At 40.7% G+C, this 54,019-nt stretch overlaps 1 protein-coding gene across 1 annotated transcript; it reads left to right on the forward strand.

The window, feature by feature from the left end:
* The first annotated feature begins 17,131 nt into the window (after positions 1–17,131).
* Positions 17,132–28,690, forward strand: LYG2 (lysozyme g2). The gene is made up of 6 exons (XM_036880020.2): positions 17,132–17,399; positions 17,886–17,953; positions 22,191–22,331; positions 23,090–23,286; positions 24,072–24,210; positions 25,571–28,690. The coding sequence occupies exons 1-6, from the start codon at positions 17,347–17,349 to the stop codon at positions 25,687–25,689; spliced, it is 717 nt and encodes a 238-aa protein (XP_036735915.2). The 5' UTR covers positions 17,132–17,346; the 3' UTR covers positions 25,690–28,690.
* The last annotated feature ends 25,329 nt before the right edge of the window (positions 28,691–54,019 follow it).

Raw genomic sequence — 54,019 nt, forward strand, 5'->3', positions numbered from 1 at the left:
AAAAAATACAACCTTCCAAGACTGACCAAGGAAGATACACAAAAGTTAAACAAACCAATTATGAGCAAAGAAATTGAAATGATAATAAAAAAACTACCCAAGAACAAAACCCCTGGGTCGGACGGATTTACCTCGGAATTTTATCAGACACACAGAGAAAACATAATACCCATTCTCCTTAAAGTTTTCCAAAAAATAGAAGAGGAGGGAATACTTCCACCCTAATACCTAATACCAAAACCAGGCAAAGACCCCACCAAGAAAGAAAATTACAGACCAATATCCCTGATGAATGTAGATAGAAAAATACTTAATAAAATACTAGCAAACCGAATTGAAAAGTATATCAAAAGGATCATACACCATGACCAAGTGGGATTCATCCCAGGGATGCAAGGATGGTACAACATTCAAAAGTCCATCAACATCATCCACCACATCAACAAAAAGAAAGACAAAAACCACATGATCATCTCCATAGATGCTGAAAAAGCATTTGACAAAATTCAGCATCCATTCATGATAAAAACTCTCATCAATATGGGAATAGAGGGCAAGTACCTCAACATAATAAAGGCCATGAATGATAAACCCACAGCCAACATTATACTGAACAGTGAGAAGCTGAAAGCTTTTCCTCTGAGATTGGGAACTAGACAGGGATGCCCACTCTCCCCACTATTATTTAACATAGTACTGGAGGTCCTAGCCACGGCAATCAGACAAAACAAAGAAATACAAGGAATCCAGATTGGTAAAGAAGTTAAACTGTCACTATTTGCAGATGACATGATATTGTACATAAAAAATCCTAAAGACTCCACCCCAAAACTACTAGAACTGATATCGGAATACAGCAAAGTTGCAGGATACAAAATTAACACACAGAAATCTGTGGCTTTTCTATACACTAACAATGAACTAATAGAAAGTGAAATCAGGAAAACAACTCCATTCACAATTGCATTAAAAATAATAAAATACCTAGGAATAAACCTAACCAAAGAAGTGAAAGACCTATGCTCTGAAAACTACAAGTCACTCTTAAGAGAAATTAAAGGGGACACTAACAGATGGAAACTCATCCCATGCTCGTGGCTAGGAAGAATTAATATTGTCAAAATGGCCATCCTGCCCAAAGCAATATACAGATTTGATGCAATCCTTATCAAATTACCAGCAACATTCTTCAACGAACTGGAACAAATAGTTCAAAAATTCATATGGAAACACAAGACCCTGAATAGCCAAAGGAATCCTAAGAAAGAAGAATAAAGTGGGGGGGATCTCACTCCCCAACTTCAAGCTCTACTACACAGCCATAGTAGTCAAGACAATTTGGTACTGGCACAAGAACAGAGCCACAGACCAGTGGAACAGATTAGAGACTCCAGACATTAACCCAAACATATATGGTCAATTAATATTTGATAAAGGAGCCATGGACATACAATGGCAAAATGACAGTCTCTTCAACAGATGGTGCTGGCAAAATTGGACAGCTACATGTAGGAGAATGAAACTGGACCATTGTCTAACCCCATATACAAAAGTAAATTCGAAATGGATCAAAGACCTGAATGTAAGTCATGAAACCATTAAACTCTTGGAAAAAAACATAGGCAAAAACCTCTTAGACATAAACATGAGTGACCTCTACTTGAACATATCTCCCTGGGCAAGGAAAACAACAGCAAAAATGAACAAGTGGGACTATATTAAGCTGAAAAGCTTCTGTACAGCAAAAGACACCATCAGTAGAACAAAAAGGAACACTACAGTATGGGAGAATATATTTGTAAATGACAGATCCGATAAAGGGTTGACATCCAAAATATATAAAGAGCTCACACGCCTCAACAAACAAAAAACAAATAATCCAATTAAAAAATGGGCAGAGGAGCTGAACAGTCAGTTCTCCAGAAAAGAAATACAGATGGCCAACAGACACATGAAAAGATGCTCCACATCGCTAATTATCAGAGAAATGCAAATTAAAACTACAATGAGGTATCACCTCACACCAGTAAGGATAGCTGCCATCCAATAGACAAACAACAACAAATGTTGGCGAGGCTGTGGAGAAAGGGGAACCCTCCTACACTGCTGGTGGGAATGTAAATTAGTTCAACCATTGTGGAAAGCAGTATGGAGGTTCATCAAAATGCTCAAAACAGACTTACCATTTGACCCAGGAATTCCACTACTAGGAATTTACCCTAAGAATGCAGCAATCAAGTTTGAGAAAGACCAATGCACCCCTATGTTTATTGCAGCACTATTTACAATAGCCAAGAATTGGAAGCAACCTAAATGTCCATCGGTAGATGAATGGATAAAGAAGATGTGGTACATATACACAATGGAATACCATTCAGCCATAAGAAGAGGGCAAATCCTACCATTTGCAGCACCATGGATGGAGCTGGAGGGTATTATGCTCAGTGAAATAAGCCAAGCAGAGAAAGAGAAATACCAAATGATTTCACTCATCTGTGGAGTATAAGAACAAAGGAAAAACTGAAGGAACAAAATAGCAGCGGAATCACAGAACCCAAGAATGGACTAACAGGTACCAAAGGGAAAGAGACTGGGGAGGATGGGTGGGTAGGGAGGGATAAGGGGCGGGGAAGAAGAAGGCAGGTATTAAGATTAGCATGCATGGTGGGGGAGAAAGGGGAGGGCTGTACAACACAGAGAAGGCAAGTAGTGATTCTACAACATTTTGCTATGCTGATGGACAGTGACTGTAAAGGGGTTTATAGGGGGGACCTGGTATAGGGGAGAGCCTAGTAAACATAATATTCTTCACATAAGTGTAGATTAATGATAACAAAAAAAAAGAAAGAAAGAAAAGGGGGATTACTCTCTGATAGGATAAAACTAACTGTAAATGAATGATTAATGCCTACTTTAAATATCCTTAATTTTGATCACTTAAAGGGTGTCAGATGATCGGATATATAGGTACAGTTTACTGATAGTATTCCTTTCTCTTAAAAAAAAAAAAAGCAGTTCCTATGTGGTGACCTCCAAAGAGTTCTACACAATGGTATAAAGGGCATATCAAAGTGTGGGCAAAGGGTTTGTTTGTGTTTATACAGAGGATCAAAGCCTAATTTGGCTGACCAGAAAATGAACTAAGATACGATATGAAGAAGAACTTCCAACATCAGCATTCTCTGGAAGAGTCATACCAGAAGATGATCATCAAAAAACCTCAACAAAGATCCAGGTGATGCTGCAGTTGTAGCTGCATTCATCCCACCAGTTCCTGGACTTGCCACTGGAATGAAGAAGGAGATATCTAAGCTGGCCTGTGCATACAGTAAAACAACAAATTTGACTGGATCTATACTGCTGGAACTCAACCAAGAATTAGGAGAAGTGCAAGTTGTAGCGCTCCAAAATCTTATGACTACAGACTATCTACTGTTAAAAGAACATATGGGGTGTGAACAGTCCCCAGGAATGGGTTGTTTTAATTGGTCTCATTTCTCTCAGACTGTTCAAGTTCAGTTGGACAATATCCACCATATCATAGATAAGTTTTCACAAATGCCTAGGGTGCCTAACTGGTTTTCTTGGTTTCACTGGAGATGGCTGGTAATTACAGGTATGCTTTGGTTATATAACTGTATTCCTATTATGTTAATGTGTGTATGCAATTTAATTAGTAGTTTAAAACCTATACATGCTTAAGTTACTTTGCAAGAAGATATGTCAAAGAAATAATCAATCTTCCCATGTTTTCTTCCGTCTGCTACTCCTATAGCTTTTCTTCTTCCTTCCTAATTACAACACTTCAATAGAATTCGTGCCTCATATCGAATTTACCGAGTATCATAATTCTTCCAAGTGGTAAAGATACCTCAAGACAAATACTGGGCATAAAAGCCACACGGCATAAATCTGCAAAGAAGTAAAAAGCTAACCTTTTCAAACAATATTGCCTCTCTCTCACTTACCAACTTTACATTTCCCTGTATGGCCCCGGAAAATGACTGGTTAGCCAGAGACGGTTAAGATTCCTCAAGGGAGGAACAACCTAAGACAGGCACAGTTGCAGGGGGGCCATCAGGTGAGAAATTGGGGATCAACAGAGGTGAGGCTTAGAACCTCACCCCCCCTGTTTTGAGAGAAATCTTCCGCATCTGTGGATGTTTTATTGCCTTTGTCTAGCTTGGATTAACACATAGTCTACAGGCACACACCTGATCATCTACATTTGCTCTCTCACAGCACTAAACTATGTTTTCTACCTTTATATTGCATCTACCTACCACTTTAGCATTTTATTAAAAATAATAATAATAATAATAATAATAATAATAAGGGAGAAATATGGGATTCACATATAAATCAACTATAAAAATTAAATGAATATTCATACTTGACCTGATTGTTTATAGTTCATAATGCGTGATCAAAACCGAAAGTTTCTGTGATGACTGCCCTTGTACTGTTCACCATGTAAGAACTTATTCACTATGTAAGAACTTGTTCACCATGTAAGAACTTGTTCGTTATGCTTCAGAAGATTGGAGACTGACGAGAGTTGGGCTTGGGGTGGATTAATGATTGTGCATTGAGCATTGAGTCCCCTGTACAGAATTTTATTGTTGTTAACAACCATTTGATCAATAAATGTGAGAGATGCCCTCTCAAAAAAAAAAAAAAAGATTACATGTGATGAAGTTTACATGTACTCACCGAGAAACCCTGACTGAGGAAGCCAGATCTGGGCTCTTCAGAGAAATAGAATATTCTTAGGCTCTCATTTTAATGACATTAATACGAATTCCTAAAGCTGCACTGATTGTTTGTGACACTGGACCCCAGAGAAAACTTTCTTATCCTGGGTTGATGTTCTCACATACACATCATTACCCAGCCAGAAAATAAAATAAGGGTGTGGGGGTCACTGTTTTCTGATATAAGAACTTAGAGGGAAAAAAAATCAATATAGAAAAATAAAGACAATTGTTCTTTTTAATACTGGTATGATTTTATTTCCATGTTCTTAGAGGAAATAAAAGCCCCAAGACCAAAAAGCTTGACCTGCCCTCAGGAAGCCCATTTTTTCAGGGAGATCTCCCAGTTCTCAGTCCAACATTAGAACTCAGACCATCAGTAGTGTTTTCATTTTCCTGGGCAACGGGGGAATAACCTTTCAGTCCTACAGGGAAACTCCTTCATTGAATCCAGATGAAAGACTGCCTCCCCAATTTTCCCCCCTCTATGGTCATTGGCACGACTTCATCTCTTGTTATTTCATCTGCCTCAAGTCACAGACATCCAGGACTCTGGAATTAGGCGATCAAATAAAAAAACAGTGTTTATATGGTCTCAGAGGCTACTTTATTTGATGAAACTGCATTGGGGCACCTTATTTGAAACATCCCTGGAGAAAACTGGTTATAACTTTCCTTAGAGCTGGATGCACTGACACGGATCACAGCCTACCAGGTAAACAGAACTCTGCTCAGAGTTGCTTCTATAATAAAATGTTTTAAGCTCAGCAGAATAAAAACGTAATACTGACAACACTTACATATTTAGATTAAAACATTTTTAAAAGGCTTCTGTTACTCTGATTTTCTCCTTGACTTCTGTGAGAAATAGTTTACAGTCTGTCTTTTTTAAAAAAATTTATTCCTAAAAAAAAAAACCTGGTAAGTCCTCCTCAACCATTTTTTTTCCCTGTGGATGACCTGTTATCCTGATATCTCCACCCAAGGACCAACTAGTCCCCTGATGATTTCTCACACCAGTGACTGCTTTGCTCCATCAAAATGTACCTCTTCTGCTGCCTGTCTTTTCAGTGTCCTGCTCTCTGCTTTATAACTAACTTAAGAGAACTGGAAAGATAGCAAGAGAGAGGGAGAGATGGGGAGAGTGGGAAATAGGAAGCTTTACACCCACCAACGTACTAACATGAGTTGCAGTTTCCTCTTTAATAAGACCACCTAGAAGCAATAAAATTGAATTAAAACACATTTAGGCCTGCAGTTGAGGAAAATGCCTTGGTTAGCTCAGATGATGGTGACCTGTTGGAAAGGTTCATAAGTAAGTGAGAAAGCACAGGAAGAACTAGAATGTTCTCCAGGAGACCACAGCCATCTAGTGGCTCAAGAATAGTGCTCAGTGGTTTTTTCTTGAGACTTAGGAACTCCCCATCTCTGGGTCAACAACTACCACCTCTAACAGCCAAATAATTTTTCTGGTTAATCTCTGGTCTCCTGTCCTCTCACTCAGGTCTTCTCTGCCTCATGGTTTCTGCTTACTGACTTCCTTCTGTGCATTTTTCTGCTTCTGGCTACTCTACAGTCTGTGCTCTGAGGCCCCCATCAAAACTTTCTAGAATTTCATGGATTGCTCTCCAGAACAATCACCTACAGAATTTTTCAGACTTACCTTTTCCCCTGGCTCATGTAAATAGTTTCTAGAGATTTATCAGGATAGAATGACACTCTTACAAGTTTGTCAGGCTTGTTTTTCCCTATGTGCTTTGTCACTTCATTTCTAGTCCTCAAACATTTATAGAGCACCTGGGGTATGCCAAGTACTATGCCAGGTACTGGGGATAGAAAGATGAATATGACAGAGCTCTGGGAGAGACCACCCCTAAAAGAGATGATTGAAATTCAGTGGCACATTAGTTTCATAGGATTTCCATAACAAATTATTACAAACCAGGTGGCTTAAAACAGAATTAATCTCTCACAGTTCTGGAGACAAAAAGTTTGAAATTGAGGTGTCAGCTTCTGGTGGTTGCAGGCAATTTTTGCATTCCTTGCCTTGTGGACACATCACTCCAGTTTCTGCCTCCATCATCCCATGGTGGACTCCCTGGGTGTCCCCCTGTGTCTCCACATGGCCTTCCTTTAAGGACACCAGTCATTGGATTTAGGACCCACCCTAATCTGGTATGATCTCATCTTCAAAATAGATCACATTCTCACTAGTTCCTGGTTGTAGGTAAAATTGTAATATTTCCAGAATATCTTGCCTGGCTTTAAATATTTTGAGAGTTCTGGAACCTGGCAAAAATCAAGTAATCAGGCTGAGATTAATGCAATCAAACAAAAGTGGCTGTGGAACAATGTTGTAGGCTGAGCTATTCATTCTGCCAGGGCAGCACCTTCCTTAGTTGGCTCTTTTCAGAGGCAAAGGCAGTACAAGCCTGCCTACTGTTGTTGACAGGGTAGCATGGTCTGCTGGAGCCATTTCCCCATTTTTCTTGAACAGTCAGTTCTCCAGCCCTGGGATCATCAGGTGTTCCCACAAATTAAGCCAGGAGAGGCCGTGAATGCCTGAGAACTTCTCCCCGCTGCCAGTCTCAGGAAACCTCGCTGAGGTTGGTCCACATGGAGGTGATGGCTGGCAGCTATTACTTCTGAGACATCTTCTCTCCATTGTCTGTTGCTGGACTCAGGGCTCAGGGAGGCCAACGTTTTCCTGGCCTCTCCACTGCTGTACACATCTGGAAGTGAAACTCCAGAGTTTTCCAGAGTCTATTTCCTCAGCCCTCAATCTGACCTCAAGAAGAGTGGACAATTGTAAATGGCACCTGACCATCCCACCTTCCCAGTGACCTTTCAAGGTGAGGCCTAAGGGGCTGGAATTCTGGAAAATGCTCTTGCAGTTTTCACAAAGCAGTGGGGGCCCAGGACCATCTACAGGGAAGCCCTACACCACAGTCATCTGTGAGATCAGACTTGGCTAAACTTTAGAGAACACAAAGGGGTCTTTAAAATCCAAAAGAATTTAAAAATAATATTTCTTTCTAATAACTAAATTAATAGATACGCCTTATAGAGTACTTGAAAATCACTGAAAGTTAATGTGATCACACTCCCATTTTTTATATTTTGTTTCATATTGTGCAATTCCTTTATTTTTCACAGAATTACAAAAGACTAAGACCCAGACAACAGTGTATTAAATATTCCTATTTTTTTAAATGGAGGAAAGGTAAATGATCGAGCCAGTGAAACATTATCAAAGGATATAAGCAGGGGATTCAGGGACATTAAAAGTGGAATGGTCATGCATCAAAAAGAATAAAATACATAGGAATAAACCTAACCAAAGAAGTGAAAGACCCATACCCTGAAAACTACAAGGCACTCTTAAGAGAAATTAAAGGGGACACTAACAAATGGAAACTAATCCCATGCTCGTGGCTAGAAAGAATTAATATCATCAAAATGGCCATCCTGCCCAAAGCAATATACAGATTTGATGCAATCCTTATCAAGTTACCAGCAACATTCTTCAACGAACTGGAACAAATAGTTCAAAAATTCATATGGAAACACCAAAGACCCCGAATAGCCAAAGCAATCCTGAGAAAGAAGAATAAAGTGGGGGGGATCTCACTCCCCAACTTCAAGCTCTACTATAAAGCCATAGTAGTCAAGACAATTTGGTACTGGCACAAGAACAGAGCCACAGACCAGTGGAACAGATTAGAGACTCCAGACATTAACCCAAACATATGTGGTCAATTAATATTTGATAAAGGAGCCATGGACATACAATGGCAAAATGACAGTCTCTTCAACAGATGGTGCTGGCAAAACTGGACAGCTACATGTAAGAGAATGAAACTGGATCACTGTCTAACGCCATCCACAAAAGTAAATTCGAAATGGATCAAAGATCTGAATGTAAGTCATGAAACCATAAAACTCTTAGAAAAAAACATAGGCAAAAATCTCTTAGACATAAACATGAGTGACCTCTTCTTAAACATATCTCCCCGGGCAAGGAAAACAAAAGCAAAATGAACAAGTGGGACTATATTAAGCTGAAAAGCTTCTGGACAGCAAAAGACACCATCAATAGAGCAATAGGGTACCCTACAGTATGGGAGAATATATTTGTAAATGACAGATCCAATAAAGGCTTGACATCTAAAATATATAAAGAGCTCACACACCTCAACAAACAAAAAACAAATAATCCAATTAAAAAATGGGGAGAGGAACTGAACAGACAGTTCTCCAAAACAGAAATAAAGATGGCCAACAGACACATGAAAAGATGCTTCACATCGCTAGTTATCAGAGAAATGCAAATTAAAACCACAATGAGATATCACCTCACACCAGTAAGGATGGCCACCATCCAAAAGACAAATGACAACAAATGTTGGTGAGGTTGTGGAGAAAGGGGAACCCTCCTACACTGCTGGTGGGAATGTAAATTAGTTTAACCATTGTGGAAAGCAGTATGGAGGTTCCTCAAAATGCTCAAAATAGACTTACCATTTGACCCAGGAATTCCACTCCTAGGAATTTACCCTAAGAATGCAGCACTCCAGTTTGAAAAGACAGATGCACCCCTATGTTTATTGCAGCACTATTTACAGTAGCCAAGAATTGGAAGCAACCTAAGTGTCCATGAGTAGATGAATGGATAAAGAAGATGTGGTACATATACACAATGGAATATTATTCAGCCACAAGAAGAAAAAAAATCCTACCATTTGCAACAACATGGATGGAGCTAGAGTGTATTATGCTCAGTGAAATAAGCCAAGCAGAGAAAGACAAATACCAAATGATTTCACTCATCTGTGGAGTATAATAACAAAGGAAAAACTGAAGGAACAAAACAGCAGCGGAATCACAGAACCCAAGAATGGATTAACAGTTCCTGTGTGGTGATCTCCAATAGGTTCTTCACAATGGTATAAAGGTCATATCAAAGTGTGGGCAAAGGGTTTGTTTGTGTTTATACAGAGGACCAAAGCCTAATTTGGCTACCCAGAAAATGAATTAAGATATGATATGAAGAAGAACTTCCAACATCAACATCCTCTGGAAGAGTCATTCCAGAAGATGATCATCAAAAAACTTCAACAAAGATCCTGGCGCTCTTGCAGTTGTAGCTGCATTCATCCCACTGGTTCCTGGACTTGCCATTGGAATGAAGAAGGAGATACCTAAGCTGGCCTGTGCATATAGTAAAACAACAAATTTAACTGGATCTATACTGTCAGAACTCAACCAAGAATTAGGAGAAGTGCAAGTTGCAGTGCTCCAAAATCGTTCGACTATAGACTATCTACTGTTAAAAGAACATATGGGATGTGAACAGGAATCTGTTATTTTAATTTGTCTGATTTTTCTCAAACTATTCAAATTCAGTTAGACAATATCCATCATTTCATTGATAAGTTTTCACAAATGCCTAGGGTACCTAACCGGTTTTCTTGGTTTCACTGGATATGGCTGGTAATTGTAGGTCTGCTTTTGTTATGTAACTGTATTCCTATTATGTTAATGTGTGTATGCAATTTAATTAGTAGTTTGTTAAAACCTATACATGCTTATGTTACTCTACAAGAAGATATGTCAAAGAAAAAAAAAGTGGAATGGTCAATAAGCACAGATGAAAAGACACCCAACGTCAATCAGGGAAATGAAACTTTTCCCACCCAATTTAAAAGTCTGATAATAGCAAACATTGGTGGCTATGGGGCACATGGAACCCTCATCCCCTGCTTTAGAGGGCAAATGTGGAGTAGCCACTTAGAAGAACAATTTTCCAACATCTGGTACAATTTAAGATGCAATTTAGCTTATTTTCCAGGACTGATATATACACACATTTAAAACAAAATTGGAACCATCCATTAATACCAGTTAATAATCTCTTAAGTAAGGAGCTTAACAATACATCATGAACATTTTCTCTGCTGTTAAACAAGAAAACTTGTTATTAAAAAGCCTTTAGCTGAGGCTTTAAGCCATGTCTCCTCCCTGCACCCCCAGGGCCTGACCTTCTGGTGCCGCCCCACATCCACGCGGTCCACTTTGTCGCCAGTGGCCTTAGCTCCAGCCAGTTCTCTTAGTTCCCCAGAGCTGCTTTCCTGCAATTTCTCCATCTCTTTAAGCCTCTAATTTCACATAATTTTTACTCTCAACACGTGACTGATTTGACCGATATTAAGAGTCATTAGAGAACTCTCAGTTTTCTTCCATTAACTCTATAAATTGAACTACATTGCTAACTAATTTTTTCCTCTTTTCTTCCTGTTACAATGTAAGAGGTATTCCTGTTCCTGCCTCAGACCACTCTCTACTCCTATATCTTAAAAAAATTTTTTTTCTAGTTAAAATATAGATGATACACAATATTATGTTGGTTTCAGGTGTACAACATAGTGATTTGACAATTATATACATTACTATATGCTCACCACGATGTGTACTTACCATCTGTCACCATACCAAGACATTGCAATATCACTGGCTGTATTCCCTATGCAGTTATCCCATCACTGTGACTAATTTACCTTATAATTTGAAGTTTGTGCCTCTTTATCCCCTTCACCTACTTCACCCATCCTCTCCCCCACTTCCCCTTGGCAACCAGAAGTCCATCTCCTCCTACACTTTTGAACTCATGCTCTTAAACTTACCTGATCACTTATCACTTCCAGTGATATTTTCAGTATCTTCTACAGCATTTAAATATTTCAAGTCACTTCCAGCATAAACCACAACAAAAGGCCTCCACTCAAGTCTTTCTTCAGATCCTGATACCCACCTCTCCATCACAGGTATAGTGAACAATTATGGCACATGTTTTAAAAATTCAGACTTCTCCTTTCTCTTTTTCAAACACAAGGAATCTCCTTTTCAAACAAAGCTATTCCTAGGCACAGCTGAATAGTCTGGAGCTGGGCACATGACCCAGCCTAGATTAACTGGAGTTCCTCCCTGATTTGTTAGTGTCGGTATTATTCCATTCCACGGCTATATGACAATTGTTAACCCACTCCTCTGCTGGAACATTTTGGAGTGTTTCCAGTATTGGACTAGTATGAATGAATAAAGCTACTATGAAAATTCTTGTGCAATCTTGTGGGAGACATTTGTTTTCTTTTCTCTTGGATAAACTCTCAGGAACAGAACCACTTGGTCACAGGGTAGATGTATGTGTCATTTTATAAGAAACTGCAAAACAGTTCTCCAAAGCAATTATACCAATTTATTTCCCAAGCAGGAATGTACGAGAGTTCTATTTGCTTCACATTCTCTCCACCATTTGATATAACCAGTCTGATTTTAGCCTTTTTAGAGTGTGAAATGCTATCTCATTGTGATTTTACTTCATATTTCCCTGATGTCTAACAGTGTTTAGTAATTTTTCATGAGCTTTTTGACCATTTATGTATCATCTTTTCTGAAGTGTTGTTTAAGTATTTGACACCAGAAGCCCATGCACTTGAGGTCTTTGGCAGGGCATGGCACTTTGCCTACCATACAGTAGATTCAGCCCAAGACACGGGAAGCGCTCAGCAGTTCAAGCCAGGCATTGAAATATCTTGAGCTTAGATTGAACGTTTTAGTGAGATTTTGTGGAAGGGCTCCCCTCTGCCTGCCCGCCAGCTCTCATCACTTAAGGGCCTTTGCCATGTATTCTCAGGCAGCCCCTTCTCTGCAAGCTTGTAGGCTCTTCAGTAGAGGCCTGGGCTGTGTGTGGCTGTTTCTGACATTGTCCTTCCCCCTGTCCCACCAGGCAGGCTGCAGAGGCCCCACCAAAGCCCTTGCTCAGCCTGCCAGATGTCCTTCCTGGCTGGAATGAAGACTCACTTGGTACTTCCTGTCCCATAAGTTAATTCTGCACTATTTTTCTTGGCTGTCTCGTGGAGAAATAAACAAACAAATGAATAGATCAACAAGAAGTTAACCCACCAGGATCTGCGTGCAGCTCCATCATGATAATAATTGGCATCTGCATGAAGCATTGAAGTTTATAACATGCTTTTACACATATAATTTATTTTTATCTTCAAAACAAAGCCAAGGGCATCATTACCATCTCCATTTTATAGATGAGGCAATCTAAGCTCAGAGAGGTTAAGTGAGTTATGTCCATGGTAATCATCCTAGGACATTCTTCTTGAGAAAGGAGAGCTGCGGCTGGGATTCATAAATGGCAACATGGCAGGCGCCACCCAGTCTCTAAAACCTCAGACTGGTGCTGGAGGGAAGAGGGTGGGGAGAGAGAGGGCCAGGGGACCAAGAGAACTTGAGGTACTCGTCTCTAACTCCCAAGGGTGCTGGCCTAGGCTAGCTCAGGGCTAAGTGGAGCTCTTCCTGTGGTGTGATTTGAGAAAGTCCCTCAAGAAAGTCCCACAAAAATCTACTTCCTTGGGCACGCACACCATCATCATCATCATCTCCTTCACCTAATTAGAATAGTATTTGATAAACCTTCCCGTTGAAGCTCTCTCAATGGCAAAGGCACCTAAAGGCCACTCTGGGTGGGGTGGGGGAGGATGGTCAGGAGCAGAGTCCCAAGAGGGAGCTGAAAGAGAGACCGTTTTGAATTTGGTGTTTTATCTTCAACAATCATGCAGATTTCACATCCTGCTCCACAATAAAACTGTGCTTTTTAAAAATGCATGCATTTTCTTACAAAAACAATAACCTCTTTGCAAGGATACTGTGCATATCATCTTCATCCTCTGGTTCCTGCACCACCTGGCAGACTGACTCATTTCTCACTTTGAGACAACATTTAAGAAATCAAAAACTCCAGTTACAATTAAATTTTACTTGCAAATGATACTACTCCAAGTCTCTGTCACCAATTAATACAACTCTGTTATCAGATTAACCTGAGGGGCTCAGGGTATTAGGGCTCTGGGATTAGGGCCCTGGGATTAGGGCTCTGGGATTAGGAAGTAGAGAGGCAGCAGAAAGGAAAGCTGGAACATTCGGTGGAATTGTCACAGACATCTGGCCCTTGTCATGGGCCTGAACATCACATTGACACATTGTGGCACAATAATGGCAACCCCAGGCGGTGGCCCCCACATAGCCCCAAACTATGAGCAAAAGCAACAGAATGTGGATCATCTGAGAGTCTCCTGACAATTGATTTAAAAATCTTGAATTTTCAATTTGCTCTATTTGTCAGCCATTTACATTATCTGGGGACACTTGAAGGTTACTCTTGACACATGCAAAATTAAAAACTTCCATTGGCAGTGCTCATATCTGCCATGACTCCCCCCACCAGACAGCAAAACCTGTAAGTATGGCTGCAACTAACAAGCAGGCAAACCAACAACACCTCTTTCTTACTGTTCTTGTCAACAAGAAAATGGTTGTTAACTAGGATCCTGAACTTAAATTCTGGGCCTCTGATTGTATGACATGTGATTAAGGTCTTCTACTATTTGCCAATTGCAAGCTAGAGAGGAAAATTCACTTTGAAACCACCCTAAAACATAGTATAACTTGCATGGCATTTGGGATTTTGATGAGAACTAAAATGCAGTCCAGGTTTCCATGAAAAACAGTAGAAACTATAATATAGACTCAATCTGCATTCAAGCCTCTCTGCTCAACCTCCCATATTTATTCCTTCTTCTGGATGGATTCGGGGCACGCTGGGCTTAAAAGCTGACTAGATCCCTGGAGCCAGAGGAAATCCTAGAGATCACGCGCTCTCATCCAGCTGCTTTAAATGGGGAAATGATGTCTACACTGATGACCTACTCACGGCCCCTCAGCTGGCTAGTGGCAGACCTAAAGCTGCAGGCTGGATGTCTAGGCTTGCAGGCCAGGTTCCCCCCGGCCACACCCAGCTTTGGCGAGACTGACCAAAGCAAGCTGTTTTTGCGGGACCTGCATGTATCTTGGCTTAAGGTCTACTGCAGACATCACCTACATGTTAGGGGTGCCTGGAGTCCTCACCAATAAGGTCAGGAGCCACAAAGGGATTATGACTCACCAGAGACTGCCAGAGAATTGCTATATTCAAGTCTTAGAGGCAGGCAACTGATTGGAAAGGGCAGGAGGTCATGGGATGGGTCATGGAGTTTCATTTGTTTAATGAGGATATTTTTTTGCATATAGATTGTATTTTTATTTTGAGCAAACCTGGAGAGCTGATGGAAATTACAGTGGGTGGCAAGCTCGCCTCAAGCCCTCCTGGCAACATCAGCATAACTCACATGCATATTTGCTCTTGGCATTTCTGGGAAGAGATAGGCAATCATTCAGTAAATCACTTTTTAATGTCAAAAAACTTCTCATATGATAACACACTTAACCATCCAGTGGATCAGTAGATTGTAGTAGTTAAGAGTTAGGCTTTCGAGTGCAAAAAAGCTGGGTCCAGACCCAGGCCATGCCCCTTCCTACTACTCTACCAGATCTACTGTGCAAGCTCAGGGCATGTGAGCTGCTATTATTACTGGTGGAGGAGTAAAATGACAAAGAGCCACTGTGGATTCAGTTGACTCATACTAATTCGCATGTAAAAATTACAACAGTACCTATTACAAACATTTGAATGACAGGTAAATATCTGTGACTGGAATGATCTATTCAGACCACAAGCAGTGTTTTATGTGCAAATTGGTTGATTTGAACCTTTTGTAATAATTAGTCTGCAGGGCCACTGGGCCATGGTGCCAGTACCTCAGACAGAGTAGAAGAGCATAGTTTGGAATCTTAGCGTCCTGGATTGAAATCCCAGCTTTGCCATCTTCTAACTGTCCATCTCTGACAAGTTGTTTAACTTTTCAGAGCCTCAGTTTCCTCATCTCTAAAAGAAGGGAGAACACCTACCTCTCAGCGTTGTTGAAGGATTGAATGATATAATCTCCACAGGAACCTGTTATATGATGGGTGTCAAATACTTACCTGTATTCTCACAATCTGAGCACAGTTTAATAATTCACATCACTTTGAGAACAATTCTTTAAACTGCAGAGGGCCTGGACATTAAGGTCTTCATGCCAAGGAGGACTTTTAACCCCGCTCTCTGAAAACAGAGAGGAATAAAGTGCGCTTCGCATTCAGTAGTACTTTCAATGTTTTATTGTTGTTTTTGTTCTCTGGGAGCACCCAGCGGCAGCTTTGGCCTCTACCGAGTATCTTTCACTTAACTCTTCATTCTTCCTTTCTCTTCTCCCTTTCTTTCTCCCAGCTCACTGGGGACATTGTTGTGACGGTGCCACTGTCACTGCTGACAGCCCCCGGGCTCCTGAGGGCTACCCTGGGGCAGTGGGACCTACACAAGAGCCCTCAGAAAGAGTGGCCCTGACTGGGGCACTGATGGTGGCAGCGAAGCAGGCCTTCCTGAGTCATTTCCCTCAGTATAGTTAAGGCAGGAATCACCACTGGTTCAGAACATCCCCACCCTCCTTCCCTGGAATAGAAGGCTGGAAGCCATGTAAAGGGCAGTGCAGCCTGCAGACAGGATGGCTGGCAGGGCAGAGATCAGCTGTGTGAGGCCATGTTCTCCTGGGAGTTGTGGTTCATTCTCTGCCAGGAGCCTGGGAAATGGCTTGGCTCAGGGCTTTTGCCTTCCCAGCCTCCTGTGCAGTCTTCCTCAGACCTCTCTTCATGTGGTGGACGCGTGGAAGGATCATGCACCATCTCAGAAAACTCTCACACATGTGGAAGGACCCATGCCAGACTCCGCTCTCCCCTTTGGGAAATGTGCTCTGCCTATTTCAAGAACATCCCTTCCATTTCCTGGTCCTGGGACTTCACGATATGTTTCTCCTCCTTGGAACTTTAAGTGGGAAGATGAATATTCCATCCTTGAAGAAATTTTCATCCCTGGGCAAATCCTTTTCTCCATGTCCTCAGGTAGTTTGGGAAACCCACATCCACGCTGCTATTCTCTGGCTTTGTACTGGTCTCCCAGAACTGGCGGTCACTCTCAGATCTGTTTGTCAGAGGTAAAACTGGAGCAAGGAGCCATGTGACATGTTAGTATAGGGACCATGTGACAATGGAATGAGGAACAAAGAGCAGGGGGCCCACCAAATCCGGATTGAGAGCTGCTAGCATTTCCTGTTTGTTTATCTTTTTTAGGCTAATTATTTGTTTCTTGTTCTCAAATCTAGAAGCTGTCTGCCCAGCACAGTTTTAGATACTCAGAAACAAATCCCAACAAAACCAAATATATGCCTCCAGTACAACCTGGGGGTTCATTAGATTAATTAATTAATATATATAATAAACACCTTGAAATCCTTTTATTAAAAGGGCTACCTAAGTCCAAAGTGCTATTATAATCAGACCTCATGAGGTCAGTGGTTTAAAGAGAAGGCTTTAAAACATATATAAAGCTCCTCTAGCGATCAGTGGTACAGGATGAAGGTAAGAAGAGGCAGGTGAGTCTACATGCTCTTGCAAACTCCTCCACAGTGGTAGAGCCACACTGAAGTCGGCTCGGACTCAGGCCAGGTGGTGTTCAGAGATCTACTGAGTAATGGATTCTCAAATTGTTAAACCTATGTTATAGGACAAAGGCCACCACTTTGTAAAGGCCTGACATACAGGTTGCTGCTGAATGAGGAAGACCTCAGATAGAGGGCAGATTTTCTCTGCAAGGTCACAAACCAGGTAGGTGCTAGCCTTTTTATAGTCTGATTGCTAAATGCACGAGCTGCCTTTTCAATGAAACCAAGAATAGAGTCAGCGGAGAAAGATACGGAGCACAGCAAACTACTTCTGAGTCATGATTTCTAATACTCCTCTCAGTGGTTTCTTTTGATTGTCTGAGGAGACTGTAGTACAAGAATGGCAACCAAATAACGATATGATCAAGCTTGGAGATGGGATAGGAGTATGTGTGTGTGGGCGGGTAACAAATGTAACATGTTTATAGGCTTATGGCAGTAAGAAACTGGAGTAAATGCATTGGGAGTTTATGCTTAGAAAAAACGTGATTCAATGAACCGTGATGCTGAATCTGTGAGAATATCTTGGAACTGGAAATAGGGTATTGAATTGGAAATTACCCAAACTTTTTTTTAAATCAAAGTGAGTTTACTTTAAGAAACTTTCAAGTTTTAATTAAAACTAACCAGTTTCTCTTTCAAATCGTAGGTGCTCTAGGATAAGATTCACTGCCATGCTATCCTCTATCCTGTTTTGGGGTCTTATTGCCCTCATTGGTAAGTCATTGATTGACATTTAGCATTGTTCAAAGGGTGTCCACAAAAACATCCAGCACAGCCACGAATCAGAAAGAGCAATGATCACGCGTAATGGAGGAGAGAGCTCTCCTTCTAATCTAATTACACTCCATTTATTAGGGCTTTAGTAAAAGTACAGAGGCAGAAATGCAAGACACGTGTTTGAGGTGCAGTGAGCAGGTCGTGTGAGCAGAACAGAAGAGGAGATTTCTGAGGGGTAGGCTGGAAAGGGAGGCTGGCGAGGTGGCAAGGGACCATGAATAAGGAAATATGGAAACTTTGACCTGAGAAAAATGAAAAGCCACTGTAAACAATGTTCAAGTTGTCTTTACCAATAGAATGAAGATTGAGAAGAAAGTGTTTCTAAAATGTTTAATTCTAAATTTGGAAAAGTGAGACTACTGAAAAGCAGTAATTTCCAGGTACTTACGGCCAAAGGGCCAGGGAACATGGTTTAAAATTTTTACTTCTTTCATTTCCAGGTGGGAGCAGAGTAATATAGCCAGTAGACTAATTATGAGCTACTGCGTCTGACTGAAAGATAACTATAATTAAGAAGGGCCTGTGTGTTTATGATGCCAACACAAGTAGTGCAAAGTCCATGGTCATATTTCAATCCCTTCAAAGCAGTGGTTCCCAAACTTCAGTACGCATAAGAGTCTACAAGGAATCCTGATTTAAGTGAAGATTCTTTGATCTTATACCTACAAATTCTGGTTCAGTAGACTTAGTATGAGGATCCCAGAAATGTGCATTTTTTTTAACAGGCATCCCAGATTACATTCATGCCCCCAGCCTGTGGGCCACACATTGAGCACAGCAAAGGCTGCATCCTCAGTAAAAAGAAATTGAACCTGTTGATATATGGACACTTGATCCAGATAATTTAGATCATTTTTTCTTCCCATCCATCCGTTTATCCATTCAACAAATATTTATTGAATGTCCACTCTATGCCAGTCATTGTTCTAGATACTGGGTAAGATAAGACAGAAGGAAATGTTCTAGTGAGAGGAACAGGCAAAGAGAGAGACAGCGAGACAGAGAGAGAAAGGAAGAAAAAAAAGAAGGAAGAAATGTCAGGTGGTAGTGACACAAATACACTAATGTATGGTTATGAGCATGGAATGAGGCATAAGCATGTTGCCTTTTTAATGTAATTAGACAAGAAAAGCCCTTTAATAACGTAACTTTTAAAAAAAGCTTTGTTGTAGAAAATTTCAAGCATATAAAAATGGGAAAAAATAGTATAAAAACCTCCCATATACCCATCACCCAGCTTCTATGGTTTTCAATATTTTGCCATTCATATATTATCTATCCCTCATCTCTGCATTTTTGAGGGGAGGTTGGAGTATTTTAAAGAAATCCACATCATCAAATCATTTCACCGGTAAATTTTTTAGTATGTGTCTGTATGTAACTTATAAAGACCAGCTCTGGCACAAGGGGCACCTGTTCCTGGCTCATCTTGAATGTTTCCAGGAGCACTGGCGACTCTTAGCAGGAAATGATATTTAGAGACCACAGTTTAGGTGCTAGGGGTGCTTCACTGCTATGGAGTTGTCATTTCTTCCTGAGCTCTTCAGGGGAGAGAACTAAAAAATTTATGTTTAAAGAGAAAAATAACAATGTGTGTATACTATTTCACATTAATGTTTACAAATACCAGGGTTTTGCATTGGTTTTATATTTGAACCTCTGCTGTCTTATGCTAAAAATCCTTGTTCCTAATGACATTAACATGATTATTTATTTGTATATGATAGTTTCAAATATATAACAATATTACCAACCTACAAAGAGACTATGAGTATAGTTTAAGATTTTCCTACAATTCTTTATGTTCATAGGATGGATTCCACCAGTGGTATATACTTACACTGACATATGAAAAATCACTTGAAATAATTCTTCTCAATGTGATAATTAAGTTTCCAATTTGATATAGAATTAGGTTTGCTTATTTTTCACTTTTCAGGATGTCTTTTTTTAAATTTGATTTAATTTCTTTAAATTATGGGAACATTTACATGGCTTCAAAATAAAAACTATAAGAAAGGTACAGTTAGAGAAGCCTGGCCTCTATTCCTGACCCTTTTGCCCTCTTCCTACCCTCCCCCATAACTAACAATTTGTATTAGTTTTTGGTTCTTATTTGTATTGTTTCTTTTGAAAATATAAATTACACAATACACTCACACACATACACACAATCACATTTTCCCCCCTTTATTAAACAAAAAACAAAATTCTATAAATACTATTCTGTACCTGGAGATAATTTTACAGCTACGTTTTTATAGCTGCATTACTCTGCTGTGTGGATGCAGCTTAGCTTATTCAGTTGATCCCTATATTAATGACACTTGCATTGTTTCTCCTCCTTTACTGTTATAAACAGTGTTGAAACAATCACCTATTGCAAACTTCCCCTCCACAGAGCCTGTGCCCCCACAATCTCACCCACAGAGTACATTGTTCAACTTTTGGATTCTTGTCAACTGAATAGGTAAAATAGTGTCTCCGTGATATTTTAATATGTCATTCTCTTCTTTTGAGTGTGGTTGGCACCTTTTTATATGTTTAGGGATCATTTTCTTTCTTCCTCTCTTCCCTTCCCTTCTTTTCTTCCTTTCCTTTCCTTCTTTTCCTTCCTCTCTCTCTCTCTCTCTGTCTCCCTCCTTTTTAAATAAACTATTTATTCCTATCTTTTGCTGATAAGGTGGTATTTGAACAGAGACCTGAAGGTAGTGAGGCAGCAAATCATGTAGATACCTGGGAGGGTAGCATTCTAGGTGCCAGGAACTGCAGATACAAAGGCCTTGAGGGAGGAAACAGCCTGGCATGTTGAAGACAACAAGTGAGAAGAATGTGGCTGCAGAAGAGTGAGGGAAGGGAAGGAGAAGCAGGAAAGTGAGCAGAGGGCCGGATCCAGGTAGGGCTGGGCGGACACAAGATGGGCTTGACCATTCCTCTGAAAGATGGGAAGACCACTAGAAAGTTAAGGTAGAACACTGCTATGATCCTGTTCGTGTTTCCACAGGACCACTCTGGCATCTGGGGGAGAACAGACACGAGGGTGGAGGAGGGAGGCCAGTTAGAAGGCTGCTACAATGATCCAGAAGCACAATGACGGTGATTTGGATCATGGTGGTAGCAGAGGTGGTGAGAAGTGGTCAGATTCTGGGTGTTTTCAGTCTGCACCCTTACTCCCAATCCCCACACCCCAATTACATGTGATCTGGTTTCTTCTGCTTTTATCATCTAGACAGACTTTCTTCATATCCTGAGTTAGTTGATAGCTTCACTCTCTGACTTTCTGGTCTATTTATAATCTTTTTTTTTCTTTTTTTGCCTGTTTGTAAATGGGAGAGAGCAGATTTTGTACTTGTATTTGTTTTGATGGGTTTTGCTTTTTTAAAAATTATATAGCTTTTAAAAGTTAGTCTTTAGAGTTGCTTTGTTTCCCTTTCAAAATAAATACTTATATGTAAGAGTTCCATTGGTTTTGTGCATAATTCTAAGAGAGTCTCTTTGTACTGCCAAGTTAGTCAGAAGTATGGTGAATGGGTAAAATCCACCTCTCCACTTAATAAAAACCATTTACAACACTAAGTGAAATGACATAGTTTTTAACATCAAACATTTTAACAATATAACTTCTTCTAACAAAAATTTGTAGTCTTAAGGTACAAGTCAAGAATCCTAGTAACTACTAGAACAAAATTTTCAACTTACAAAATAGCTCTTTATTACCTTTAGTAAATAGAATTGGACAGAAAATTCACTTGATAAAGATAAAATAAAAAACAAGAATAGATTTAATTTACATTTTTATGGCATGTTGACTTTTATTTCTAATTTCATTAATTAGACTTAGAAACTCAACTTCACAGCAACATGATATAAAACAAATATTTTAAGTTGATGGTACTCTTCTTTCTTATCTTCCTAAACAAAGGGAAAGTCAACATTCTCTCAAAGTTCCTGTTTAGAACTCTAGATTGAGTGCTGTATGAAAGCTTTTTTAAGGTAGGAGTAGAGTGGGAAGGGGGAATGTTTTGTGTTGTCTCATGAACCATTCTGGGGGTCGTGGCAGGGACTCGGGGAGGACTAAGTCTATGGCCTCACCTTTGGTTTAGTCATGCTCATTATAGCGACTCAAGCAATATTTTCTCACAGGCTTCATGTGAATTATCATTCTGTCCTCCAGGCACTTCCAAGGGCTCCTACCCTTTCACTCACTCAATGAACCCTCACCTGCAACCCCGCCTGTACCATGGCTGTTATGGTGACATCATGAACATGGAGGCCTCTGGCGTGGCCTGCGATATAACCAGGTTGATGAACTGTGGTAAGTGGAAAGCAAAGCAAACATTTGGCTTTCCCCCTTTTGTCATTTTTGGATTTTTTCTTAAGAAGTAGCTTAGTTTTGAAAAAGTATCATTATAACAGCAACAATATCAAAATTAAAAATTAGAAGAAAACAGAATCCTGACCAACCCAACAAACCGCTTCATTTTCTCCCCCATTCTTTGCAAATCTTGTCCAAATGTGTTTATTTCTATGGATTGAAACAATTGCTTAAATCAAATATTAAATTATCTTTGTTTTTGTTTGTTCTGTTTACTTCATGTTGCAGCATGAGCATTTTGAGCAAGCCTCTTGCTTTGTATATCCTCTTTTCTAGTCCTGTTCCAAAAACTTCACGTTATCCCAGTATTAAAGTGTCAGAGCTGGAAGCAAGCACAGGGTGAATCTAATGCTACCTCCCCAGTTCACAGATCAGCAAGGAGAAGAGACTTCCTGAGGGCCCAGAGCTAAGGAATTAGTGGGAGAACCAGACTCAAAGTTAGATTGGTTGACTTCTAGCCCAAGAGTCTTTCCAATGCACCAATGTAGCAGAAAACAGAATAATAAGAAAAGGAGTTAGAGTGGTATCTATCTGGGGTTGTGGACATTTCCAGGTATATGCCATCAGGCATCAAAATTTGCCCCTGGATAGTTGTCCCAAACTGTGGGCAGCAGTCAGGGGCTCTAGCTAACTTATTAGGATTTAGAAAAATATTATCTTCTGGCATAGAGGAAACAGTTTATTTTCTATTGACTTAGGAATTCGTGGTTCTGAAATGTTTGCTGAGATAGATTTGAGAGCTTTAAAGACTTACCAGACTCTGATCAAAGAAGTTGGGCTGAGGCATTGTGTGGACCCTGCTCTCATTGCTGCCATCATCTCCAGAGAGAGCCACGGTGGAGCCATCCTGCAAGATGGCTGGGACCACAGGGGACTGAAATTTGGCTTGATGCAGGTACAAGCTAGAAACTTCAATCAGCCCAGTTCATCCTTCCTTACAAAAGCTCAACCCAAACTGGAAATCCATTTGCAGTACTTCCAGGCTCCAAAACACCCTGGTAGTTCTGCATAATTTGTGCTGGGATTTCTGTAACATGTCTCTAGTATTTCAGTCAGGATTTATCAGTTACTGGATATCTTCAGAAAAAGCATTTTATGAGTTTCATAACTATAATTTACAATTAATAATATGCAAGTTACTTAAATTGAGAACATTTTATAAAGGTTATTATTACAGGTGCCTTCTAGGGGTTCATGAAGTAGTAAATTCATCCTTACAGATCAAAACACTATAATTAAACCCTACTTGAACCAACTTGTTCCTTAGGCAAATTGGAAGAAGGAGATCCAAATTATCTGGTATTTGCTTCCAGGATTTATTTTAAATTGTCTACAGAAACCCAGACTTCTATCATTCTCAGTTAGAAAAAAATTTTTATTTTTGACTGCCAATGTCTAGACATTGGGTGCTAATTATTTGTTTCAAAACAACTTTTTCATTTATGTTTATATTTGCATGCTTAACCAAAAAACTATGCCATATCCACCTGTCCCAAATTCTACTTTTTTCTGACTTCTTTTCTGAAAAAGATAAAAGAGTGCAGAATTGATTCTATGGGCATAAAAGAAGGGGGCTTAAGGCCAGTAGCTATAAACTTAAACACAAGGAGGAGAAGTCAGGAACAACAGAAAAATGTGTTGCTTCATCCAGATCCTGACATTATGATTTGAATTTTCTAGCTTGATAAAAAAATTCATCACCTTGTTGGTGATTGGGACAGCAAAGAACACCTTTTGCAAGCTGTTGGGATTCTAACAGACAAAACTAAGACGATCCAGAAAAAATTCCCCACGTGGAGTGTGGCTCAGCACCTCAAGGGTAGGCTGTCTTTGTGGTTCCTTGTTTAGAAAAGCTGTGGGTGAGACCGCTGAAGGCCACAGATGTCCTGGCCTCCTTGGGAATATTCCCGCTAGGTCAACAGTGGGCCTGGGAGGAGCTGTCGAAAGGCTGTACCCTCTGAATTACTCTGAACTCCTGAGTTATTTTGAGTGGTCTTTCCTCCAAAATTCCATTTCCCCTTCTGCCAGATGTTGGGTTTCTTATTATACCTCTTTTTGGTTACCCAGCCATTGACTGATGCCTTGAGAGTTAATACAATAGTTTAAAAGAATATTCTTTCCTTCCTCTGAGATATTTTTTCCTGATGCAAGAAACTGTTAACCACTTTCTGAACTGTTTGAACAGATTTTTCTTCTGTGACCATTCTCCATGATATCAAGCCTTTAGGACCATGATATATGCAAAGGGAGACCTGTCTGGCTGATCACAGACCTTCTCAAGTTCAGCATCTCCCAGACTGAATTAAGTCACTAACTTTCCACTGTAAATTTGCTCTTTTTTCTCCACTTTCTGTCTCTGTGAAAGGTGCTATAATACATCCATCATCCCAGGCAGAAAACCACTGTTTTCTTAAAAAGGCTGTCTGGTTCCTTCTCTCTTCACATCCAGCCATACCATGTCTACCTCCAGTAGACCCACGGTATGTCTATGCCTCCTTCCTTCCACATCTTAATGGCCTTAATTTGGAATAGTTTCTATTTTCTATTTCAAAGTCCTTGAAGGCTAGAATCAGGACCAAGGATCATCTTCTCTAGACATCAGAGCAGAGCAGTTACATTAAACACAAATAACTATTGCAGATTAAAATTCTAGGATAAAATACATATGTGGATGCATGCACATGCACACACACACACACACACACACACACATATACCTACAAGGGAAATTTTTATTTCCTGAGTACCACTGTGCACCCTGCACTCAGTTGTGGCACCCATCCTTACACATAGTAGGTATTTAAAAATATTTATTGAATGAATGAATGAGTGCATGAATAAATGAATGAATTATTCAATGACCCAGAGAATGTTATAAGCATTTTTAGACTGAAGATTTGCTGGGGATCTAGTTTTGCCGGGCCCAAACTACATACAAAGCATGACCTTTACAGGAACAAAAGCAAAAGTATTTTAAAAAGAGAGAAAGGAAAGCAACCTGGAATTTTCCCAGTGATTCTTGGAGTAGTAGATCCTTCTAGGAGGGGAGGAAGGTGGAAAGAGGATCAAGGGCTGCCTGCTTTGTAAGATTTTCTGGAGGACTCACATCCTGGGAATTCTAGTATCTTATTTCTGTTGAAAGTTAACATTTCAACCTGAACCTCTGTGTTTCATTTTAGGTGGTCTCTCAGCCTTTAAGTCAGGAATTGATGCCATTGCTACCCCTGAGGACATAGACAATGACTTGGTCAATGATCTTCTTGCCCGAGCTAAATTCTATAGAAGACACAGCTTCTAGGCAAAGATCTGTAGGTGTACCAGGCTGGCAGGTGCTCAGATGGCCCCTCCTTGATATGGATGTGCTGTACCCAACACTGGCCAAGGTTACAATTATGACAGAAAATTTCCCAATTGTCTTAATGCAACTATTAAAACTAAAGAAAAGAAAATCCATGCAGTTCACAATATGGTTCCTGTAGAAATGCACATAATTATTTTGTAGTAAATGTGAATATTATGGTAAGTGACATCTACATACTCCAGTGAGGCCTTATTTTGGCTCACAATTTCAGTGCCCACCTACTCCCTGTCTTACCAGAAGTGCTAACAGGAGGAGAGTCTGACCTGAGCCTTTGTCCTCTTCCGAGTATTTGCCCAAGTCACTAAGGCTTAGCGTGTGAGAAGTGACTTACAAGCCAATCAACCTGTGGGGTGATGATGAAGCTCAGGATGGAATTCCAGCTCCGTGAGTAACTGAGTGCTGACCGTGGTGAAGCTCATCTTCCTCAAGTGATGTGCACCACATCCCCCAGGTCCACACCAACCTCTTCCATCTTCTTCCTCTTGTTTGCTGAAGATCCAGGGACTGGCTTCTTTTCTTCCATTTTCAGTAGTTGCTGCCACATGCTATTTCAAGGGCCTTGCTCCCCACAAAACAGGCTGAAGATAAGCATATAGGACCCAAATTAGTTATGATTCATTAGTTACAAACAACGATAACTAACCAATTCTGGAAAATGTAAGCAATAAAAGGAAATTACTGGAAAGCTACCAAAAAGCTAACAGAATCAACAAGAAGGTCAAGGACATGAAGAGAAACTAGGCAAATCTGGGGTTTGGGTAGCAAGAACCCATTGACCTACTTTATAGCAACCCCACTGCCTGAATAAGCTAGCGCTTTCACTGTGTGAGTTCACTCCAAACACTCTCTCTCCCATCCTTTCATCATTCTGCTCCACTTTCACAGTATAGCAGGGAGTCTCTGGTGGACTTCCCTTGGGTCACAGACAGGCCTACACCTTGCCTGCTCTGCTCTTTGGTCTTGTCCAGACTACCACTACCCACAATGGAGAAGAGCCAATTCCCTAGAATGAAACCTGGCACAATTGCTGCTTTACTTCCATACTCAAATGAGGACACAAATAATAAAATGTTGGAGGGTAAAGCTCTCAAAGCCCCTGCTGATGTGGCCCCTGCTGGGGCTTTAGTTCCCTTTGGAGATGTACCCATCATTTCTCTTTCTGAGGAGGAATCAAAATCATACTCACCTACCTCTGAGCCTTCTTGAAGAAAGCCAAGTAAACTCTTCTTTGCCCAGCCTCTCAACAAAATCTGAAGATTTAACCTACACAGAACTGAGATCCCTGTGTTTCACTGGGAGAAGCCAGTGGTCTACTGGTGTCACAGCCCTGCAGCAATACAGGCAGTTAATAATTGGTTGAGGACGATGCTGTACCTGTTGTTAAATATTTTTATTAACTCTGCATGTGGGCAATCCAAGACATTCTTTGGATGTTCACTTTGCTTAAGAATGATTTCTTCTGGGCTTCCCCCCACAGGCAAGCACTGCATCTAGTCGCCCCTTCAATGTCACTACTGAAGCAACAAAGTGCATCCAGGTGAAATAATTTCCAAGTAATTTAAAGAACAAGAAACAGCATGCTGACTTACACCCTGAATCTGTTCCCCCAGTATTCTCTTTATACCAAGAGATGTTCTACAGGAGAGGCCATATTTAAGGCCATGTCTTAATCTGGTTCCCACAGAAGCAGACCCTGAGGCAAGGATTCAAGTGCAAGTAGTTCATCTGAGGGGTGCAGGGAATGCTGGTGTCTCTCAGTGACAGAGAGAAGGGAAGTTAGTCAATAAGCATGTGTCCTCAAGCCACCTACCACGGTGGCCACTGGAGCTCAACCCTCCAAGGAAACATGGAGGAATGATACAAAACACACACTTCAGAACTAGTCCACCCAAGGGACAAGGAGCTGGGGTATTTATACATCAACTTCTAAGAGTCATTGATCAAGGGATCTGCCTGTTGGGATATTAATCCTTGGCTCCTCTGGTCTGCCATGCAAGAAGGCAGCACACTTTTCTGCAGTTCCAAGAACAAGAGGCTGTAGGCACAGAGAGGCAGATACTGGCATTGGAAATCAGCTGAAAATCCTGAAATCTTTAGGGACATGAGAAGGGCACTGACAGCATCTGTTTCACAGGGTTAGATATACCTGGAGGCTGAGAATATCCCTCCAAGGTTGCTTTCCTCTATGACCTAACAACACAGTAAGAACAATCTGGAAATAACACACAAGCCTCATCATGCCTCATGATTTCCATTATATAGTAGAATTACTAGTTAGATACAATAGAATGATCCCAATCTACTGTCCTGGTTGATTCCCAGAGATTTGCTGAGAATAATAAATGTTAGACTCAAATGTGCCTCCATCACATATTTTTTTTTTACATATTACATATTACATTACATTTCAGTCATCTTCAATTTTCTTTGTTTTTTTTTTGCCTGTGTCCTCTTCAGGGATAATGAATTGCTCAATGTTTTCATCCTATGTATAAAATATCCCTTCTTTTACTTGTCTAAAAGCTAAGCTCTCATTGGAAGATGAAGAATGATTGTCTTATAAATACATTTTCAAGCCAAAATTTAAAAAAAAATTTCCCTGGCTGGACTTACTCACAATTACATTCTTATCCTTTATCTTTCTTAGCCATCAATTTTAAGCATTTAAGATTAAGATTTTAAGCATCAGTGCTGAGAAGATCATTAGGAGTCACAGATATGGAAGCAGACACTTCTTTCCCCTACTTTCTCTGCCTTATGCTAAGAGAACATATTTAGGAAAATAGACTTAAGAGTCAAACCTACCTCAGCGGAGTTGTGAAGACTAAAGGAGATCATATGTGAGAAATCACTAAGTGATCATTAGTGGCAGTGTCCCCAGAATAAGATGCCTTGCAAGCCAGGGGTGGTCACAAGGACACAGGACTTCTGAGAGAGAGGGACCTTCGAAAGTTAAAAACTAAAGAGTTAAGAAACTCAAGAAGTAACTGATGTGATATTCCCCCTTGCCAGCCCAACTGGGTTTTAGCCTGGGAGGCAGCCCTTAGTTTCCCTGCCTGCTGAGTGCAAAAGGGAGTGGAATGGTCAGTTACTTCTTTTTAGTTGCATTTCATGTTTATAATTATATTGGATTTAAAATCCTCTTTTTAAAAAGTTTTTATTGTAAAATAATACACATACAGAAGAGTACAGGTAATAAAACTATTTAGCAAAATAACTATTAACAGTATCAAAAAAGACCAGCCACAGACCCAGAGAAGATATTTGCAACAAATAAGTAAATATCTTACTGTAGTCTAATGCATGCATCCATTTATTCCCTTATTCTTTTTTTTTTGGTTCCAAAGTGAAATTTTGTTTTTTATGAAGTTTTGTTAATATTTTACTCCAAGTGTCAAGAAGAATAAACTCCACCAAACATGCATGGAATACTAAAGGATATTGTTAAAGTATGCATTCACTGTGTGGCTTAATTTTTTTCCTTGATTTTTTTCAAATTTTTAAAACACATAACACATATTGTGGTAAATACACATAACATAGAAGTTACTATCCATCGAAACCATTTTTAAGTGTACAGTTCAATGGCATTAAATACATTCACAATGTTGTGTAAGCACTACCACCACCCATCTTTATAACTCTTTCATCTTGTAAATTATACACCAATTAAACACTAATTCCCAATTTCCCCTTCCATTCTAGAACAGAACCGCCATTCTACTTTGTCTCCATGATTTTGACCCCACTAAATACCTTATATAAATACTACCTTATTTTTAATGTTTCTCATGTCCCCTTTAAGAAATATTTTCCATCCTCAGATTTTGTAGATATTCTGCATTACTTCTAAATGCTTTATTGTTTTGTATTTCACATGCAGCTTTATGGAGCACTGGATTTTCAGTATTGTGTGATTTAGAGATCCGATTTAGATGTTTTTCCTTATGGGTATCCAAAATTCTCTCAAAAACATTTGTTGAAAAGATCATCTTTCCCTGCAGTACCACCTCTAAATATCTATTCTTCTCATCGGTTTACTTACCTACCACTACTGAGACCAAACTATCCGAATTAGTATAGTTTTGTTGTAAGTCTTGATTCCTGGTAAAGCAAGGCTCCCATCTTATCCATCCCTCTTCTTGCATTTTCACATAGATTTTACATTAGCTTGTCAAGTTCCACAAAAATAACTGTTAGGATTTTAAAAATTAATCAGCTACACTTTAGAGAGGTTTTAGATTCACAACAAAGTTGAGCAGAAAGGACAGAGAGAGTTCCCATACATTCTCTTGTCCACTCCCTACACACAACCTTCCCCAACATGCACAGCACTGTATTTGTTATTATCAATGAATCTTCATGGACACAACATGGCCATCCAAAGTCTACAGTTTATTTTAGGGTTCAGTCTTGGTGAAGAGTATGTCTAGGACTCAGAGGATCCAGTAGGGTGTCTCTTGGTACTCATGTGCTGTATTTGAACTGTGAATTGGCAGCTACAACTCGGCAGGACAGAAGCACAATAACAAGGGTCCAGACCTCTCAGAGACATGGGTCTGGGTCATCCTATGAGGGAAGCAACTCAGGCCAGCGGAGGCACTAAGGAAAGGGTAAGGCAGACCTTGGGTAGGTGGTAGTGGGGGAGATGGTGAATGGCCTGGGGATCAATTGAGGCAGCGGGGGCTATAATTTATACCAATCATCTTCTTTGTCTAGGTTTTACTCTAAAAAACTGAAGAAAGCATGCTGGATATAAGGAAAGTGAGCTCAATGGGTAACAGATATAGACCTCAGTGGTGCAAGGAATGGACATAACAGATGCTGTCAGCATTCTGTCCCTTGGATGCCTTTATCATTTGTCACAGTCATCAGCCATTTGCTTACTTTTACTCCTAAGAGTCAGCACCAGGGTGTCTTTGTCAGAGGGCTGCCCTCTAGAGCAGAAATATCTGGAGGCTCTAGAAATTTATCACCCTCCCCAACCACCCCACAGACCATAAACAATAACTGATGGGGTGGGAGTAATATATCAATACGTCAGTGCCTTTGCCCCTAATTATTTCAGTGACCTACACCACCTCCAGAGCTACTAGCTGTGGAATTGAGCCAAAATGACTCACAAAATCTACTTGATGGTGTACCTTTGGTTGGATTCCTTCCCTTCCCCTGCCCACTCTCCTATACCTTTTTCCCATGGGAGCATTTGTTAAATAAATTCCTTTCACAAATTTCCCATCTCAGAATCTACTTCTGGGGAGCCCAGTCTAGAACAGCTGGGAACCGCTGAAAGTGTATGTTACCCTTGCAGACCATGAAATGCTATCACGATTTTGAACGATATTCCCCAAAGGAAATTATAGTCACACGCCCTCTCTGACTCTGGCTGGGGGATACAGGTGGTAGGGACTGCTGAACGGGAAGAAAATCAGGGAGGATCCTGTCCTGGGGAATACACCTGTCATCACTTGAGAACCTTTCCTTCTCTGGCCCTCAGCCAAAGTCCTGCCAATTGCCCAGAGGCTCCAGCACCAAGAGGACAGAGAACCAAGTGAAAATTTTGTGATAATGGAAGCAAAACCAGGCTTCCATTTTCCTTTGTTTCCCTAGAGACTTAGGGAAGCTCAACGACAAAGGTACCTGGGGAGGAGGATGACTCCTCAGCACCCTTTACCTCTGTGATGTACCTAGACTCACTCCTGCCTACAAGTCTCTCTCTCATGCAATAATGGCACTGCTCCCTGCCCCTCCTCTTCATTCTGAAATGAAAGTTACTTTATTAAGGGAAGCACTTTCACTTGGCTACCAAAGGCAGATCAAAACCCAGAACTTTATATACACAAGAACTTGTCATTGGTAATTAGGGCTATTGTCTCCCTATATACTCATTATCTGTTATGATCCATCACGTACCACTTTGGGCACCCCAAGACAAACCTGAGAGATGGGACCGGGGCAGGCTCTTGGCTGACCTTGTCTCTGGTCAGTTTGTGTCTTGGGACCAGTTTTGCATTGCTCAGGGCCTCATCTGCCCCATCTATAAAATGAGTAGCTGAACCGGATGGCCTCTAAAGGTCACTACAGCTCTAGTATCTTTGATTCTAGGAGTGTTGGGGTATTCTCATGAATGAACAGGCCCATGTAGGAGTTATTCAAGGCAGGAGACTTGTGGGAGAGCAACTTGAGAACAGTGAGTACCTCTACTGTGCATATCTGGGGTAAGAAGAGTGAGGAACACTAGAAAAAAGGAAGCCCACAGCCCAAGCCATCTGATTCTGACGTTTGCCTATCCTAGTGTCCTCAGGGGTTCCACCAACACAGCTCTGGCTGAAGTACAGGAATCCTGCTTCCTGTTTAATTGGGCTTGGCTTTAGCATACTAAGAAGGGTTGAATGCCTCAATTTTCTGTAAGCTGCTTTCTCTCCGGGGCTCTTACATCCTGCCAAGCCTACATCTTATCTACGTCTCAATGCTCAACTGACTAGGGCAATTTCTGTTTTTAAAATACGTTCTGGGTCATTTGTACCTAAAAGGTACACAGTAGCTTTTGGCAGACCAAAGGCAAGAAAGATGATGAAAAAAGGGATCAGAAGAAGAGGATGGAACAGCATAAACTGTAAGAAATCCTCTTTTTTCCTATCTCTACTCATACTTCAAGACTCAGATCAAGTGTTGCCCTACCTTTGAAATCTGTGTGGACCTCTCATGCAGAATTAGTCACTTTTAAGAGCCACAGAATGTGGGGTCAGACTGACTTATGTTAAAATCTGACTTCTATCACCAGATCTTTGATCTTGGGCAAGTTTCTTCACTCTGAGCACCAGATTGCTCTTCTATAAAAATGGATAAAATAGTTTATACTATATTGGAATGTCACGAGAATTGTGAGATTTTGAATGCAGTGTAAGTAGCACGATGAGATGACGAATGGAATGTACTAAGCAAAGTTAATGAAAGATGTCTGCACACAGGTTTTGGAACCTCAATAGAGCCCGAATAGCATAAATGTAAAGAAAACCAGAATAGGCACATAACTATCAATGTGCTGAAACCCAGAGATAAAGCAAGGATAATGAAGCAATCAGAGAAAAATGACATATTTGATATAGAACTACTTAAAGATTGTGAACCTTACTTAGAAACACTGGAGGCCATAAGACAATTAAATGACAGCTTTAAAGTACTGAAAAAAAAATCAGTGCAGAATGCTATATATGGCAAAACTAACTTCCCCAAAATAAGATCAAAATAAAAAACATTTTCGGATAAACAAAACTCATGAAAATTCATCACCAGCTGACTTGTATTCAAGAAATCCTACAGTAACCTCTTCAGGTTGAAGGGAAATGATGCCAGGTGGTGACTCAAATATACAGGAAAAAAATGAAGATGGCCAGAAAAGGCAAATACTATTTTTTTTTAGCTTTGAATTCTTTGGGAAATATGAATGCTCAAAGCAAGATTTATAACACTGTATTACAGAATTTATAACTTAGCAGTTATATGTGAAATGATATCAGCATGAATAGGGAGGCAAATGGAGTCAAACTGTTGCAATGTTTCTGTACTTATTATGCAGTATCATCATATCAACTCTGCGTAGTTTGCAATAAGTTAAAGTGCATTGCAGTCCTTGGGCAACCATTTAAAAATAATGTAAGGTGTACAGTCAGTAGAAGAAAAACCAAAATGCTAAAAAATATTTGATCAACCAAAATGAAGGCATGAAGGAAATAGAGTTTAAACAAATAATATACAGATAAGAAAAATATAAAACAAATATGTAAAATGGCAGCTCTAAAACCAACCACATCAGTAATTAAGTGACCAGAACACTACAATTAGATACAGAATTATCAGACTTGATTTTAAAAGGCAAGACCCAAATATATGGTATCTGCAAATTACTCACTTTAAATACAAAGGCACAAATAAGTTGAAACTAAAATGATGGGGAAAGGTATACTACGCAAATGGTAATCATAAAAAAGCTGGAGTAGCTGTATCAATATCACACAAAATACATATCAAGACATCTCTATCTGAGATAAAGAGTAGTATTTCATAGTGGAAAAGGAGTCAATCATTAGGACATAAAAATGATAAATGTGTTATGTACCTAATAACAGAGCTTCAAAATACATGGGGCAAAATGGATAAAACATAAAGAATAAATAGACAAATCCACAATCATAGTTGGAGATTTTAACATCCTTCTTTCAGCAACTGATAATTAGAAAAGACAATCAGTAAAAATGTAGAGCTCTGCTGTTAAGACAATAGCCATGGAGTCACTTGTGGTTATTGAGCTCTTGCAATGTGGCTACTCTAAACAGATGTGCCAGGCAGTGTAAACTCCACAGTGAATTTCAAAGACTTAGTATAAAAAACAAGAATATAAAATATCTTATTAATAATTTTATACTGATTACATAGTGTTGGGGGTGATTACATAGTTTAATATTGATTACATAGCTAAAATGATATTTAGATATTTGGGGTTTAATAAAATACAGTTTTAAAATGGATTCCACCTGTTTCTTTTTTCTTGATTTAATGTGGCTACTAGAAAGTTTTAAATTACATATGTGACACACATTACATTTTTTTAGAGAGTACTGACCTAGAAGATCTGTAAGACACTGTGAAGCACTGTGACCTAACGAACATTAATAGACACTCCAACAAACAACAGAAGAAAAGACATTCTTTGAAAGTGCACATGGAAAGTTCCCCAAAATAGATTAAATTTTGGGCCAAGAAACAAGTCTCAATAAGTTTCAAAGATTGAAATCTTATATATATATATATATAACTACAATAGATTTCAACTGGAAAACAAAAACAGTGGTACCTAGAAAATCCCCAATATTTAGAAATACTCTTCTAAATAAACCATGGGTCAAAGAAGGAATCACAAAGCAAAGTAGAAAATATTTCAAATTGTATAATAATTAAAACATAAGATATCCAAATTAGTGGATGTAGCTAAAGCAGTGCTTAGTGGGAAGTTTACAGCTTTAAATACTTATATTAGAAAAAAAGAAAAGCTTAAACCAATTACATAAATTTACAGTTTAAAAGAATGGAAAAAATATAAGAAAATTAAACCAAAATCAAGCAGAAGAAAGCAAATAATGATTATAGTGGAAATAAATAGGAGAGAAGGCAAACAAAAATAAAGAAAATTAACAAAACAAGAAGTTGGCTCTTTCACAATGTTGATAAAATTGATTGCAAACTGATCAAGAAAAAAACACAAATCATCAATAATAGGAATGAAGAAATGGAGGGATAGTGCTACATTTCCTAAAGATATAAAGATAATAAGAGAATATTATGAACAAATTTAAGCAAATAAGTTCACCAACTTAGATGAAACAGGCAAGTTCTTGAAAAAACACAAATTACCAAAAATGAAAATGAAGTAGAAAATCTGAAGCATTATATTTTATCTATTATCTATCATGTATCTAAAACCCATAATATACAGTACTTCAGGCATAAATGGTTTCAACAGTGATTTTTTATGAAATACTGACAGAAAAACGAATACCAATATTACACAAACATTCAGAAAATAGTGAGAACACTTTCCAGCTTCTTTTAAGAATACAAACTTACCCTTACACTCAAATCTGATAAAGATGTAGCAAGACAATAAAATAAAAACCATAGTCCTTAACAAAATACTAGCAAACCAAATCTAGCAATATATAAAAAGGGTAATAATCATGATCTGGAGTTTACTCCAGTACTTCAAGGTAGGATGATTAAAAACTCAAAAATAATCAGTGTAGTCTACCATATTAACACAGTAAGACAGAAAAATATAATTTAAGTGGACAACAGAATTCAACATACATCCATGATAAAAACTCTCAGCAATCCAGGAATAGAAGGAATTTCCCCTATCTGATAAAGACCACCAACAAAAATGTCATGACAGCTAATGTTATACTTAATGGTGAAACTAAACATTTTCTCCCTCAAATCAGGAAAAAGGCTAATGTATTATGTGAAATTGGTGCTTAACAAGATATTCCATTCTATATTTTAATGTAGGTTATGAATGTCTTCGTTATGCTTGAAATTGGCTTTTCCATCCTCATGGGTAGAGATAAAGTTTCACTCAAAGTTGTAGATAAGTTATTTATTAACATGTTTTAATGTTGAACATTTAAGTAGAACATTAATCATGTTCATTAACATGTTTTAGAGAGTACAGCATATTTTGGAATATATTGATAAGGAGTTGTATAACTTGTAAACAAGAAATATAAACAGTTATGAAATGAGTTAGATAATTGGGGTGAAATCAATCAGAATATAGATGATGTACCATAGTATGAAAGGTGGACTCAAAATGCTCAGAACCATTTTAGTTTGCATATAAACCCTCCTACCAGACAGACACAAAGCATTTATTCCCTATGTCTCTCTGAAGTGCACTGAAGGGGCTGTAGACTGTGGCACACCATAAAGTGACTCCAATCTCTTGTAAAGACATCCACAAGCAAAGGTCACTAGATGTATACCAGTTGGGAGTGAGCAACAGCTCAAGCAGACAGAAGAATGACTAATCTCTGGACATTTCCCAAGCTTGGTTACAGATACTGTTTAGTTTACTGAAAGGAAAAAAATAAATGAAAGTGGCAACAGCTTATTGGCATTTGTGCATAAGTTTTCCTGGTGCTGCCTATCTGTCAACATCCTAAATTTATCATTGTGTTGAGCTTGAGGTGTTGTTTCTCAGAAATATACAGCAATGACATATGCCCTTATCGTTTCTGTTCAATAATTACTGGTGGTCCTAGCCAGTGTAATAAGGCAAGAAAAAAAATAAAGACAAGGCCTCTCCGGAACATCTTAGCTGCTGCAGGACCCAGCTAGTACACATAATTCTCTGCAAAAAGACTGGCTGTCCTGTTCCTGGTGTCTGACCTTTTAGATGCCCTTTGGAAATGTTTCTCTCATTGGCTTTATCACTCTGGGCTGTTGCTTGGGTATGGGGTGCACAGCCTCTTCCCTTTCAATTCTCCAAAACACCTTCCTTCCCTGCCTCTAGCCTAATACTACTTAATAACTTCATGCATTCAAAAACAAATGCCTGGAACAGAGACTGACCTCAATTAAAGGAAAATGAAGCCCTGGCTAATGAAGGAGGGAAAACACAAAGAACAAAACACAAATTAAAGCCTCAAATCACATCATATGAACATTACTGCTGTTTGGATTCACTCAATATATTTCTCAAAAAAGTTACATTGTTTACTTTTAAGAAGGTGAAATGTTAAAATGTGGCTGACACTGAATGCTTTATATAGACCTGCAGGCTCTGGCAGCCTGAGAAAAGCTGCACACACAGTGTTGAAGTCTGGGTATGGATGCATTTGCTTCTCATTTCTGTTCCATTTCCACTTGCTTTTCTTTCTTTAATGGTTTTCTAGGGCAGAATTCCTACTTACACAACAAGCTCTAATTTAATAGCAGCAAAGAACAGCAACCCTACCCTAAAGCTTGCCTTTGCCAAATCCAATCTGAATGTAATGATCACCAGGGAACAACAGCTTTTCTAATTTTTAAAGAATGAAATAAGTGGCTATAGGCTGTTCACAGTAATTGAAACTGGCAAAAACCTGGAGCTGATGAAGGTGAGCATCACATCTCACGTGTTTGATCATCCCAAGTCCATGCCATGAGAAGCTGTGGGTTCCCCAATTCTCTACATGGCTCCATTTCTAGGCACATTCTCTCTAATCCTGCCTAATCCTCTTTCCGCCATGTCTTTCACTCCATCTTTCATATCCATAGCCCTTCCCTTTCCAGGATCTATGCTCCTCCACCTATTCCCTAGGTCAGCTGCCCCTTCTGAGTCCTTGGGTCTGCACCAACCGCCTCCCTTTGATTAAAGCTCTGCCATGGGCTTGACATCCTCCTTCCCCTTCCTTCATTCCCCAGCTCTTCTGTCTCTACTTCTTGCCCCTTTCCTGCACTGGATGTTAAAATTAAAACAAAGATGTTTTTATAAAGGGAACTCTCCATCAAGGTATTTTATTCTGTATTATTCTGAATTTAAGGAATTGGAGCAAGAGAGTCTGGACTACCATTTTCACAGATACAGGACAAGTTAATTCTATACCACTTACATTTTTGAGGATTTTTTGGAGTTTCTCTCAAAAGAAAAAGAGTTCTCTGCTCAGATGTCCTTTGGGCTTTGTGTCCATGCTGCCCAAAATAAGAACGGTCAGATAAGAAATTTGTTTACATATGTGACCTTATACTTTGAAAAATTGAGGTAAATTTGAATTTGTAAACACATTTTTACTTTGATTTTCTTGTAAGAATATAGTTGGGATTGTCCTGGGTTCTAGAATGTTGTCAAAATATCTTAAGGGAAGATACAACTTAAACTCAATACAGTTCCAAGTGTATTGCTGTGAAGTTTCTAAGGTGAAGAAAATACTGCTTTCCTCACAGCTGCTCAACACCATGGTGCTTACAAAGACTTGCCCATATGTGCAGTGCATGGGTTGTTTTAGGCTATCTATCATCTATCTATCATCTATCTATCTATCTATCTATCTATCTATCTATCTATCTATCTATCTATCTATCTATCTATCTATCTATATCTAACCTATTTATCATCTATTGCTGTTGCTGCTGTTCTTATTTACAGATAAATGCTAAGTGATAGGGTCTCTACTTGTTTTGTCTCATTCTCAGATAATTTGAAGACAAGTGAGAACCAGGAGGCTGTGGATTCTACTGGTGGTTCTGGGCCTTGGTTCCTCCTCAGGTGAGTCTGGGGAGGGTGTCCACCTCGTGGAGAAGTCCTAGGAGGTCTTCACGGTCATCACCAGCAAAACCCTCCGCGAGGCCCTGAGGCCAAGTCTGGGACCCACAGTGACCACAGGGTTGGTGGGGTCGGTTGCCGGAGCCACAGGTACCTTCAGAGTGTGGAGGATGCAGTCTGCGAGGAGAGAAGACTCCTGCTCAGAGAAGAGAAAAGTGATGACGGGCAGCTTAAGAGTGAGCACTCCGTGGGAGGTGCTTCCCCGGGGAGGACAGCCAGAGGGACACAGACTAAACCAGAGTATGGAGTCGATTGATTAGAGGATTAGATTAATTTGCCGACATTCAACGACATTCAATGAATAGATCTGTCTGAATACCTTTACTCATAAGATCCTTCTGCACAAAAAGCTGTTCACTGAAACAATGGTGGGTGAGAACAATGGAAGATCTTCTCAATAGCAAAGTATATTCAATTAACTGTCGCGGTCCAGCCGCAACAGTCGAACAGGCCCACCGAGGGATGTGAGGAGACGGGAGAAAAGCACAAGAGAACTGGGGAGGGCTGACGCTCCTTTGCGTCGCCGGCAAAACTTTATTGAAGGTCCAGGGTTTATATAATGCAGTGGAGTTACATGATTCCAGGACACAGCATTATCCAATAGACAATTAAGCACAGTATTGATGTCAGCGGTAGCCGGGCAAAGGTAGGCACAGCAGGGTTCTGTTAATTGCTCATGGAATGCGTAAACAGGTTATTCTTTGTTCTCCATTCCAGCAAGTGGGGGAAGGCAGGCCAGAAGCAGGGGCGGTGTTTTCACACACCCTCAAGGTCTCCCTATTTTCAGAGTGAGGAGTCTTGGCTCCTCTTCGAGGACAAGACATGTTTTTGTGGGCAGATAACTTTCAAGGACTGCACCAGCTGTTCTCAAGCTTGTGCTTTCCCATGCTGCGTTCAGACATGGGGGAAGGGACATAACCCCGGCTCTCAACAATTAACACGCACGATGATGAAGAAAACTGATCCATAGTCACCCTAGGTTCAGTATGGACTATTCTGCTTAGAAGCTCTTTGTTTGGTATGTGGCTTCCTTCCTTTTCCAGGCTGGGCCTTGAAGTCAGATTTAGCCTGTTTCCATCCAGGGCAATGTGGGGACTGGGAGCAGGATCCACAGGACCACTGTGCCAGAATTCCCAGTAGGCAAGTTCAGCCCTTGAGAACAACTCTGCCCCACCATCACGCCCTTCATTTCTCTGATTTCAGGCTGGTGTTTTCAGGAGGCTGTCTGAGTGTTTTGTGATCTAAAAAAGTTCGAGACTAATGGAGCTTCAGTGATGACTTCCCAAAGAGAGGGGCAGACGATCTCAGGTGAGCATAGTAACCATGTCTGCACAGGAACACAAACATTTCAGGCACCAGACACCCCAAATCGGCACATAGCTCTGAGTCCATCTCTCCAAATTTTCAAACCCCATCTGCCCCATGAGATCAAATTCCTATGGACACGGCAAGGTTATGGACAAGGTTCAATCACAAACACTTGGGCAATGACCCTTACACTGGGACAAGTTCATTGCTAGCAGTTGTAGTCTGTCTTCAGCTTCTAATAATCTGGAGAATAAAGAGACCTACTTCCCAAACTAGAACTTCAAAGAACCTTAAAATGTACCTCCTTCCTTCAAAACTTGGGCCAAAGTAGGGGCCAGTCCAAGGTCCTCCCCAGCAGGCTGGAGTCTCTAATAGCCTAGGCCTTAGTATGCTGGAGGCAGAGGCCAAATGGTATAAAAGGCTAAGTGACCACGCTCATTTCTCATTACTACTAATAAAAATGATAGCCACTATGTTGGGGGCACTACAGCATTGCTTTATATATTCTTTCCTCATTCAATTCCCATGATAAAAGTGCTATTATCATCCTCATTTTATGGATGAGAAGGCTTAAGCCAGAGAGGTTAAATTACTTGCCAAGTTCCCACAACCAGTAACAGGGATGGGATTTGAACCAAGGGATGTCAGGCTCCAGAGCACATGCCCTTAATCCCATGACATCTTGTGCATGTAGTAATAATAATGTCCTGTCTATATCTTGGATTTGCTGCTTCCCACCTCTCCCCTCACCATTTCTGGTTGACCTCATAAGGTATGTAGCGCTCATATGCCTCCTTCATTTTGTATGTAAAAAAAAAAAAAAACAATCCACTCAGTTTCAGACATATACAATATTGTGGCTAATTTGGAAATGTAAAACACAAGAATTTACATGCCCAAAGAAACCTTGTCCCCCTTCAGTTTGTTACTCTGGAAATTCCCAGCATAATCTAAAATATTCTTCTTTGGAATTGCTTAGGAGGCAATTTTTAAATATCATCCGTGAAGGCAAATTACCTTCAAAGGTAAATGAGATATTTGGAAACACTTCAAAAGTTGTTTGGAGTCAGATGTTCCAAAAAGCAAACACTATAATGAACCATGTGATTAACCTGGCCAAGGTTGTTTTCATTCAAATGCAGAGATTTAATGAGACTGAGGTAACTCTTATGGACACAACACTGGAAGAATTTCCAACCTGGTGGACAAAGAGGTACCCTTCCCAGGCTGATACTTCTGAAGAGTAGCTCAGGTAGATGTTCTCTTTAAATCAGCTTACACAGAACACATAATCAAAACTTTTTACATCATAGTGAAGAATTTTTAAAGGATACCCCAACATTTGTTCACTTTACACATGCACTCTGTTCTGATATTTTATGACATGAAATAAATACAAAAATAAGAATTTGAAGGATTAGACGAAAAAACAAATGGAAATGGAGCTTCCTGTCCTTATTTTTCTTACCTCAATGGACCATACTCTCTCCCTTGGGTATGCGTGCTCCATTTTGGAGACAGCATCTTCTCTCACCTCTTGTCTTCAGGGGTCAGTGTTTCCAAAGAGATTGCAGTGATGGATCTTCAAATGATGTTACAAAACCAGCATTCAGGTTATTGAGGAATGGTTTTGTTTGGATCCAGCTATCATTACTGCCATCGTCTTGCAGGAGAGCCATGCCGGGAAAGATCTCATAAATCTTTGAGGCTGGGGAGGTACAGGAAATACATTTGGGCTAATGCAGGTATGACAGCAAAGCAGTGAAGTTGACTCGTTGGATTTTGGCTAGAAAACATAAGAGGAGATTAAGGAACTGTTTTATTTTGTAGCATCAAAATGATCCCAACTCATACTTTGCTGCAGGAAGTAAGTGGGTAAATGCACCCTTCCAGTTGTCCCTCTTTCAGGGCCTCTGCCCAGCACATCCACATCTCTTCTACCCAACCCTGGCTTCCTCCCTGGGCACCACCTCCCTCTGGGCTCCATCCAGGCTGCTGCTCCCTGGGGACCCCCACTTTCCTACTGCCTTGCCCCATCAGATGAAATGACTTGAGGAGATCAGATAGTGGCTCAGAGGAAACTTTCTGAACAGCTGCCCCTTCACTGGGTATTTCTTAAAACTCAAGACCTTAATTATATGACTGCATTCCTTTCTTTTTTTTTTTTTAAGCTCAATCCCCCACCGACAACTTTTACTGAGAAACAATTGACATGGAGCACTGTATAAATTTAAGGTACACAGCATGACTTGACTTACACATATTGTGAAACGATTACCACGATAACATCCATGATCTCATATAGATACACAAAAAAAGAAACAAAAAGTTCTTTCTTTAACTTCTGGTGAGGCTCTCAGGAACTTTCAAATATGCCATCAGCAGGGTTACCTTATAGTCACCATGTGGTACATTATATCCCTAGTACGTATTCATCTTATAACTATAAGTTTGTAACTTCTGACCACCATCACCCAATCCCCATTCCTCCCACCCACTTCCTGTGGTAATCACAAGTCTGATTATCTTTTTCTAAGAGTTTGGTTTCTGCTTTTAGAGTCCGTGTATAAGTGAAATCATATAGTATTTGTCTCTGACTTCTTTCACTGAGCATAATGCCTTCAAGGTCCACCCATGTTGTCACAAATAATAGGGTTTCTTCATTTTTTATGGCTGAATAATATTTCACCGTGTGTGTGTGTGTGTGTATCATGACTTATTTATCTATTCATCCATTGATGGACACTTAGGTTGTTTCTATGCCTTGGCTGTTGAAAATAATCCTGCTGTGAACATGGAAATGCAGAATACCTCTTTCACATAGTGTTTTGTTTCCCCCAGATATACTCCCAGAAATGCAATTGCTGGATGATACGGTAGTTCTATTTTTAATTTCTTGAGGAACCGCCATACCATTTTCCATTCTGCCTGTACCAATTCACATTCCCACCAGAAGTGCATGAGGTCTCCCTTTTCTCATTCTTGCCAGCACTTGTTATCTCTTGTCTTTTGATGATGGCCATTCTAACAGGCATGAAGGGATATCTCATTGAGGTTTTGATTTGTATTTTCCTGATGACTAATGGTGTTGAGTACTTTTCCATGTACATATTGGCCATTTGTATATCTTCTTTAAAAAAAATATCTATTCAGTTCTTTTGCCCATTTTTAAATTGGATTATTTTTTTTGCTATTGAGTTGTATGAGTTCATTATTCATTTTGGATATTAACCCCTTATCAGATATATGGTTTGCAAGTATTTCTTCCCATTCCATAGGTTGTCTTTTCATTTTGTTGATGATTTCCTTGGCTGTGCAGAAGCCTTTCAGTCTGATACAATCCTACTTGTTCCTGGCTCTGTTCTCCAGGTGTTAAAATCCCAGATGGCTGCTCACCAGGCAGGAAGACCTCGGGCGTCATCATACAGGAGGGGGCGGGAAGACTTATGAAATCACTGAGGTCAGCAAATTCTGAGTCAGGAATCCCAGTGACAGGATTCTGATATATGTTGCTGGAGTATTAATTAATTAATTAATTCCCAATTAATTTTTTAAAAAGAAGTACCTTAAATATACCCCTAAGTCAGTGCTGGTCCTTGATACCTTGGTAGTGTTCTTGTTTTCTATACTTCACAGGAGGGATTGTGGCCTGTGATGCAGGTGTAGAAAACATCATAGACCTTGATGTGGACAGATTCACTACACACCAAGATTACTCCAGCGATATATTAGCCAGTTTTTTATTTTATGGAAAATGGTTTCTGACACTCAAGGGGACATGATCAGAAAATGTGTCTTTCTTCATATTCTGAGATACAGCAATCCTGATTGTAATTAAACTGTAATTCTGCTTACTCGAGTGCAGCTATGAGATCCTCTCATAAATGACTGAATTGCTTAGTTATTAAGAGGAATTCTGCAACAGAAAAAAATAAGTGTTTAAAACATCTTTTCCTTTAGCGCTTCCATCTTCTTCTGCTGGCCAGTTCTCAGTGATTAGAGAACTGACACCTAGTATGTGCTTCCCTGGACCCTGATATTGCTCTGGGGCTGTACCATCACGCAAAGAGAAAGAGTGGGGAACCCGCACTGACCCTCACTATTTCAGACAAGTTCCTGCCTTGTGAAGACCCAGGCAGCTTATCAGAATGGAGAAAACAATCAAAGAGACTAGTGACTGCCCTAGATCCCCCTACGTGTTGAGAGATTATTCTCCCTCTGTTTCTCACATTTCTATGTGATTCTGGCTCTGAGCAAAGGACATGTGTAAATAGGAACAGCATAGAGATAGTTTCTCTCCATAGAGACTTGGAGATATACCTCTCTGGAGACATCTCAGAGTGATAAAAATAAAGCCCTCCCTTTCCCTTCCGGAAGATGTTGTTCTCTCTCCCCTTCCCTCTCCCTCATCTCGTTCTCTCTGAAGAGGAGGACAGGTGTGCCAACAGCTCTATATAAGTTTAATGTTTGCCAATTTGGGTATTTCTCTCCTGTAGGGTACCCCATTGTGCAGCTAACATCTGGCTCACTGACCAACTCTGCAGAGACTCAGGCATGGGAACTGATGCGAGAGGCTGCTCTCTGGGGGCTGTTTCTTGCAATGAATAAACCAGAAAGGCAGACGTAACACCTAGGCCTCTGCTCCAGTCGGCACCTTCTAGACCTCAAGTTTTGCAGAAGCAAAGTATGAACGCTCTGGTATTAAGGAGGGGTGGACTCATGCTCATAGGAACGGGTTAGGGATAGTCACCACCCCCCACCTTCCCTGGAGCCTCTAATTCCAGGCAGGTCCTGACTGCCCTCCTACTCAGTACTCTTCTCACTGCAGACATGCGACAGCCCTGTCAGCCTCCCTCTGTGACTCTTGTCACCCTTCAGAAGACAAAGCACTTCCTAAAAAGTGACACTGAACTCTCCTTTCTCTCAACCCAAGTTCTTGGGATACCATATGCCCAGAAACCAAACATAGCAAAGATAGTACTGTCAGTGGAAGAATCAAATATACTTGGGAAGAATACCCTTGATTGTGAAAAAGACTGTCCTTTTCAGAGGATGCTAGCACCAAAATGAATATGTATTCTCTACTCAGATTTTTTATTCTTTGGTATTTTCCTTCTAGGAAGGGATGGAGAATAATTTTTTGGTTAAGGGACACATTCCAGAAGAAAATGCCTTGGGCGGTGGTGGCCTGAGGTCCCTGGAATCCTTGCCCACGCTGGCAGGGTTTGGCCCTGCAGCTCTGGCTCCAATTTGAGCTTTAACTTACCAGCCAGCTTCTCTTTAACACATGGCTGTCCTGGGTCTTGATTAACCAACATCCTTTGTGGTGGGAAGCATACCTAGGCCACTGGAGTCCCGAGACTGTTCAGAGTCCTATGTAGCTTCTGGGAGACTTCCAGCTCCTTGGCTCTCAGAGCATCTTCTCCTTGGGGTTGAGGAGCAGAGCACTCCTTGGTCTTGACTATTTCCTTGGACTCTTCAGCCCTTGAAGGAATTCCCATATCTATCTCCACCACCCTTTTCCTAGAGTGTAAATTCAGCTTTGAGAAGCTGCTCCTCCCTTCCCTGCCCCCTCTCTCCTCTGTTCTCTGCTTCTGTGGCATTGCCATTCCAGGGCTGGAGTCTCTTGGGGTACAGCCACTCTCATTCCCCAGTCCATTTCCTGCCATTGCTTGACATGCAGCCATCTGTGGATGGCCTCTAAGACTCCCAGTACAATCTCAGTGAGGTTTTTGTCTGTTATCGCTGGAAAATCTGTCTTTTCTCTTCTCCAGTTGGATGGACCTCTACAAACTCTTGACAAATATCACAGGGGCACATCCCAAAGCCCTCTTCCCTTCCTTGCCCACAGGTGAGTGGCCGGTGAGGACTACCCTGCATGAGATCGGCAGGTTTCTGTCACCAGGTCATCCCCCCAACCTGCCTGAGAGCTCTGTCCAAGGAGCGTGCCAACCCAGCTGCATGTACATGGAAGACTGGGGGGGAAAGGCAGACTGGCAAAGGGGCCAGGACGGCACCTCTGGCAACTTAAAACTTCATGGAAAAAAAAATTGTATGGCAATCTTGTTTAATTAAGCAGAAAAAAAAACTTTATGGAGGTCTTGAGGGATAGGGCCCATTTCAGTCTCACTCCACACTGTCCAATGTGGGGTTCCAGCATCTGTTGAATGCCTTTACCAAGAAAGGAACTCTGCCGGGACCTATCTGGTAGTGTCATCAACCCACTCATGGTGGCAGATCTCCGGTTTCCCTGCGGGTGTGGGAATTCCCGGGGTAAGCGGTGTATAGCCGGCAGCTACCCACCACGGAATATACCAGAGGGGTTGTCCTCTGATCTGCCCCCATTTCTTGCTCATGTGCAGCTTTGAGCATTTTTCAGTTGCTTTTGGCTTAGGTTCTCTCTTGAGCCCCTTGATAAGTCATTCCCTGTGTCATGTCCCAAGTGACTCACCAATTCACCGCCTCCTTTTCAGAGGCAGTCTCCAGACTCTTTCTTGGGTAGCTTTGTAGGCCCTTCGAGAAGTCATTTCTGGGGCCTCTCCCTAGACTACACTCAAGGACCTTCCCCAGGCCAACCAAAGCAGGCCAGGAGGGGCCATGTTTGCTCTCAGGCTGAGATGTCCCTGGTCATTTGCCCAGAGGCTGTGGCATGCTGGCTGGGAGGCCAGGCTGGACTGCAGAAGGTTGGAAGCTGGAGGACTAAAGGCTTCCTGAGATCCTCTGATCACAGTGGGTGAGCCCCACTTACTCTCCAGATCCCTCAGCAAGGACCAGTACCATTCCGGGTGTTGAATTTCAATCAGGATGAGAGGCTGTATCTCACTACGATCCAGGGAAAGATGCTCCACAGGCCCTAATGGAGTGGAAGAGAAGGTAGTTTAAGTGGGAGAGAGAACTGAAGGGACGTGGGCTGGATCTCAGCCCGAGGTTGGGCTGGGAGTGAAGCAGGGCTTGGGAAAAGGGCTGGGGATAGGCCTCGGGGTGGGTCAGGGGCTGGGACTGGAGAAACAGTGGGGACACTGTAGCCGGCCTTTGGACTGGAGGGAAGGATCTAAGCAAAGGAAGAGTAATGAGGAACAGCCACAAGAGACCAGGCAACAGCTACTAGAGACTCTGTGTGCAGAGATGAGACCCCGGGATATTTGGTACTATTTGTGCTGAAATGGTCCACAAGGTCCCAAGGAGTAGGGGCCGCTGAGGACTGTAAAGCTGCTCTGGGGTGCTTTCAGTGTCCAGGAAGGTTGGGGGACTGTGCTGTCCTACTTGTCAGCAACAGCCTCCAAGGTCTTCCTGTCAGATCTCAGTTGGTAGTCTGACCCCTGGTGATTTAGAAATGACCCCTCCTTTTCTGTCTCCTCTCAAATCTTAACTCCTCTCTCTTTGGGACTTGTGGCTTTAGAAGCTCCTGGATTTCATGGATGGTAATGAAGAACATACTGATATCCATACCCCCATTTCAGGGTCTCCCCAGAAACTTCCAGTAGATGGAGGAGAAACAGCTCTGGCTCGAAGTTTCATTGTGAAGAGGTCGGGAGGGGTGAGCCCTTGTCAGAAGCCTGCCACTAGGAGAAGGCTGAAATGGGCAGATTTGAGAGGCCCATGCGTGAGATCACGGGGAGAGAAGAGTCCAACCAACTGGGGCCACCTACCTGGACGTGAGTTCTCTGGGACAGTGTTTAATAGGATTGGAATTGAGTCAAACTGAGTCAGTTATAGTGGTGTCTGATGGTCATGGTGAGGGTGATAGAGGCGAATGATTCCATAGAATTTAAGGGGTGGGTCAAGCTGGGTGAAGGGTTAACTTGGGAGACAGTGGGATCTGGTGAGAGACAAAGTGGGGGTCTAGTTGGGGAACAAGACCCAGTACCCGAGTGTGCCAGGATGGGGGCTGGGGGGCCAGTCCACTGGGACTGAAGGGCATGAAGGGCACTGGTGACAGAAGCATTGATGGTGAACAAGGCAAACATGGGGAGGAGGTGGGGCATAGTGACAGAGAAGATCCTGTTGGCCAAGATGAGGAAGTGGGGTGGGGAGACTGGTAGGAGTGAGAAAAGGACAAGTGAAGATGAGGACATGGTGGCCAGGGGATCTGGGAGAGAAGGTGGTACAGCCATCCATGGAGTGGGAAATGTCAGCAAGAAGTGAGGGGCCCTGGAACACACGCCCTGGGGGCAGAGCAAAAGCCAGTGCTGAGTGTGTGGGTACAGGGCCGCTGATATGATGAGGCACAGAGGATGGGAGCCTAGCCAGGTGCAGTGAGGGAAGCTAGCCCTGTACAGGGCCCTCCTGCACAGAGGCTGATGCACAGCCTTTGCAGGTCCACTGAGAAGGTCAAGGCCAGTGTTAGAGGTTCCAAAAGAGGGCTGTAGATGCTGAGAGGGAACAGAAAAAATAGCATCTCCTAAAAGCTCCCCCAACAGAACAACAAAATACCAGCTTTGGAAGACATCATGTGTGTATGCCTATGTGTATGCATGTGTGCATGTATGTATACATATATATAGCACCTCACAGTTCCTGACAGCTGCCCTTATCAGGGAGCCTCCCCAGGGGCTGCAGGGAACAGGGAATAAACTGCAGTCAGGGGCAGAATGGGGCAGGGGTACCCAGCAGAGCTAGAGGCAACCGAACGTTGCTCCAATCCTGTTCCCCACTCCCCAGTTCTCACCCCGAGGCTTTATTTCACATTCCCTCCCCTAGAGATTCCCCTCCTATGTCAATGCAAGCTAGGCTGGGGTCCTGGCCCTGCACTAGCCATGATAGGGAGAGGGGGAGTGAATCATCTCACACGCAGCAGTGAAAGCAGGTCCCATGCCATCTCACTCTTTCTGGCAAGCTCTCCAAGCTGGGAAACCAGTATGCTGGGTTACCTGTAGTGAAGGCATGAGCAGACACTGGAAATAGGTTGAGGCTGAGCAGCACGATCTTTTGAGGGGAGTCTTAGGAGCCTAAACTTGAGACCACAGGAATTAGCATCGTGAATGTTCCAGCATAGACCACCAAGACCACCAAACACACACTGGAGCTGCACACCCACTGGGGTGAGGCGAGAACCATAGCACAGGAGACTGTGGAACATCTCAGGAGGGGCGGTTAGAAAGGGCCACACAGGATTTGGGGTTTTATTAGATGATTCTAATGAGTGTTCAAGGAAGCAGGGCTTGCTCTGGATTGGATGCTGTCGGGAAATAGTTCCATGATTGGTGTCTTAATGCATCTCATCTAGAAGGTGAAAGGAATCAGGCTAAAGCTGGGTGACACAGCAGCTGCATCACCCACATTGCCCAGAAGAAGAGGGTGTTGTTAGTTTTCTAGCTGGAATGGTGTTGCTGTCTGTGCTCAGATGTGATCATGAGTGGTCTTGTTTTTGTGTTGATCTTTCATAGCCAGAGTGGCTTCATTTGATGTTGCAGTTCTGTGAAATGACTTATGTTCAACAGAATGCCTGTAAGTGCCAGGCCAGCCCCTAGAAACACCAAAGCCCGGTAGAGCCAGGCCAGTTTCTGGCTGTCACATTGCTTTTCTTGTTGTAATTCCCTTCTTTGGCCAAGGGCAGGCGAAGTTAGGCCACAAAACATTAACCCAGGACATCTGGAGCACACAGTCCATAGCGGGAGTAGGGATAACTCCCACTTCTCTTGTAGAGTGACTTGTTGATTCAGCTGACCTGACAATGGCTACACAGTAGCATTTAAGTTTCTGGAGAGGGTACATCAGCCAACTGTAGCATAAGCAATTACTGGAAACAAAAGGATTATGAGTCTTGCAATAAGTCTTAAAGCCAGCACCTTAGATTATGAAATCCAGGCAATGAAAACATGTCCCAGAATTGGCTCTTCTAGAGAATCAGTGGCGTTTTAAATTTATCCTACTATTCACAGATCAACTTGCCCTACAGTGTGTAAATGCAGTAAGAAGCACCAATTCCCCCTTGGCCAGCTTAGAGGAAATTGAGGTATTCAAAGGGGCAATTAGGTTCCTGTCCAATCTTGTCAAAATTTCACTGATGGCAGGTAACATGGCACTGGAAACATCCAAAGCAATATGCTTAAAATTACCCAACCAGTGTTGGTTCAGTCTGTATTGTGGGTAATGTCACCAAACATTTTTGCTAAACTCTGCTTTTATTATGACCATCTCTGTGCATAACAGCAAAACCATGTCAAAGTTGATCAATTCATTTTAATTTTACAGGGGTTCCTTAATAGCCAGGACATGTTTCTAAAGTACTTCAAAGTCATGGAATAACCCCAAATCACATACCTATCCTATCAGTATAAATACTTTTGTTAGTTGGCAGATCTGAGGACAACTAACTTAGCAAACTGAATGGATACAATTTCTGAGAAAGCTTATACTTCGAGGTAAACTTAAGTTTGATGACATAGCCTGTTTGGCAATTTTTAGTGTTATTCTCTATGAATAATCTACACAAACAAGTAAGTCAAAGTTATGGAAAGGGATCCTTAGAAGGGCTGTGGCAGGGTATGGATAGTTCCCTGAGGTAAGCAATTTATGGGCTGTTCCCTTTTTGGGTGAGGGAAGGGAGTGGCTGGGTTTAGAGTGTTGTGATATTAGACAGTGATGTGTGAAGGGAAAGCAACAGTGATTCACAGGTTAGGTGACTGGCTGAAAAATGCTCAGGGTTTATCAACAGGAGTCTATACAGTACAGCACGGGAAACTATGAAGTTTAGTGGTGACCCTAGAACTAAATCAACTGAAGTTTTCACACTTTGGTTGCTGCTATAGTTTTTAATAAAGTCGATATGGATGTCTTGGCTACTGCATCTAATAAAAGACTGAAATAAGCAATGGGTCTCCAGTGATTTCCTTTAACCAAATCAGTTCCCAAGTGCCTGTTCAGATCTACAGTAAAAAGGGGGAATGGGTGAGAGGAGGAGGATTTGTGAATCTGGAACAATGGAAACAATCTTTGAGAAGAGTGATTATACTAGTCTTTGTATCTAAATATGACTATGTTTCTTTTAACTTGAAAAGTACATATTCATTGAAAGATATTTAAATTGATAGACTTTACTTACACATAATTAACCTAGGCAGATCAACTCTCTTTTTAATTTCTCAGGTTTGTTTTAATATTAAGTTTGGTAGACAAGAATGCTCAAAATCATTTTGAATTAAAGTTTGGAAAATTTTTAGACAAACTTAATCATTCCTGTTGCCCTTACCTTTATGTAGTGAACAGCAAATCTTTATGCTAGCTGATGGCCACTTTAGAAAACCTACATATAGTTTAGGCATAAAATACATCTTAATGATTTTATTATTTTGAATTTGGAATGATTTTGGGAAAGGCAAAATCAAGAATAGATTTTTAGAGAAGACAAGGTAGTGATAAGTATCTAAAAATAGGAAATAATGAGTCTCTGGGCAAAAATACCTTGGCTTACCCAAATTCTATTTTTACTTTTATTTTACATTATTCATGCACAGATTGCATTAATATACCATCGTATGTATGTATTTAGGCATGTGCATCTATAGCTAATAGGTTTAAAGTTTATATCTATAGCTTTAAGATAGAATCAGTATATTAAATAAAAAATGTATCATACTAATTTGCCATCTTAATAAGCAGAAAAATAATATCCATTATGCTATATACATATTTGTATTTCTCTAACTGCTGTACCTGATTTATATTATCTATAATATAAACAATATGAGTTGTTTATATTATTTTTAAAGTGATCCACAAATTTTCATTTCTCTAGACAATAAAGGAAATCAGAGAAAAAAATGAAGAATTGTTTAGCTACCTTTTTTCTGCATGAGTACTTATTTCACATCATTTTAGTAATTTGGGAAGGCAAAAATAAAGAATATTGTCCAATGGCATTTCCACCATTTGCTAAATGACTGCCATTCTAAGAAAAAAGGGTGAAAATGTTTAGTGACTAACATTTTGCATCTGTTTCTTATTTAGAAACTGTCCAGACTTTCCAATTATTAATTATTTACCTAAGGTCTTACAGTTAGTTAAGAGTGAAAAGTTCAGATGTAGAAAACAAATTTTGACATATATACTCAAATACAGAAGGACAGATGGTTTAGACAGTAACTTAGACCCTTAAAAATTTTCAATCAAGCTGTGTGATCAAAAAGCCAGTACTACTCCTCTAAGTATGAAAAGTAAGGAGAGGATACCACCTATGTTAAACAAAATGATCTTTTTTTAGGAAAACAAGACAAACAATCTCTGTATGGGGGTTTCTTTACTTTTTGTTCTTAGGTATCTCCTAAATACAATCTTGTTTATGTCAAAACCCCCAAAATGGGCACCGTAATTCCAATTTGTTGGTGAAAAATTGTGTCAGTTAGAATGATAAGCATACTAGTTAGTTCCGTAATGAGCAAATATGTTGAAACAGATTATTTGGCCTGAAAGAGACACAATTTGAGACTGAGAAGACCATAAGAAAACTGGAAAGGGCCTTAATGACAATGCTTGGGTAACTTCATCTCTGTAAGCTTGACCAAATGCCAATCGTCACCAATGAGAGGCCGAACACAAGGTCCTGAAACAAGGCAGATGAAATGGAACAAAGCAATTCTCAGCTACATGAAGGCAAGACTGAGGAAGAAGTCCTTAGAAGGTTTTGAAATGATACAAGACAAAGGAATGCCACTCTAGGGAGGCTCTGGAGGCAGGCAGTCTTTAAGCAGGCCCCCAAGATCCCTGTCCCTGGTAGTCACACCTGTATCTTGCTTCTAACCAATGGAATGCAACAAAGGTGATGGAATGTACCTGACTGCACTCACACAGTCATCAGAGTGTTAGCACCCATCTTGCTAGAGACTCTTTCTTCTGCTTTTGAAGAAACAAGTTGCTATGAATCCTACAGCCACAAGGAAATGACTTCTGCCAACAACCCAAGAGTTTAGAAGCAGATCCTTTCCCAGGCAAGACCCTGATAAGAACCCAGTATTAGAGCTGGTAGTTAAGCAGGTACCCAGCAAAACCCAGACTTCTGACCCACAGAAATGGTGAGGTAATAAGCATGCATTATTTTAAGCAGCTAAGTTTTGGTAATTTGTTACACAGCAATAGGAAACTAAGGAGCTAGCCCATACCCATTTTCTCCCTTTGCTCTTCTACACAATTTCTTTTCTAAATACACAACCTAACCTTTAGATCCTTTCCTCTAGTCATGGGTTGCTGAGATTTAAATTACTTAACCAAACTTTATTAGACCCTTTGGGTAAAAGTTGACCAATGTCCTTTCCCCCATTTTAAACAACATTATTAGCAGAGGAAAAGAGATGGCAATAAATTAGCAGAGGCCAGCTTTTATATACACAGCTGTCCTCATCCCAAATGTAGCACCTTTCCTTGTGGCATACAAGTCTCTCTCCAATTAGACTGAACTCTCTAAGTTAGTGTCCTTTGGCTTTATACCCCTCCAGGCCTTACACACCCTGGATTTCAATTACCCTTGAACTGAAACTGTAGTTGCCTTTAGGCTTTTTAATTCATGTATCTGGCTCCACTTGAGGTGCCACTTCTGCCTGCTGTCCCAAAGCATCAAGGCCTATGACAGGACGGACGCCACAAACAAGGACTGCTGCTCAGGCCAAATTTTACAAGTGACAAAGAGAAATAAAGGACAACTAGAATTCAGAGATTCTTCACCATCACCTTCAATTAACTGCCACAGAATTTCCCAGTATTGAACATCTCCTAAAATTCTTACTTTCCTCTACCCCTCCAATTATCTGAAATAGAAAAAAAAGGAAATAAAACTCTCTCTAAAAGAATTTATCCTTCTTTTTCTTCTTTTAAACAGTAACCTCAACTGTTGACAGAAGTTTCTTAGGAGTTCAAAGAACACTAATAAAGGTTAGGGTTAGGGCAAATTAGATTTGTAATCAGAAAATATATACTATTTTTGGTATTAAATTCTAGGATAAAATGCAGCTAAGTCCACATATTTAGACACAAAAGCACAAAGCAGCTGATCTAGCCGCACCAAATGCTTAATGAATTTGGCTGAATCGCTGTTCTCTAGTGGGACAGAATAAGCTCCAGAAGGGTAGCGACCATTATTTTGGTCAGCTCTGGATTTTCTCCAACACA

Source organism: Manis pentadactyla, chromosome 2 (genome assembly GCF_030020395.1).
Source record: "Manis pentadactyla isolate mManPen7 chromosome 2, mManPen7.hap1, whole genome shotgun sequence".
Lineage (NCBI taxonomy): Eukaryota > Metazoa > Chordata > Mammalia > Pholidota > Manidae > Manis > Manis pentadactyla.

Excerpts from the sequence above, each read along its gene's own strand:
- LYG2 (XM_036880020.2), top strand. The coding sequence starts at position 17,347 with ATGAGGAAGACCTCAGATAGAGGGCAGATTTTCTCTGCAAGGTCACAA. Across the intron at positions 17,400-17,885 it reads TCTGCAAGGTCACAAACCAG|GTGCTCTAGGATAAGATTCA; the intron begins GTAGGTGCTAGC and ends TTCAAATCGTAG. Across the intron at positions 24,211-25,570 it reads TGTGGCTCAGCACCTCAAGG|GTGGTCTCTCAGCCTTTAAG; the intron begins GTAGGCTGTCTT and ends GTTTCATTTTAG.